Source organism: Rhinatrema bivittatum, chromosome 16 (genome assembly GCF_901001135.1).
Source record: "Rhinatrema bivittatum chromosome 16, aRhiBiv1.1, whole genome shotgun sequence".
NCBI lineage: Eukaryota > Metazoa > Chordata > Amphibia > Gymnophiona > Rhinatrematidae > Rhinatrema > Rhinatrema bivittatum.
Window position 1 is genome coordinate 12,574,617 of NC_042630.1, and position 72,089 is coordinate 12,646,705.

Consider the following 72,089-nt stretch of genomic DNA (forward strand, 5'->3'; position numbering starts at 1 on the left):
GAAAATTACTGTGCTGAGGGTGTGAGTGAACTTCAAATGAGTATAACAGTTCAACCATTAAAAAAAATAATTCAGAGGAAAAAAAAACTACCCATACAAATCATGACTATGTCATCAATGTATCAACACCAGAATGAAATACAGTATGAGATACAAAGGGGGACATCTAGTTTCAAAAGGGCAAACATATTAGGTGAAATCCCCGTGAGATCACTACTTTAATGTGGTCATCCATATGAAAAATAAACCATACTGAATCATCCAGCTCAGAAATTATAATAATACATAGATATTTGCCACTTTGGGACACTCATACAAATGTATGGCTGTACAAGAAAATGACACTGGCTAGCCCTGAGATTGGCGACATGGGTGCCATTGTGATATCCCTTTGGCACAGCTCTCGGGTCCGGCATTATTTTTAAAGAGCTATGGCAGGTGCAGGAGTGACTTGATGTATTGCTCCAGCTCCTTTCTCCTCGCCGGGCTGAGTACTGTGTGGGCAGTTCTGGTCATCACATCACAAGAAAGACATAGCAGAAATAGAAAAGGTGCAGAGGTCAAGAAAAACGAGAAAGGGATGGAAAGGGCTCTTCAGCTTGAAAAAGAGATGACCAAGAGGAGACATGATAGATGTTTATCAAAATCATAAGTGGGAAAGAATGGGTAAATAAAGAAGGGTTATTACCCCTACAAATAATGCTAAAACAAAGGGATATTCGATGAAACTAACAACCAACAGATTCAAAACAAATTGGAGGAAGTATTCTTTCACTCAGTGCACCATCAAGCTGTGGAATCTGTTGCCAGAGAAAGTAATTAAGGTGACTAGCAGAGCAGGGTTTAAAAGAGGTTTGGACAAGTTCCAGGCAGACTATAGAAGCCTATTGCTATCTCTGGGAGCTAGTGACAGAAATTAGATCTACTTTATGGGATCTGCCAGGTACTTGCAACCTGATCTGGCCGCCATCGGAGACAGGATGCTGACTCATAGGACTTTGGTCTGACCCAGCATGGCAATTTTTATGTTCTTATAAAATTGGTAAGGGGAAGCTAGGGAGAGATCCCCAGCTCCATCTACATTTTCTTGGTGGTCATTGGGGCCTGGGGAGATACAAGCTGTACTTGCTAGGCCAATATGGGTAGGCCTGGGCCCCAGAATCTTGCCAAGGGTTGTGGCAGGGTCAGAAGACAGTGGAGGCCACCTACTGGGTTGATCCAGACCCATCTGTCTTGGCAGGACTGCTGTATTTTTGTTTTACATTTTCTTGAGAAATGAAACTCCAGGGGGGCATGATTCAGACCAACATCAGGCAATATTTCTTCATGAAGAGGGTGGTGGAGGCTTGGAATGCCCTTCTGGAGGAGGTGGTGAAGAAGAAAACAGTCAAAGAATTCAAAATGGCATGGGATAAACACTGTGGATCTCTAAAGCCTAGAGGATGGAAATGAGATAAGTGTGCAGGGGGATAACTTGCTGGTACAATGGTTACTTCTGCCCTTAGCAGAAGGTATGGAGTTTACTACCCTTAACCAATATGCTTTAATGCTTTTATTGCAACTGCAAGATTGTTCCCCGCTTAAATGGCAGAGGGAAAAGGGGAATTAGGTTCAGATGACAACTGAGGGCCCCGACTTCCATGGTCTGGGATACTGATACATAGACATAAAGGGAAAAAGCACAGGACTGCTTTCCCACAATCTACAATGGGAGTTAATGACACTCTAAAGAACATTGAGGGCCTCATTCACTATGGTTGTTCCTCTTTTTTTTTTTATATATGGGGAAATAGATTATCCCTTAAAAGTGATGTATAATGATATAAGAATAAAATAATTCAAAGTAACTATGCAATGAAATAAAGTATTACCATGATCATCTACCTTCTTCAGTTTGTAGTTAAGAGTGCTACTAATGCACTTAAGGTGAACTTTTAAACCCTTGTATAAAGTATTATTAATTCAATATATATAATGATACAGTTTAATATTTTAATTAGTGTATACATGTGTAGCAAGATTAATTAGTAATGAATCCCTTTTGGTTATATCCCAGGAGTCATGACAGTCATAAGCAATTATACCTTTGAAATAATCTAATAAAAGATACAGTCTAGGCATGCAATATTGGTGTTGTTGAAAGTAAAAACTCATATAAAGGTCAATGACATAACAATTATATACCAGAAGTACAGGGTGCTGAGAAGTTATTCCCTTAACTATTGGTAAGACAAATAAACTATTTATCTTCTGCATATTGCACTTTCTAATAATATGTATGAGGAATATTCAATAAATTTAAAGTTTTTCAGGGCTTGTGGATTACTAAAGTAACTAAAACATATATATGGATTGATCATATTATGTTATAAACAAGAGGCAGGGAAGAATCAGAGAATATTCTTGTTAAAAGGATATTTTCCAGAAACTCTAAATTTCTTAATCCATGCTAATAGCCATTGATATTGGTCCTAGAACTGGGCAGCAAATTATTTAATGCAGATGGATGTGCACATTTCTTAGTAACTGTAACATCTGATTTTTTGTTTAATAAAGGTTGAATGCTGAACTGGTACCATGATTTAAATGATAAGAACCAGAGAGACAGCGGGGGAGATGGAAGTGATGGGATAATTAAAATAGAAAGGGGGGTGGGGGTGTCAATGGAGTCAGATTTTCAAGAGAGGAAAAAGCAAGGGGAGATTAATCCAAACTTTAGAATCTATGGACTATGATCCGTGAGTCATTTGACTAGCGATACTTGATTAGTTTGTCTTGTCTTGGGTGGAGATGGTATCCCATCCTGCTGAAAGAGTCACTGTCCATCAGCTTATCTCTCTCTCTCTTAGCTATAACCACCTTTCCTTCTGCCTTTCAGCTCTTAACTGTACCTCAGCTGGCTTCAGAAAATTGGTTCAGCTTTTGGAGATTAATCCAATGGAATGCTGCACAGTTCTGTCTAACTTAAAATTGTTAGGGGAAAAAGGAATTCTTAAGGGGAAAGCACTTTCACAGGACAGACAAATAACATTATTAAATGAAACCCTTATTTTCCTTATTCTCCAACAGGATCAACAATGTTTTTATATTTATTTCTTGTGTTTTTCTCCTCTGATAGGTTTATTACAATCATCACACCATTTTGATGTCAGACCATCAGATTCTCTGATGCTTTCCACTGAGATTGCAAATGGAATGTCTGAGCACAGTACTCAGTTCAAGGATTCATGAAGCTTGCCAAATCCCAAGGTCGAGATATTACTTTTAAACCATGGTGACTCAATTCATTAACATCTATATCTTCTTGCTTGAGCTTGAATTGTTGGATTCGGTGTAATTCCTTAGTATCCCTAAATTATACAAAAAATACCATTGCAATACCTTTAGACCTCTCATTCCTGTTTTGCAGTTTATTCTTTTTAACACTTCAGGAAAAATTCATGGAAAATACAAACCAAACTAGGGTAACGGAATTTGTTTTCCTTGCACTGGTAGATACTCCACTACTAAATGCATTACTCTTTCTGATCTTTGCTGTTATTTACCTGATGACTCTTGCTGGCAATGCCACCATCATATTGATTATAAGGTTGAATTCATGTCTTCATTCTCCCATGTACTTTTTCCTTTCTTTCTTGGCATTGGTGGAAATCTGGTACACTACAACTACTGTCCCCAAAATGTTGGCCAACTTCTTGCAAGAGAGTAAAACAATATCCTTTGCTGGTTGTTTGACACAGTTGTATTTCTTTGTTTCTTTGGGAGGCACAGAGTGTATTCTCCTTACTGTCATGGCATATGATCGGTATGTGGCAATATGTAGCCCCCTGCACTATTCAGTCATTATGAACAGTTGGGTGTGTCTTCGACTGGCAGCCATTTCAGGATTCATTGGATTTGTGAATGGCTTGGTACACACCATACTTACATCACGTCTACCATTCTGTAAAACTAATATAATTAATCATTTCATCTGTGACATTCCCCCACTATTGAAGCTCTCCTGCTCTGACACTTATGTCAATGAAATTGTACTTTCCATATTTGGTGGATCTGTGATTCTTGGTTCCTTTTTGCTAACCTTGATATCATACGGTTATATCATCACCACCATCCTGAGGATCCGTACTGCAGAAGGCAGACGCAAAGCCTTCTCCACCTGCACCTCCCACTTGACCGTGGTCAGTATTTTTTTTGGGACAGTCACATATATATACATGCACCCCACATCAAAGTATATTTTAGATCAAGATAAAGTAGTGTTCATTATTTATAGTACAGTGACTCCCCTTATTAATCCTTTCATTTATAGCTTCAGAAACAGGGAAGTACAGAGCGTTTTTAGAAAAGTTATGAAAAGCAGTGTCAGATTTTGAATAAAATCTGCTTAGATAATTTCATTTTTCTTTTTCTTTTCGGCTTTGATAGAGCCCTCTAAATCACAGCAGGGTAGGCATATTACAGACAGGTATAATGGCTCCCTGCCCACAAAAATTTACAAGTAGTATTTTTCCCAAAAATATAAAATGGGAAGGAACCTAACTACATCTTATCCTAAATGGGCAGCAGAGGTAATGGGAGATAAAGGAAGCTGGGAGAAAATTTTAAAGGCATTTAAGTGAGTAACTTCCTGAATGAAAATTGCCTTCTTCATATGTGGGTAGTAGGTACATTTTTTGCGGGTTACATAACTTGAGCACTTGCTGCTGTGGGATAAAATATGCATTCATGTGGGCATGTTGAGGTGAGGGAATGAAAACTACATGCATATATTTGATTTGAAATGCATGTGTGCTGTTTTCCCCTTCTCCACCAGCACACAAAGACAGGTACAAATAACGTGGAGGTTTTCAGTGAATATACTATGCATTTACTAATTTTCAAAGACAAACAATGTACATGTGTAAATTTGCATAAAATATGTGCAGTAAAATAGCTTCTTGAAAATTGCATCTATATGTATATCGAGCAGTATTTACTTCCAAGTTAGTGGTGTAGATCTAATAAGAAAAAAAAAAAGAAAAAGAAATGCAAATGCCCATCATTTCTTCCAAGCATTTTTGAAATTTCTCTCCCTTAAAACACCTTGGGCCTTGTAGGCTCCACCTCCTATGCTTTGATGTATAGTTCAGAGTGCAAGCAGTGCCAATTCAATTCTGGCTCCACTGCCAGCAGGAGGGAATCCAATTTTCTTCCAGGCAATATCCATGCTGAATCTCCTGGCTTGGGTCAATGTGCATGCACTCACATCTTTCAAATCAGATCCATTGGATCATAAAATATATTCATTGGCCATTGTGGTGATATGCATGGATAATCTTTATGGAACAGGATAGAGAAGACCTAAGTAGAAAGGAATAATTGATAGGAAAAGGAAGAAATGATCCTTGATTTTTTTTCTACTATAGCCATGTGAGTTAGCAGTAAGAACCAGCAGGAGGGGTAACTTTTGATCAACATGGAAAACTGGGAGGCATAGAGTGCTCTCTTACCATCTCTACTGTCTACCACATAGAGCCACTAAGGCAGCAGGTAGAGGGAACTAAGGTATTTCCCTATGCAAAACAAAAAAAAAAAAAAAGAAAATAGCATTTTGAATTGGCTTATTTTTATCTCTGTTCCTGTTAATTATTCAAGTTAACGGGAAATTTACCAGCAATTTTGAAAATTTGGCATTTAAGCAGATAACTTGTGAGTGATTCAGCCAAATGCCCTTGAATATTTGCCTCCTGATGTTTATAAAGGAAATTATACAATCACTTGATCCTTTTTTGTTTGTTTTTAAATGACTGTACTGATTTTTCTGTCAGTAGGCATTGGGCAACCATATAGTCAGAATAAAATAAAATCAATGCATCATATAATGAAATAAGCCATCATAAAGGAAATATAAACTCCTGAATTTGTATTTAAGTGCAGTACTTATTTACTGAAAGTGAACTTTTTTAACGAAGTCAAGGGTATTGTTTAATATTTATTATAATAAAGAAATACTTTTTTATTTTTTTGATGTTTACATTCCTGACAGAATTAGGTAGTGGTGAATCTCTTCTGATCACATTCCAGGAGTCATTGCATTTCTAAGCAAATCATATAATTCTCATTCTAAATGATTTGGTTCCTCATCCCAGAACCTCAGGATGCCAAGAAGGTATTCCCTTATTATTGCTAAGACCAGAACATCTATTTATCTTCTACCTAGCATGGTACATCATGCATTTTATATCGGTATCTAAGAGAAATATCTACTAACAATCTTTCTGGAGTTGTGTTTTCCTAATGTAGCTAGAACACATTTCTGATAGAACATATTAGTTTTATTAAAAAAAAAAAAAAAGAGGAGAGGAAGAATCACAGAATCTACTTGAAATTATGAAATTATCAAATCATGCAAAGAAAACAAAAAACATTGATCTTGATCCTAGAGCTTGGCTGCAAATTATTCAGTTCAGATGCATGGGTTGTATTTTAGTTAATCCCTGCATCATTTATTGTTGATAATGAACTGGTACAACAATATACAAGACAGACTGAATCATGGGTCTCATAACTGAGTGACAATGGGAATAAAAAAAAAGGATACTGAACTAGAAGAGAGATAATGAAGATGGAAAGGGAGGGGGGGAGTGAATGGGGGAAGAGTTGCAGGAGAGGTGAAAGGGGAGATTATAGACAGAGATTGATTTATCCAAACTTTGGAATCTGTAGATTCTAATCTGTGAAACTCCTGACTAATGATCCATAATTAGTTTTGTATTGGATTAATTTGGGGAGTTTTTCAATGATGGATTCCCTAAATAACAGGCTTCCTGTGTTCATTTATAGCAGATTTATGGAAACCAGTTAGTTTTACAAACAGTTATGGTTTTCAGGATATCCACAATGAAAATGCATTCAAGTTTGTGGCCCATTCAAACTATATTGTGCAGAGAAACCAACAAATACAGGCAGGGCCTAACTGGTAATTATGCAACCCCTCTGCCCAGCAACAATGCCCCAGATGTAGACCTTGGAGACCTGTTGCCACTCTGCCTAGCTTCAAAATCCCTAACGTACCACTGTGGGAGTCTTTCTTACACTTTTTCTACCTGCATTGCCCAAGATATGCTACCTTGAGGGTCATGCACTACCCTGCAGGCCTCAGGTATCTTATTGGTTAAATACTAGGCCTTTCCAAGGAACCACTTTTGAGCCTCCTGAAGACCAATTCAGATCCTTGAGTGCATGGAGATGTTTCAGGCTAGCAACTGGTCTGAGGTTTCCTCAAAATTAATGTATATATATAATACCGTATAAAGAACACATATACAGTAAAATACAATGATAAAGTTAACAATGGAAACAAATAAAACTAAAAATTAATGGGCGGAGTATTCAAAGCATGTTCAGTGATTGATAGCTGGGAAATAGGACTCATCAGGTTAACTAGCAGGACCACTGATTATATGGGTATATTTGACAGCCGCTAGATAGCCAGATAAGTCACTTATCTGGCTATCTTTTAGCCATGTAAAATATAGGCGGGCAGGGGGCAGATCAGGGCGGCGCTACTTATCCAGTAAACTAAACCAGATAAGTAGTGATATTCACTCTTATCCCGTCAAGTGAATAGGATAAGTTAGAGCAGCCAAAGAACTGGTATAACTTAGATGGATATAACGGCATAGCCATGCCTCTGAATATCCTATGAAACTTTGCCAGATACAGCTGAATATCAGGCCCATCAAAATGGTATAAGACAGTAACATTACATCTTACCCTATGAAGAATTAAATAAATAGTACCCTGTTCCACCTCTGTAATTCTCAATCAATCTTAGAGATAATTAACCATGTTTTAAGCCCTTTTCTAAACCCCCAAAAAATGACTTCTTCTCATAATGAAGATATAAGAGAATTCTATAGATGGAGCAAGGCACCTGTAAGGGCTCTATTTTAAAGCAGCACATGGCAAAAGTATTTTACTGCTGGAAGTTGAAACATAGATTTTTTTTTATTAGACCTAACAGCCCGCCTACTTTCATAATAGCCTAATCTACCACACAAATGGAGAGGGGGTTGCAATTGCCTCTCAGAATTTAGAACAACAAAACCAGGATTTAAAGTGGCAATGTAAAGGAATGGGAAGACAGTGTAGCTGTAATATCAGAGTATTGCAGGAGCTCATCAAGGGCGGGCAATTAGCAGTCCTCAGTGCTCCTGATCATGGAAGATAAGAATTGGCTATCCTGGTGTAAAGGATGAACATAAGAAAATGTCATACTGGGTCAGACCAAGGGTCCATCAAGCCCAGCATCCTGTTTCCAACAGTGGCCAATCCAGGCCATAAGAACCTGGCAAGTACCCAAAAACTAAGTCTATTCCATGTAACCATTGCTAATGGCAGTGGCTATTCTCTGAGGGGCGGATTTTCAGAGCCCTGCTCGCCTAAATCCGCCCAAAACCGGGCGGATTTAGGCGAGCAGGGCCCTGCGCGCCGGTGAGCCTATTTTACATAGGCCTACCGGCGCGCGCAGAGCCCCGGGACTCGCGTAAGTCCCGGGGTTCTCCGAGGGGGGCGTGTCGGGGGGCGGGCCGGGTCGTCGCGGCGTTTCGGGGGCGTGTCGGCAGCATTTTGGGGACGGGTACGGGGGCGTGGCTATGGCCCGGGGCGGTGCGGGGGCGTGGCCACGCCCTCCGTACCCGCCCCCAGGTCGCGGCCCGGCGCGCAGGAGGCCCGCTGGCGCGCGGGTATTTACTTCTCCCTCCGGGAGGCATAAATCCCCGGAGAAAGGTAAGGGGGGAGGTGTAGACAGGGCCGGGCGGGTGGGTTAGATAGAGGAAGGGAGGGGAAGATGAGGGGAGGGCATTAGAGGATTCCCTCCAAGGCCGCTCCGATTTCGGAGCGGCCTTGGAGGGAACGGGGGTAGGCAGCGCGGCTCGGCGCGTGCCGGCTATACAGAATTCATAGCCTTGCGCGCGCCGATCCAGGATTTTAGTGGATACGCACGACTCCGCGCGTATCTACTAAAATCCAGCGTGCTTTTGCTGGCGCCTGATGCGCCAGCAAAAGTATGCCTATTCGCGTTTTTTGAAAATCTACCCCTGAGTGAACTTATAAGAACATGCATTGATAAGAGGATAGGGAAGAGGCATGTAGGACTTAAAGGCAGAAAGGAATAGGAGGAACTGATTCTTGTTTTCGTCAACTATTAGTTATGGGCCGGATTTTAAAAGGATTTACGCGGGTAACCGGCCTTACGCGTGCCGGACCTATTTTAAAAAGGCCCGGTGACGCGTGTAAATCCCAGGGCTTGCAAAAAAGGGGCGGGGAGGGGGCAGGGCATGGGTAGTCCGAGCCGGGGAGGGGGCGGGTCAGAGGCGGCGCCAGAGGCCTCTGACTCAGCGCCAGGGCTGAAGTAAGTTTTGAAATAAAAAAAAAAGTCATTAAAGGTAGGGGGAAAGGGCGGGGGAGGTAGGTGAAGGGAAGGGAAGGTAGGGTGGGGGGGGGGGGGGGGGGGGGTAGGGAAGTTCCATCCGAGGCCGCTCTGATTTCGGAGTGGCCTGGAAGAGAACAGGGGAAGGCAGCGCGGCTCGGAGCGGGCTCGGCACGCACAAGGTTCACAATTGTGCACCCCCTTGCGCACACCGACCCCAGATTTTATAACGTGCACTAGAGAGAAGGTTCCAGGGTTTCAGGAAATATACATGTAGAAAGTTGGACCTACTCTCTAACTGGGTCTGGGTTTCATGCACAAAGTGGACTTATGTATGAAAATCTACTTTGAAAATTCATCTAAATTCTGTGTGTACTTCCTACACGAGTACCTTAACCCTATGCAGGATATTTTAAAATTACCCTCTTTAGGAGCACAAAACAATAACTCTTTTTTTTTTGCTTTGAGTGGGAATAATACATTCATCACATTGTTAAATATTCCAACCAGAATATATTTTAAAAGTTTATAAATTATTTGAATAGAGCTGATACCTTTATTAAACTTGTGCATGCTTTACAGATGCAAATTTTCTGGACTAGTATGATCTATTTACTGTCAGAGAGATACAAGTTATCCCTTTCTAAAATATGCAGTCCAAGAAGTCACATAACCTGCAAAAAATTCAGACTGGATCCTAGTTGCAACCTTCAGTTACACATTTCCTGGAAAATGTTCACTTGTGGATAAACTTGAGTTGGGTTTTGAATATACCCCATACCAAAACCTCTCAACATATAACAGAGACCGGGCCTTCTCTGCAGCAGGACCATCGCTATGGAACTCCATTCCTCCTGATCTTCGACAGGAACCTTGCCTTCTAACATTCAGAAAAAGGCTTAAGACCTGGTTGTTTAAACAAGCCTTTCCAGACCCTAACTGAATCTCAGTTCAACAACAACCATAGTCAGACATTCTTAGAACATTGTAAATAATTGCTCTTTCTGTTAAATTTTCTGTTAAATTCCTCTAGCCTTTTCCTTCTTCGCCCAGTTTTGAACATCCTTGTTTCATTGTAACTTCAGCGTTTCTCTTCACCTGTTACAGTTTTAATTTCATATTACACCCCCTGTTAACTGTAAACCAGCATGATGTGATTTTTATCTTGAATGCTGGTATAGAAAAACTCTAAATAAATAAATAAATAAATAAATAAATAAATAAATAAATAAAATAATATACGTGCTGATTTGCTCCTACTTCTCTTCACAGCATCAGTGTAATCAAACTGCTCGTCCTACAAATTCAGCAGGCTAGTTTGTGGTTCAATTGCATCAAATACATGGAAAATACAACTATGAATCAAACCAGGTTAACTGAAATTATTTCACCCGGACCTGTAACTATCCTGCCACTGAGTGTGTTGCATTCTATGATCTTTCAGGTTATTTATCTGATGAAACTGGCTGGCATTCTTATTCTCATTGAGATAGGAAGTCTTGACTCATGCCTTCACTCCCCTGCCTACATTTTCCTTTGTCATTTTGCACTGGTGGAAATATGGTACACTATAACCAGCAACCTAAAAATGATGGTCAACTTCCTGCAAGAAAGCAAGACAATTTCCTTTGCAGATATATTCCTCCTTGCTTTTGGAGGAACAGAGCATGCCTGATTTGTCAAGATGGCTTATGATTGCTATGCTCTGTTATGCAGACCCCTTGCTCTGTTCAATCATTGAGAACAGTAGGGTGTGTCTTCTGCAGATGGTGGCCACAGAGTTCATAAGGTTAATAAATATGATTGCTCTGGTACAAACTGTATTTATGTAATGCCTGCCTTTCTGCAGGATCACTGTCATTGATCACTTCTTTTGTGATATATTAAAACTGTTGCAGGGCTCCAGCTTTGTTATCCATATAAATATAATATTTACCTTGATTACTTGGTGGATCTTTTGTTTCTTTTTTGCTGACCTTGATATTTTGTATTTTTATCATTTCTGCCATTCTGATGGAAAGGCCTTGTCCACTGTACCTCTTACCAAACTGTGATCTGCATTTTTATTTCGAGACCTTGATTTTTATGTACCTATGACCTTCAATAGATTATGGCTTGCATCAGGAAGACGCTGTATCCTCTGTGTTATAAACACTTTTTAATTCCTTCATTTTCCATTTTTAGAAATTGAGAAAACAGGGAGCCCTTCCATGCTGCATTGAACACATTAGAGGGAACACTGAATGGGGGGAATTGAGGAAATTTAAAGAAAACAGTTTTATGTGGAATTTAGCATTTAAGATATCAGAGAGAGAATTGCAACTTGGCTTGTCCCTTGTGAAAAAATAATATTAAAGTAAAATTTATTTATTTAACTTCTTTTACTATACCGATACTCAAGACCAGGTCTTATCGTACCGGTTTACAATGGAACAGGGGGAAACCAAACAACATCTAGGTAGAAGGTAAAAGTTACATTAAACAGGGAGCGAAAAAACATGGGAGATGGAAGACAGGACAGATTTTAAACTATAACAATTGGAGAGTGATAAATATAATCAACAAAACAATATATTAGTGATACATAAACAGAGATTTGTCCTAGGCAATTGTTAACATGGTATGTGATACTATTTTATAGAAAAAAAATTATAGAAAAATGTGATACTATTTTATAGAAAAAAATTCTGGATATCGAGAGTTAAAAATAGAAACTATGAACGACTTTTAAATAGTTTAGTCAGGACCCATGTGTGTAAAATATGGAGTTAACATATGTAGATTGGATGAATGCACTTAAGTGGATTTTCAGCCATAGAAATCTACATGTGTAAGTTCAAGAACATGCATGCATTTTGCTACATGAAAAAAGAGGCTTTCCAGCATTATCAGCATGCATAAACAACACGCTGATAATGTGTGCTCATTTATCCCCTATATTTATCTCCATAATAACCCAACATTCAAACACAATTTCTATGGATGCTTTTGGTTTTATCCTTGCTTAAAAGGAGACAACTAAAATCACAGTTAGGTGAACTACTGTCAATGCACCCTATTGGACAGGAAAATAAAGATAAAGATTGATTAAGGATACATTTACTATTAAAAGATGAGAAACTTTTTTAATGATTGGGTAAGGAGAACCTGTCATAGTCAGAACTGAAGCATTCATGGAGCTGCTTATTAAACATTAAAATTAGGGAGTGTCAGTTGGTAATAATATCAGGGGGGGGGAGGGGGAGACAGAAGTACAGGGGATATTCACAATGAACAAATAATTCCAGTATTTGCAGAAAAGTTAAACTCAATGAACAAATACCTTTGCTGAGCAGCACAATACTGCCCCATAGATGTATCTATGCTCATTGCTGCTAATATAGTTAAGGTGCCCTACTATACTCTGTTCAGGGAATTATATTGTCTAATGAGGTCTTTATTAGTTCTTGACAATTCTCTCCTAGTTAGATCCCAGGAGTGTCAACCCTCTCCTGAGATCTTCTATAATACGTCTAGCCCAATAAATATAAAACTGGAGTTGACCCAAGTGCCTCAGCAGATCAAGAAAATCACGAGGACACAAATTGGAGCATCATTGAAATACAGAAGCTAGCCAAAGCCAACAATTTACTTAGCTTCTGATTGGCAGGAAAAGGTGACTTCCTCATGCCTTTATCCTACAGGCTTCCTGATTGTCCTTAAGTTGCACATCCTTTGACACTTTTTGGGGGGGGATGCGTCTGATCCTGTGATGGTATACATTTGGCTTTTTCTTTCTTATTCAATAGAGAATGGTAATATAAGTTTTAAGACATATTTATGCTATAATAGTTGCTTCCAGAAACTAAACAAAAAACCAGATATAAGCACATTTTAATCATCAATAGAGAACATCGCAGTACGCAAATGTGGTATTAAATTTTAATTACTCCCAGTGATTACTCTTAAACACAAGATCTGAGTGATGAAGTTGGGCTAGTTGTAGCTTGTTACTCAAACTGTGTAAATAACAGCACAGTCTATGGGATGGGAAGAAGAAAATAGAGAGAGAAGGGTTGAAAGGGGTAAGGAGAATGAAAATGCATAGGGAGAAAAGGAGAAAGAGGAAGAAAATAAAAGAGAATAGAGAGGGAAAAGAAGACGAGGGGAGCATGGGGTAGGATGGTGAAAGAGGTAGATTTCAAGAAACAAAGGAACTGGATGATATAAAAGATGTATTAATCTAAAATTTTACTACATGAGTTTTGATTCATGATTCTCCTTACAGGTGATCTCTTATCATTTAATTCATTTCTATGGAGATCCTACCTCACTAGCTCCCTTTGAATTATCAAATTAGACAGGCAGAAAGGTCAGAATAATCAGCAGTAATAACAGAGTTTGCTAAGGGCAAAAATAAAGTGTGTGTATGTATTTATGTGGTAAAATCTAATGATTTTTTTGAGGTGCTGTCTCCAAATCCTTGTATTATTGAAATGATCAGCAAATGCTGGCACCCATTTTTTTCAATGAAGTTCATTGAGCTGATAATGACCCTGAGCTTTGCCCAGTGATAATTTTCTAAAAAAACCCACAAATGTATAATATCCATGCTTTGGTGACCACTTTCCACGTCAGCTGCAATGGGGAAGAGGAATCAGGTTTAAAAAGGTTCCAGGTTAGTGACCTAGTGTGACCTGGTAGAAGATCACCACTGGTGGTATCTTTGATTGCTTATCTTGTCAAGGAAACACAGGGCATCCAGATCTCTGCATTGTGTGGTAACAATCCAGAAATGGCTGCCCCGTCCTTTCCGCTTGTTCTTATTCGCTGTAGTTGAAAAAATAAAAATAAGATGCTGTCATGGCCTCAAAAAATGTTTTTCTTTTTCTTCCTGCAGTTAGAACATTCTGCATTCTATACATTGAGGCATCTTCATGAATTAAGATTTGAAACTAATGTATGAAGGGACTATCAATAGCATCTTTTTATTCTGATTTTTCTCTTGATAGAATCAATAGAACTGATGCAGTTTGCAAAACACTAAGTTAGGGTGATGCATATTTATGATGGTGAAAACTTTGCAAATCATTAGGGTCTCTTCTTCAGGTAGGAAATCACAGATGTTTCCTTTCTACCAGCAAATACTCTAAGAGGGTTAATTACTTAATTAGCCTACAAGATTTTCAGTGAGGATCTAAATAGTAACCTTCAGCTAAAATTATCTTTAAAATTCCCCACATATTTTGGCATCATGTAGGGTGTAGTACAGTCTTGGTATTTTATAGGGATGTGAATCGTTTTCCATATCGTCTTAACGATAGAAATCGTGTGGCAGGGCAAGAAAATCGTCTTAGGCACGATTTTTTAGTTAAAAAATCGTTAAAAATCGTTTTTTCCGATTAGTGCGCACTAACTCGAGTTAGTGCGCACTAACGGGAGTTAGTGTGCACTAACTGGAAGTTAGTGCGCACTAACTGAAAATGATACAATTTGACACTTTTCAGGTCAGTTAAGGTCAGTTTAGGAATGAATATGTATTCCTATTGGCTGCCCTCTTATTTATTCATGTTACCAAGTTTCCTACTGACAGTATATGGGGGATGGGAAATGGAAACAGTTGGTAGCTTGACAAAACAAGTAATGTGATCAGTCAATGTGACTAGAACTTGTGCCCTAACCCTGATACCAGGGGTATTGTGATCTTCCTGCACACAGTGCCCTATCCCTATTAATACCAGGAGTGTTGTGATCTTCCTGTACACAGTGCCCTATCCCTAATACCAGGGGTGTTGTGATCTTCCTGCACACAGTGCCCTATTCCTGATACTGGGGGTGTTGTGATCTTCCTGCACACAGTGCCCTATTCCTGATACCGGGGGTGTTGTGATCTTCTTGCACACATCCCGGTATCAGGGATAGGGCACTGCTTGCAGGAAGATCACAACACTCCTGGTATTAATAGGGATAGGGCACTGCATGCAGGAAGATCACAACACTCCTGGTATTAATAGGGATAGGGCACTGCATGCAGGAAGATCACAACACCCCTGGTATCAGGGATAGGGCACTGTGTGCAGGAAGATCACAATACCCCGGAGGAGTGAGGGTCAGGCAGCTCCCCCCTGTCTGTGAAGCCAGCCTCTCACTAGTAATGCAGGGAGGGAGCTGTCTCAGACTTCACCTTCCTCCCCCCCCCCCTCACCCACACACCATTCACTAGCTGGGACATGGGGGAAGTCAGGAGTGAGGGTCAGGCAGCTCCCCCCTGTCTGTGAAGCCAGCCTCTCACTAGTAATGCAGGGAGGGAGCTGTCTCAGACTTCACCATCCTTCCCCCCCCCTCACCCACACACCATTCACTAGCTGGGACATGGGGGAAGTCAGGAGTGAGGGTCAGGCAGCTCCCCCCTGTCTGTGAAGCCAGCCTCTCACTAGTAATGCAGGGAGGGAGCTGTCTCAGACTTCACCATCCTCCCCCCCCCCCCTCACCCACACACCATTCACTAGCTGGGACATGGGGGAAGTCAGGAGTGAGGGTCAGGCAGCTCCCCCCTGTCTGTGAAGCCAGCCTCTCACTAGTAATGCAGGGAGGGAGCTGTCTCAGACTTCACCATCCTCCCCCCCCCCCCTCACCCACACACCATTCACTAGCTGGGACATGGGGGAAGTCAGGAGTGAGGGTCAGGCAGCTCCCCCCTGTCTGTGAAGCCAGCCTCTCACTAGTAATGCAGGGAGGGAGCTGTCTCAGACTGGTATCAGGGTTAGGGCACTGTGTGCAGGAAGATCACAACACTCCTGGTATTAATAGGGATAGGGCACTGTAAGAGATGACTGTAGTAGATTGAATAAAGATCTGATGTTTCTGCTCTCCTCACACCAAACAAAAACAACACACAAGCAGAGAAGCCCTTCTTACAAAGCTGAGCTAGTGAGTTAAGTAGGAGGAAAAGTAAACATACTTGTGCCAGTGTGGCTACTTAAAAAATACACTTACCAACAATCAATTACATATATTTGAACTGTGTACAGTTCCAGCCAGGACCACCTTTCTAAAATGCACAGTGATTGGCAAATTCAACATGCACTAGCATTTCAGGTGCCTGCTAACAAAAATAATAAACAAACAAGTTCTAGTCACGTGAGTGCTGATCATTACATTACTTTTTTTGTCAAGCTTCCAACTGTTTCCATTTCACATCCCCCCAACCATTACCTCAGTATTAGCCTTGGTAACATCAATAGATAAGAGCACAGCCAGCCAATAGGAATACATACATACATATTCATTCCTAAGTGACCTTTACTGACCTGGGAAGTGTGAACACTTTGTTTCATTTTCTGTTGGTGTTCGTTAGTTTCCAGTTCCATTTCCCATCCCCCCAACCATCACCTCAGTGGTAACCTTGGTAACATCAATAGATAACAGGGCAGCCAGCCAATAGGAACACATATTCATTCCTAACTGACCTTCAGTGACCTGGAAAGTGTTTATTTGTATCATTTTCAGTTAGTGCGCACTAAATCGAGTTAGTGCGCACTAACGGGGAGTTAGTGTGCACTAACTCGAGTTAGTGCGCACTAACACGATTTAACGATTTTTAACAATAAATCGTTAGAATTTCTATTGTATCGTGTTCTATAACGATTTAAGACGATATAAACATTATCGGACGATAATTTTAATCGTTGAAAAACGATTCACATCCCTAGTATTTTATCATTCTTGAATTAAATAAAAAATAATAAAGTAAGGATCAAATTACTGAAGTGGTAATTGTTTTACTTTTGTCAGAAACATGGAAAATAAAAACCAGACCAGAGTAACTGAATTTGTTCTCTTTGGACTTGCAAATGTGCCAGAGCTAAATGAGTTGCTGTTTGTCATCTTTGCTGTCATTTACCTAATGACACTGGCTGGCAATCTCACAATCATTTTGATCGTAAAGCTGGATTCACGACTTCACTCCCCTATGTACTTTTTTCTTTCTAATTTGGCTCTGCTGGAAATCTGGTACACTACAACCACCGTCCCCAAAATGTTGGCCGATTTCCTGAAAGAGAAGAAAACAATTTCCTTTGCTGGTTGTTTTCTGCAATTATATTTCTTTATTTCTTTGGGTTCTACAGAGTGTGTTCTCCTTGCAATGATGGCCTATGATCGTTATGTGGCAATAACCAGCCCCCTGCATTACACAGAAATTATGAACAATTGGATCTGTTTTCTTCTGGTGGCAACTTCAGGAGCCATTGGTTTTATGAATGGCTTGATTCAAACGGTGCTCATGTTGCACCTATCCTTCTGTGGACCTAACAAAATTAATCATTTCATGTGTGATATCCTTCCACTGGTGAAGCTCTCGTGCTCTGCTATTCATACCAATGAACTTGTAGGAATTATGGTTGGAGGGGCAGTGATTGTAAGCTCCTTCCTGTTAACACTAATTTCGTATTTTCACATTATCTCTACCATCCTGAAACTCCACACTGCAGAAGGCAGAAGTAAAGCCTTCTCCACATGTTCTTCCCATCTGACTGTGGTAAGCATTTATTTCGGGACAGTAATCTTTATGTATATACGTCCTTCATCACAAGTCACCCCAAATCAGGACAGAGTGGCTGCCTTATTTTACAGTGTTGTGATTCCACTATTAAATCCTCTCATTTACAGTTTTAGAAACAGAGATGTACAGGAAGCAATTAAAAAAATATTGAAAAACAGTGTGAGATTCTGAAAAAAGTAAAATCAACGTGAGACTGTACAAAGCAAGAGTTTTGCCAAGCTTTTTCTCAATAAAAAAAAAATTGCCTCAGATAACCCAATTTCTTTATTCTCCAAGAAAATCTGTGCTTTTTTTCTCATTTCATTCTATTAGCAGTTAGACATTCTATTATTTGTCCTTCAAAATGTAAAATAGAAATTCAGAGAATTTTAAATTGAATAAAAATGATCAAATGTTATTGCATCAAATGTATGGTTGAAGAAAACCATGAAAACTCATTTGTTAAGGAATAATTGTGGTTAATTTCCAGTAAAAGCATAGGTTTTGGGCCTGTGTATATGAGGGTCTGAATTCCATCTTGACTCTTCTTGTGAAAAGGAGATAGCAGAAGGGAAAAATATACTTTAAATTTAAGATATGTAGCAATCATTCATTACAATTGTACTTGCTATTGGACAGGAGATCATGTTGAATTGCTAAAACATATGGGGCAGGGTCCGTCAGTCAAAATCCTACTCTTGATTTTTTACAGATGACCTTCATTCCCTATAATGTACAAGGGAGTAGTATGGTATAGGGGGTGAAGTTCTTCTGTACACAAAAGAGAATCAGGATCTGGGGGTGATAGCAAAGGCTAGAAGGATGCTTGGATGGAGAAGGCAAGGGATGGCTAGCAGGAAAAAGGAGGAAATACTGCCTTCTAACTCACTGGTGGAATACCATGCGCAGTTCTGGAGACCGCACCTTCAGATCGAATCAACCCAGAGGACAGCTATTAAAATGGTTAGTGGTCTTCATCAGAAGTATCTTGGTCTTCATCATCATAAGTTAGTGGTCTTCATCATAAGTATCACAGGCCTGCGATACTTTAGAAAATGAGGCCCTTAAAGATCTAAACATGTATACCACAGAGGAAGGGAGGGAAAGAGAAGTTATAATGGAGCCATTTTAATACCTCCAAGGAATACATGTACAAGATGCAGGCCTTTTTCAAAGGAAAGGAGGATCTGAAATGAGAGTTCATCGGATGATGATGAAAGGGAGTAGACTCAGAAGAAATCTAAGAAAATATTACTTTACAGAAAAGAGTGGATGCGTGGAACAGCCTCCCAGTAGAGGTGATAGAGACAAGGACAAAGTAAAAAGTTAAGAAAACACGGGACAAGCACACAGGATGTTTGAGAGACAGGGAAGGATTAAAAAGCTGTGCAGGAGATATAGAAAGGGAAGACTGAATGGGCATATGGTCATTTTCTGCAATTATATTCTGTTTCTCTGTTTATACGTTTCATTTGACTCAGAATAAGGCAATTATACAAAAAATGTAATTGATTAATTGATAAGATGGAACTAGCAAATTATGTGTATAAATTAAACACTCTTTTGGAAAATGGGCATTCTTTTGTTAAAATTTGTATTTATAAATCAAGCAAAAATTGAGATGAGAGAAAGCCGGCATTCACACAGTACTACTGATATAAACAAAAAAAGAAATATCAAACCCCTATTTAAGTCCACAATTTCAAAGGGAGAATATAATGCCACTAACAAAACAGACCAACTGTATCAAGGTATAAAAATAGCGTACAGGTATCGTCCTAAAAAACTAAAGAGAGAGAAACTAAGAATGCAAAATATATCAAGGCGCAGACAAAGGAGGCAAGGCACACTCAGAGTAAGCAGCTGAGCCTATCCTTGAAAAATAAACTTTAGTTGTCCAGGCTAAAAAAAAACAAAACAAACTACAGGACACATTCTGATATTTAATAAAGCACTTCCACGATAACTTTAAAACAAACAAGGCTCTTAGTCACTGCTTCCTCCAAGGAGTGAGTCGGTTTGTGCAAATATTTTTCCATGTGAGCAGCAAAGTTTTTAACCCAATAATTTTTGAGTGCCAGTGTTGGCACTGCATATCTGAATAAAGCACAAACTTATGAGTGACCATATAAAACCTGTAAGTGATGCTTGGAAATGTATGAGCAATCGCTGATGTGCTCAGCTTAGATGGAGCTGTGCTCTTAATTGAAATTCACTTTGTCTCAAAAAGAAGAAACTGTTTCCTCCTTTTTTTGTGTAGTCTTGGTTATATCCAGGAAAATTCTTAACTCTCAGTTTAAAGAACATTTCCTCATGATGTTTAGAAACCAGTCTCAATATCCATTCTCTGTTGGGATCCTGACTAGAGAAACAATTAATGTTGCTAGGGTTTCCAATTTTTCACCCGATGTCTCTAAAAAAATCAGTCAAATTTAAACTATCATCATAAATTGGAGATTAATCAGGTTGAGCTTCTTCGGCTTTTCTCCTTTTATATGGAGGAATATAATATGGCCTCACAACTGGAGGTATGATTGTGCAAGAGCTTTAATATTGCCAATAATTAACATTTAAACTGCAGAGACAGCCTGAATCAGTAAAATTGATGAATTGGGCACCTCACCAAATTTTTCAAATTGTCATCTTTAGCACAGAAACAATATCAGCCTCAAACCCTTCACTTATATGAGTCTGACTCTTCACAATCTCTAATCTGTTCTTAATTTCATCTAGCTAAGACCCCTAGGTATTACTGTCTCAAGTCTGGGTTTTATCTACTATTAAGGATATTTGGGCTGTCCTAGAAGCACAGTAAGGTAAAATTAATATGCCTTGGATGTCAATTAGTTTTGACGCTTGGTGTTCAGTGTTTTGACAGTTCTATGGATTCCAATTTTACTTTTATCCAATATATTTGCATCATTTGGACTCGTGTGTCCCCTTGTGTACAAAGTTCTATTCTTAATATGGAAGCACAAAGACCTTTGTCTTGAGATGAACATTTGGACTAGGCCTGAGTAAATACTGGTGGATGACTTATGGATGAATCCTTCTTAATCTAACATTTTCTTCTGATTATGCAGGGCATCCCAACTCCTTCTAAATCATATTGATTATAAGGTTGAATTCATGTCTTCATTCTCCCATGTACTTTTTCCTTTCTTTCTTGGCATTGGTAGAAATCTGGTACACCTCAACTACTGTCCCCAAAATGTTGGCCAACTTCTTGCAAGAAAGCAAAACTATTTCCTTTGCTGGTTGTTTGACACAGTTGTATTTCTTCGTTTCTTTGGGAGGCACAGAGTGTATTCTCCTTACTGTCATGGCCTATGATCGGTATGTGGCTATATGTAGCCCCCTGCACTATTCAGTCATTATGAACAGTTGGGTGTGTCTTCGACTGGCAGCCATTTCAGGATTCATTGGATTTGTGAATGGCTTGGTACACACCATACTTACATCACGCCTACCATTCTGTAAGACTAATATAATTAATCATTTCATCTGTGACATTCCCCCACTATTGAAGCTCTCCTGCTCTGATACTTATGTCAATGAAATTGTACTTTCCATACTTGGTGGATCTGTGATTCTTGGTTCCTTTTTGCTAACCTTGATATCATATGGTTACATCATCACCACCATCCTGAAGATCCGCACTGCAGAAGGCAGACGCAAAGCCTTCTCCACCTGCACCTCCCACTTAACTGTGGTCAGTATTTTTTTTGGGACAGTCACATATATATACATGAACCCTACGTCAAAGTATATTTTAGATCAAGATAAAGTGGTCTTCGTCATTTATAGCACTGTGACTCCCCTTATAAATCCTTTAATTTATAGCTTCAGAAACAGGGAAGTACAGGGCGTTTTTAGAAAAGTTTTGAAAAAGAATCATATTTTGAAAACATTTTCTTGACAAGGAAGCATAAAAGCTGCTTAGGTGATTTCTTTTTTTGGGGCTTTTTTTTAATTTTAATTTTCTTTTTCTTTTTGGCTTTTATAGAGCCCAATTATGGTTTCTCTGCTCAAGCAGTCTATAAGAATGAATAAATAAATAAAATAAATAATCTCATGGCAGGATAAGTAAATTACAGAAGATGTAATGCATCCCTGCCCACAAAAGGTTTTCTCATATTCATAAAATGAGAAGGAACGTAGATACTATTTGTCCTAAGTGGACAGCAGAGGTAATGGGAGATAAAGGAAGCTGGGAGGAAATTTTTTAAAGTATTTAAGTGGGTAACTTTCTGAATGAAAATTGCCTTCTCCATAGTTGGGTACATTTTTTGTAGGTTCCATAACTTGAGCACTTGCTATTGTGGGAAAAATATGCATTCATATGGGCATGTTGAGGTGAGGGAATTAAAACGACATGCATATATTTGATTTTCAAGTGCATGTTTGCTATTTTTCCCCTTCTCCACCACCACACAAAGGGGCGGATTTTCAGAGCCCTGCTCGCGTAAATCCGCCCAAAACCGGGCGGATTTACGCGAGCAGGGCCCTGCGCGCCGGGAAGCCTATTTTACATAGGCCTCCCGGCGCGCGCAGAGCCCCGGGACTCGCGTAAGTCCCGGGGTTCTCGGAGGGGGGCGTGTCGGGGGGCGGGCCCGGTCGTCGCGGCGTTTCGGGGGCGTGTCGGCAGCGTTTTGGGGGCGGGTACGGGGGCGTGGCCACGGCCCGGGGGCGTGGCCGCGCCCTCCGTAACCGCCCCCAGGTCGCGGCCCGGCGCGCAGGAGGCCCGCTGGCGCGCGGGGATTTACGCCTCCCTCTGGGAGGCGTAAATCCCCCGACAAAGGTAAGGGGGGGGTTTAGACAGGGCTGGGCGGGTGGGTTAGGTAGGGGAAGGGAGGGGAAGGTGAGGGGAGGGCAAAGGAAAGTTCCCTCCGAGGCCGCTCCGATTTCGGAGCGGCCTTGGAGGGAACGGGGTAGGCTGTGCGGCTCGGCGCGCGCCGGCTATACAAAATTCATAGCCTTGCGCGCGCCGATCCAGGATTTTAGTGGATATGCGCGGCTCCGCGCGTATCTACTAAAATCCAGCGTACTTTTGTTTGCGCCTGGAGCGCAAACAAAAGTAGGCTATTCGCGCGCCTTTTAAAATCCGCCCCAAAGAGCAGTTTAAAAGTACTTAGAGGATTTTAACAAATGTACTATGGATTTGTTTACTTTCAAAGACAAACATTTTACAAGCTTAAATTTGTGTAAAATATGTGCAGTAAAAGAGTTTCTTGAAAATTGCATCTATATGTACTAATGTATATAGAGCAGAATTTACATACAAGTTAGTGGTTTAGATCTATTAAACAAAAGCAAAAAATGCAAATGCCCATCATCCCTTCCAAACATTTTTGAAATTTCACTCCCTCAAAACACCTTGGGCCTTCTAGGCCCACAAGCAACATCAAATCCCCTTTGCCTCCTAATACCTCAGGCCTTCAGAGCTCACTAGCTCTACCTCCTATGCATTGACGTTTAGTTCAGAGTGTAAGCAGTGCCAATTCAATTCTGGCCACACTGCCAGTAGGACGGAATCCAATTTCCTTCCAGGCAATATCCATGCTGAATCTCCTGGCTTGGGTCAATGTGCATGCACTCACATCTTCTAAATCAGAGCCACTAATCATAAAATATATTCATTGGCCATTCTGGTGGTATGCATGGATAACTATTAGAGAAGATTATAGGGAAGAGGCAAGTAGAGATGATTAGTGGATAGAAAAAGGAGGAAATGATCCTTGTTTTTCTACTATAGGCATATGAGTTAGCAGTAAGAACCAACAAGATGGGTAACCTGTGGTCAGCATGGAAGACTGGCAAGCATAAAGGGTTATCTTTATACAATTTCTACTGTCAACAACAAGAGAGCCACTGAGGCAGTAAGTAGACCGCTATGCAAAATCAACAAAAATAAAGAAAATTACATTTTGAATTGGCTTATTTTATTTCTGTTCCTGCCCTGGATTACCTCCATAAAAACATTACTTTTCCGGTTAAGTTAGCAGGCGATGTACCAGCAGTTTTGAAAATCTGGCATTTAGCCAGATAACTCATGAGTGATTCAGCCAAATGCCTTTGAATATTGGCCTCTTGATACTTATAAAGGAAATAATAGACTCTTTTGTTCCTTTTTTGTTTGTTTTTAATTGATTGTGCTGATTTAGCCAGGCTTTATTTTTCTGTCGGTAGACATTGGACAACCATATAGTCAGAATAAAATTAAATCAATGGAACTAAATAATGAAATAAGCCATCACCAAGGAAATCTATCCTCCTGAGGTGCTCCTCCATTGATGTCAGTATGATGGGACAAGGGGCTCCTCCTTCAGTCTGATGCATATACTTGTTGTGGTTAACCATCTTGCTTTTCAGTTGGGCCTTGATGTGATGGTACCTGTGGCCACCTGATCTGCTCTCCATTTCATGTCGCTGTGCCTGGATATGGCCTGGTCGATCGTGTGCCAGATCGGGCTCTTGACTGCCCTTGATGTCTTGGCTGCATGGTCGCCGAGCAGCACTGTATAATTCTCTAGGACCCCTGTGATGGTCATATTTCATTGTCCTACATGCTGAACTTCAAAGCCCTCAGATGAGTGGCTGCCAGAATGGGGTGCCACCTCTGCTTCTGGAGAGGTATCCTCCATTTCCTCACTCTTGCTCCCACTCTCCTCTGCCCTCCCTTCCTCCCCCCTGCTGCACCTACTCTACCATCACCTTTGCCCTTTCTGTCTATCCCTAGCTTTCTGTCCTCCTCCTCCCTCCATACTCAGCTGCCTTTCTCCTTCCCGCCTACTCCTATCCCTTCCCTTGCCATTCTCTTCACTCCTCACTCCTCTACACCATCATCACCACTCCTCCTCATCACCACCACCACCACCACCAATCCTCCTCCACACTACCAGCACACTCTCCTCAGCACCACTACCACTCCTTTTCACTCCTCCACACAAAAAAACAAACTGGATAAACTAACAAAAACTTTCAGTCTAACAAAGACGAAAAAAGACCAAGGTAAAGGGAAAGAGATGACAACAAAAGACAAGACAACACACTCAGAAATTGAAATATATAAGCTCCTAGGGATGTGAATCGTTTTTTGACGATTTAAAAAAATCATCCGATATTTTTTAAATCGTCAAAAATTGGTACAGTGCGCGATACAATAGAAATTTTCACGATTTATCGTGAAAAATCGTTACTCCCATTAGTGTCCACTAACGAGAGTTATTTGGGGGGAGGGCGGGAAAACTGGCACAACAAAATAACCCCTAAACCCACCCCAACCCTATAAAACTAATCCCTTACCTTCCCCCACCCCCCCCCCGAACCCCCCCAAAACTTTTACGAGTACCTGGTGGTCCAGTGGGGGTGCGGGGACCTATCTCCCGCTCTCGGGCCATCGGCGCCATTTTGGCTGCCACTCAAAAATGGCGCTGATGGCCCGATTAAAAAAAAACCCACCCGACCCTTTAAAGATGACCCCTTAGCTTCTCCCACCCTCCCGATCCCCCCAAAACATTTTTAAATTACCTGGTGCTCTAGTGGTGGTCCCGGGAGCGATCTCCCATTCTCGGGCCGTCGGCTGCCAATCATAAAGATAGCGCCGATGGCCCTTTGCCCTTACCATGTGACAGGGTATCCGTGCCATTGGCTGGCCCCTGTCACATGGTAGGAGCACTGGCTGGCCGGCGCCATCTTTAAAGATGGCCGCCGCCATCGTAAAGATGGCCACCACCATCTGCCCCTTAGAATATACCCGGATTTGTCTCGGTTGACTCAGGAAAGGAGAAAAGCTTTTCTTGCTCTTAGACAGGATATGTTGGCTATGGGAGCCACCTTTATTCTACGTTTTCCTTGTAAATATTAAGTATCATGCTGACTACTTTGTTTTCATTTCTCCTGAGAAACTTAAGTCTTTTATGGCAGCTAGAAGGGTAATAACATCTTCACCAGTTTCAGTCTCAAGTTTAGATTAACAGTCTTGAATTAATCTTTGTGCAGATGTTGGGGTTTAAAGGTCTTTTCTTCTTTTAAATAATCTTACTTTAGGATCTCCTATTTTTATCTCTCTCCTCCCTCTTTCTTTTTGTTATTTTGGCTCAGAATGGAATATTTGTTGGTGATAATGCTTATTGATTGTCAATTTTGTTTTTCTAAAGTTTTTCCATTTGTATTTCCTTATAAAGTTTATCATTTTGTAAAAATGATAAATTCAATAAATAAATAGTTTAAAAATTTTTTTCCTGTTGGTAGATTCTGCAGTAACTTGATAGGATGACAAGTTGATAAGTGTAAGACTGTGTTACGGTCTGTCACTTTTCTGAAGATCGTAAAGTGAAAACCACAATTTATGATTCAAAAGAAAAGTTTCAACTATCAAGTGATGAACAGATAAAGATCTTTCATTTTTTACAGCTGTTGGATTTTATCTTGCTTGGGTAGACTATGATTGTTTCACCAAGGGATAGCCACCAAGCAGTGGTTTGAGCAACAGCAATGGACTTCATTACATGGGACCACATTACTCTGAATATAATACAGTAGCCCTAAAGATAAGAACAGTAATCATTCTGTACTTTTAGTTTTTGATAAGATGTTTTTAAAGGTATTTGTCCTAAGATATTAGACTGTGATATAATGAGAATTATTTTGTTTATATACTCATTATAGAACATTACAGGTGCAATAAATTTAGTAACGTTCCCATGAGCGGTTATTTTTAGATAAGTTTCAGGGAACAGTTTACCAACTGTTTATTGTTGAAATAAACTAAACCAAAAATAGCTATTTTGGTTTTGGATTCCTTATTTATTTCAAATGAAGACACATCTCTTCCACTGGGTTTAGCATATCTTTGTAATCCATGGAGGGAACACTATTTTTCATGAGTGCTCTTGAATGACACCATTGTGTCTCATCCCTAGGCTAGTTACAGCATGAGAGAGACAGATCACATCTTTCTTCCTATGGTAAGTCAAACAATAAGGATTTTTGTGTTCAATAGAATGACTCATGGGCAGTGTTCCCTGTGAGCTGTACCAGGTAATTGTGACCTGGATTGGCCACTGCTGGAAGCAGGATATTAGGCTTAATGGTTCCTTGGTTTGACCCAATATGGTGGTTGTTATGTTCACATATTCTTACAGGTCATGAAACAAGAACACAGGAAATTGGTTTTATCCATCCTTAAAAATAGACACCTAAAATCACAGGTGCACTACTGACATTGCACCCCTATTGGAAGGGAAAATAAAGATAAAGATTGATTAAGGATACATTTACTTTGAAATGATGAATTTTATTTTTTTAATAATAGGGTAATGAGGATCTGGTATAGTCTGAACTGAGGCATTTATAGGGATGTGCAGAGGGACGCCATATGTTGCATTCAAGATTTGTATTCGTCGGGGGACAGATATGTTGCATTCGGCAAGGGGGCCCCCTGATACATTTATACGTTAATTCCTATATGTTCCCCGCTAAAAGTAAATTAACTACAACCCCCACCCTCCTGACCCCCCTAAGACTTACCAAAACTCTCTGGTGGTCCAGTGGGGGGTTCGGGAGCCATCCCCTGCACTCACACCCTTGACTTCCGGTTTCAAAATGGCGCCGATAGCCTTTGACCTACTATGTCACAGGGGCTAACGGTGCCATTGGTCAGCCCCTGTCACATGGTAGGAGCACAAGATGGTGCCGATGGCCATGTGACAGGAGCTGACCAATGGTGCCGGTAGCCGCTGTGACATAGTGAGGGCAAAGGCTATCGGCGCCATTTTGAATACTGGCAGCCGATGGCTGGAGTGCAGGAGGTCACTCCCAGACCCCCGCTGGACTTTTGGCAAGTCTTGTGGGGGTCAGGAGGGTCCCCCAAGGCTTGTCAAAAGTCCCTGGTGGTCCAGCAGGGGTCCGGGAGCGATCTCCTGCACTCGGGCCGTTGGCTGCCAGTAATGAAAATGGTGCTGATAGCCTTTGCCCTTACTATGTCACAGGGGCTACTGGTGCCATTGGTCAGCCCCTGTCACATGGTAGGAGCACAAGATGGTGCTGATGGCCATGTGACAGGGGCTGACCAATGGTGCCGGTAGCCCCTGTGACATAGTAGGTCAAAGGCTATCGGTGTCATTTTGAAACCAGCAGCCAAGGGTGTGAGTGCAGGGGATGGCTCCCTGACCCCTCCGCTGGACCACTAGGGAGTTTTGGTAAGTCTTGGGGGGGGGGGGTCAGGATGGTGGGGGTTTGTTTAAATTGGCTTCTTTAGGTGGACAAATAATCCAGCGAAGATTCGTTGTATTCGTGGGGAATCACAATACATTTTGCTTCCCCACGAATACAACGAATAGGGCCCTATACGTTGCGGATTCCCAATTCATAGGGAACGAATGCACACCCCTAGGCATTCATGGAAATATTTAAAACAAATTAGCGAGGGTCAGTTGGTAATAATATCAGGGGGTACCCACAAAGAATGAACAATGCCAGCAAAGTTAAACTCAATGAACAAATATCATTGTTGAGCATAACAGTTCCCCATAGCTGTAGTTATGTTCATTGCTAATATAATTAAGGAGCTCTGTTCAGGGAATTATAAGTCTAATAAGGTCTTTATTAGTTCTTGACAGGTGTATTGGCTCTAATCAGCACCAATTCTCTCCTGGTTAGCTCCCAAGATTCTCAAACCTCTCCTGAGCACTTCAATAACTGGTGTAGCCCAATAAATATAAAACTTGAGTGGACCCTAGCATGATCAAGAACATCGTGAAAACTTGACACAAACTGAAGATCCCTACTGGAGAAGCTAGCCGACAATTTACTTAGCTTCCACTTGGCAAGAAAAGGCATCTTCCACATGTCTTTGGCGACTCCCTGTACCTCCTGATTATCCTTAAGGGGTATATCCATATGCATTTTCTTTTGGAGCTGAGCTTGTTCCTCAGATGTTAGGCATTTGTTTCTTTTTTAGTTTCACAGAGAACGGTAACATGAGTATTATGAAAAAGAGGTGTGTAACATACTATTGTAGCAAATTTCAAAAGTCAATGTAAGGATGCAGGTTATTTATTCAATGATAATTGCTTCTAGAAAAATGAAAAAACCACAAATGCACCTTTTTATTGTACATGAAGCTCATTACAGGAGGTGATAGTATGCAAATGTGAGATTGTATTTTAATTACTCCTAACGATTACTTTTAGACACAAGATGTGAGCAATGAATGCCAGAATCACAAAAACAGGACCTAGCTATAGCTTGTTACAAAATCTATGGAAAGGGAAGACAGAAATGGTTGGGTTAAAAGGAGGGAAGGACATTGAAAATAGGGAGAAAAAGAGAAAGTTGGGGAGAAAGAAAGAGAATAGAGAGGGGAGGGAAGAAGAGGGGGAGAGGAGAAATAGGATGATGAACCAGGTAGATTTTAAGAAAATAAGGGAACTGGATGCCATAAAAAATGGATTAGTACAGAATTTTAATCCACGAGTCCTTGGGTTTTGATTTATGAATCACCTTAGAAGTGATCTCTTATCAGTTTATTCATCTACTTTCTATTGAGATCCTACCTCATTAGCTTCCTTCAAAGTATCAAATCATATAGACAGAAAGGTCAGAATTATCTGCTGTAATAAGGAAGTTTTGTTAAGGGCAAAAATAAAGTGCCTGTGTGTGTGTGTGTTAAAGTCACATTTTTTTTTTCCAGGCGCTGTCTTCAAATCCATTACTACTGAAATGATCAGAGCTCTGTGTTTCTGGAAGGCTCACTTAAAAATTCAATTTGTAGGGCAAAAGCTGGCATTCAATTTATTCAGTGAAGTCCATTGACCCAATAATGGCCCTATGACTTGTCCAGTGATACATTTTCTAAAAAAACATAAATGCATCAGGTCAGTGCTGTGGTGTCCACTTTCCACTCAAGCTCATAAGGTGAAGAGGAATCAGATTCACAAGGTTCCAGGAAATCCGACCTGGCAGAAAATCACCACTGATGGGTATATTTCACTGCTTACCTTTCACGGTTACGCTTGGCATACATATGTCCACATTGTGTGGTAAACAATCCACCTAAGCTGCTCCTTTCCACTGGTTCTTAATCTCTGTAGTTGAAAAAATAAAAATAAGAAGCTGCCTTGCACCAAAAACATGTTTTTCTTTTTCATCATGCAGATAGAAAATTCTGCATTTTCTCTTTTGGAGATATCTTCATGAATTAAGATTTGAAACTAATGTGTGTGAAGGCAGTATCAATAGCAACTTTTTTTTTGCTTATTTTTCTCTCCATAGGATCAACAGGACTGATGCAACACTAGGGTCACAGTGAAAGGAAACAAGCAAATTACCTAGTTAGGGTGGTGCATGCTTATGATGGTGAAAGCTTTCCAAATCATTCGGTTCCCTTCTTCAGTCGGGAAATCACAGGTCTTTACTCTGAGTTTCAAGTCTAACTGGGTTTAATATCTTACAGGAATTTCACCAATGATCTAAATGGTAACCTTCAGCTAAAATAATCTTTAAAATTCCACACTTATAATTTGGTGTAGTAACAGCCATGGAAATTTGTTATCTCTCTTGAACTAAATCCAAAAATAGCAAAGTAAGGATCAGACGACTGAAGTGGTAGTTTGATTTAATTTGGTCAGATACATGGAAAATAAAAACCAAACCAGAGTAACTGAATTTGTTCTCTTCGGACTTGCAAATGTGCCAGAGCTAAGTGTGTTGCTGTTTGTAGTATTTGCTGTCATTTACCTAATGACACTGGCCGGCAATCTCACAATAATTGTGATCGTAAAGCTGGATTCACGACTTCACTCCCCTATGTATTTTTTTCTTTGTAATTTGGCTCTGCTGGAAATCTGGTACGTTACAACCACCGTCCCTAAAATGATGGCCGATTTCCTGCAAGAGAAGAAAACAATTTCCTTTGCTGGTTGTTTTCTGCAAATATATTTTTTTATTTCTTTGAGTTCCTCGGAGTGTGTCCTCCTCGCAATGATGGCCTATGATCGTTATGTGGCAATATGCAGCCCCCTGCATTACACAGAAATTATGAACAACTGGCTATGTCTTCTGCTGGTGGCAACTTCAGGAGCCATTGGTTTTATGAATGGCTTGATTCAAACAGTGCTCATGTCGCACCTATCCTTCTGTGGACCTAACAATATTAATCATTTCATGTGTGATATCCTACCACTTGTGAAACTCTCTTGCTCTGATATTCATACCCATGAAGTTGTAGGAGTTATGGTCGGAGGGGCAGTGATTGTAAGCTCCTTCCTGTTAACACTGATATCATATTCTCGCATCATCTCCACCATCCTGAAACTCCACACCGCAGAAGGCAGGAGCAAAGCTTTTTCCACCTGCACTTCCCATCTGATTGTGGTAAGCATTTATTTTGGGACAATTATCTTTATGTACATACGACCTTCAGCACACGCCGCCTTGGATCAGAATAGAGTGGTTTCCTTATTTTACAGTGCTGTGACTCCTCTCTTAAATCCTCTCATTTACAGTTTTAGAAACAGAGATGTTCAGGAAGCAATTAAAAAAATACTGAAAAGCAGTGTGAGATTCTGAAAAGAAGTAAAATGAACTTGAGACTGCACTTAGCAGGAATTTTGCCACAGTTTTGTTCCTGTTTCTCTGTAAAAAATGGTCACAAATAATCCAAAGTCTTTATTCTCTAAGAAAATCTGTGCTTTTGTTCTAATTTTATTCTATTAGCAGCTATACATTTTATTATTTGTTCTTCAAAATATATAAAACAGAAGGTCAGAGTATTTTTTAAATTGAATAAAAATGACCAAATGTAATTTTCTCACTTTTGCTGTTAAATAAAACATGAAAACTCATTTGTCAAGGAATAATTGTGGTTATTTTTCAGATAAATCATTTTGGGTCTGGGTATTTGATGCGCTGAAATCCATCTTGACTCTTCATGTGAAAAGGAGATAGCAGAAGGGACAAATTATACTTCAACTCAAAGATATTTAGTAATTATCTTTTACAATTTTACTTGCTATTAGGCAAGAGATCACATTGGATTGCTAAAACATATGGGCAGGGGCTGTAAGACAAAATCCCACTCTAATCCCACATTAAAATGGAACTCCATCCATTTTAATGTGGTTTAGGGGTGAATTTCTTCTTTGCACCAAACAAGCGTGGGATCAGCAAGATCCAGATGTGTGCTCAGATACATAATGGGAACATAAGAACATGCCATGCTGGGTCAGACCAAGGGTCCATCAAGCCCAGCATCCTGTTTCCAACAGAGGCCAAAACCAGGCCATAAGAACCTGGAAGGAGCAGCTAGCAGGAAAAAGGAGCCAATACTACCTGCAAGTCTCTGGTGAGACTTCCTCGGGGTACTGTGTACAATTCTGGAGACCGCACCTTCAAAAGGATCTAAACCAGGAGGGAATCGATCCAAAGGGCAGCTACTCAGAGGTCTTCATCATAAAGCATATAGGGACAGACTTAAAGATCTAAACATGTTTACCCTTGAGCGGAGGCTCACAAACCTGTTCTGGGAGACCCACAGCCAGTCAGGTTTTCCGGGATATCCACAATGAATCTGCACGAGATAAAATCTGCGTGCTATGAAGACAGATTTTTGTCATGCAGATTCATTGTGGATATCCTGAAAAGCCTGGCTGGCTGGGTGCATCCAGGACAGGTTTGGGAACGTCTGCCCTAGACGAAAGGAGGGATATAGGTGATATGAAAGAGATGTTTAAATGCTTGTAAGAAATACTCGTACAAGAGCCTGGCAGGCCTTTTTCCAAAGAAAGGAGGATCTAGAGCAGGTGGTCATGGGAGGAGGGTGAAAGGGGTAGACTCAGGAGTAATCTAAATAAATATTACTTTACAGAAAGGGTGGTGGATGCATGGAACAGCCTCCCAGTAGAGGTGGTAGAGAGAAAGACAAGAATCCAAGAAAACATGGAGGAAGCGCAGAGAATGTGGGAGAGATAGGAAGGGATTATAAAACTGTGCAGGAGATGTGGATGGGAAGACTGGATGGGCATATGATATTTTTCTACCATTATGCTCTGTGTTTCTCTGTTTGTGTGTTTCATTTGACTCAGAATTAGACGTATTATACCAAAACGAAATTGATTGATTGATAAGATGGCATTGGCAAGTCATGTGTAACTGAAACACACTTTTGGAACATGAGCATTCTTTGTTTAAAGTTTTTATTTATAATACATTTTAAAGATATACTTCAAGAAAAACGAGATGACATTCACACAGTACAGATATAAACAATAAATACAAATCTATAAAAGAAATATCTAATTCCTATTAAGTCTATAGTTTCAAAGGAAGAGGAATTCCACAATCTAAAACAGTCCAACTATAGCAGGGAATAAATATAGAGGTACAGGTATCGTAAAAAAAAACTAAAAAGAGGGAAACTAAGAATGAAGACTATATCAAGGCGCAGACAAAGGAGGCAAGTTACACTTAGACTAGCCTAGCCTATCACTGAAAAATAAACTTTGTTGTCCAGGCTGAAAAAGCATACACAACACATTCTGATATTTAATGAGGCACTTCATTATAACTTTAAAACAAACAAGTTGAAGTTCTCTTGGTCTCAATAAAAGAAACTGTTTCCACATTTTTTTGTGTTACATCACGGGAAAAACTCTGGGACGTAACTTTTAAACAGGTGTGTGAGCACGCCAGGGGCTCTGCTATTTTATAATATATGCACATATACGGTATGTAAGCATGCTATAAAACAGGCTGAGTGTGCGCATATGTGCCCATAGTTATAAGAGGGTGCTTTCACGTGCGTGCAATTCCCATTTCCAAGGCGTAAGCGGGAGGATCTTAAAAGCCACGGCCCTAGCGCAATTGGCCTTTTTCCCAGTTCATTCCCAGTTCGCCCAGGTAAGAGATAGGAATTTTTAACACCCACTCTTTTGCCCTATTAACCCTGACCCTTAAAACCACCACTGATATTTGTATTTTTATTGGTTTTTGTTTCATGACTTACACGCCATCTATAGCAGAAGTAAAAATTATGTGATAGGGGCGCGTGCATGTAAGTATTTACGGGCTGGATTCTTTGAGAAATATAGGATTGCCCAGGCAACAACCATCCCAAGCCCACACCCTGCCTCTTTCTCAGAAGAATACGTTTCTGCGCATAGCGGGAGATTCACGTGTACGCGGGCGCCTTTAAAAATCCACTCGCCGCACGCCGGCCCCACTTGTGTATGTGTCTCCCAGTTTTGGCACATGCAGGGCTTTTAAAATTCACCTTTTAACTTTCAGCTTCAAAACATTTCCTCATGATGTTTAAAAGTAGTCTTAATATCCATTCCCGATTGGGTTGCGGAAGTAGTAAAACAATCAGTTTTGCTCGGGTTACCAATTTTTTCATCCATTGTCTCTAAAAGATCAGTCCAATTTAAACTATCATCATAAATTGGATAAATCAGGTTGAACATCTTCAGCTTTCCTCATTTTATATGGAGGAATATAATATGGCCTCACAACTGGGCATACTGACTGTGCAGGTACTTTTAATATCTCCACTAAATAACATTTAAACTACAGAGAAGCCTGCACAGAAACAAAGTATCGTTAATATCAGCCTCATACACTTCAGTTTTATGAGTCTGTCTTCACAATCTCTAATCTTAATTTCATCCAGCTCAGACCCTTGGATATTTACTGTCTCAAGTCTGGGTTTTTATCTACTATTAAGGATATTAGGGCTGTCCTAGAATCACAATATGGTAATATTAATATGCCTCAGATATCAATAAGTTTTGACTCTTGGTGTTTGGTATTCTGACAGTCCTATGGATGCCATTTTTATTCTTATCAAAAATAGTTATATCATTCGTACTCATGTGTTCACTGTTCTTAGTATGAAAGTATTTTTTGCACTGTATATGTGTTGATTATATGCTTGTTTTCCTCCTGTACATTGTATAGGATATAGGCAAATAACAAATGAAAATAAAGATAAAGACGAAGCATAAAGCCACTTGTTCTGAGATGAACTTTTGAACCAGGCTTGGGTAAATACTGGTAGATTTCCTTACAGATGATGACTTCTTAATCCAATGTTTTTCATCTGATTATGCAAGGCATCCCAATTCTTTCTAAACTTCACGTTCTTCATGTTTCAGCCTTTTCCCATGGAGCCAAACTTGGTACACATATGTAGTTCTTTCCCTGCTTTACTCTGGATCTTGTGTTTTCAAAGGGATGCAGTTCAGGTGAACTAACCTTACAAATCATGAATATGTAATCAATGTATCAACCCACAACGAAGTGTGGAACGATGAGCAAACACACTATATATAAACCAATCCAACTGGTTTGGATTGGATCAATGTATCAACACCACAATAAATGTGTGATCTGAAAGGGAGAATAATCAAGACATCTATTTTCAAAATGGCTTACATAAAGATGTGTCACTTTGGGGAAAATTTACAAATGTATGGCGGTACTGGAAAATGGAACTGGCTAGTTTGGTGCCATTGTGATATCAATTTGGTGCAGCTCGCAGGGAAGGCACCATTTTTAAAGAGTTATGGCAGGTGCAGGAGTGACTTGGCATTGCTCCTGTCCATTTCTCCTCGCCTGACCTCACCTTGAGTATTGTACGCAGTTCTGGTTGCCCCATCTCAAGATAGACAGAGTGTAAGTAGAAATGGGGCAGAGGAGGACAAGAAAAATGATAAAGGGGAAGACACATCTATCCTATGAGATTATGCAGGCTAGGGCTCTTGGAAATGAGATGGCTAAGAGGAGACATGATAGAAGTTTATAAAAATCAAGGAGGGTTATTTACCTTTTCAAATAATGCTAAAATAAAGGGATATTTGATGAAACTAGCAACCAGCAGATTCAAAACAAATTGTAGAAAGTATTTTTTCAGTCAGTGTTGCGGTCTCCGCCGCTTCCCCTTCGCTAAGTCTGAACAGTGCCTACCTCCGCTGCTGGAAACGCCGTGTTTCGCGTGGCTGGGACCCCGGCGGCGCTGCCTGCTCCACGTGGCGGCCGCCATTGCTTGCCCATCTACCCGCTGCCTCGCGCATGCGCGAGGATGCCCACTTTGTGCGCACAGCTCCCGGAAGTCTGGCCCCGCCTGCGCTGATGATGTCACGCCCTAAGCCCGATATAACCAGCGTCTGGACTCCTTCTCCTTGCCTTGCAATGAGGTTCACTACTGCCTAGTAGTTCTGAGTTGCACTTCGTCTGTTCTTCGCTCCTGACTTGACCTTTGGACTGCCTTTGACTCGCTTCAGCCTGCCGCCTGCCTCTGACCTTGGTTCGTTCCAGACTCCGCTTCAGCCTGCCGCCTGCCTCTGACCTTGGTTCATTCCCGACTTCGCTTCAGCCTGCTCCAGTCCACAGCCTGCTACAGACTCCATTCCAGCCTACAGCCTGCTTCAGTCCATAGCCTGCTACAGACTCCATTCCAGTCTACAGCCTGCTTCAGTCCACAGCCTGCTACAGACTCCATTCCAGCCTACAGCCTGCTTCAGTCCACAGCCTGCTACAGACTCCACTCCAGTCTTCAGCCTGCTTCAGTTCCAGCTTTCTACAGACTCTGTTTCAGTATCCGGTTAGCTACAGTTCCCGCTGCCGCCCGCTGCCCTGTCATCAGCTGGCCCTCGGCCTGTACAGCCGGTCCATGGACTATCTTATACTTTTGGACTTCCTATACTACAATCCAGGCCTAGGCCTTTCCTGCCACTGGACATTGAGCCTATTCCCCAAGTCTCAAGGTTCCAGGACCCTACGAGCTCCTCCTGGGGGGCTCCTGGTTCCCGGGTAAACATCGCCAGCCTGTGGCTCCGCCTCCCGGCCTACCCTGTCATCCTAGGTGGGCCGGCCCAAGGGTCCACTACCTCGCCTGCAGTATCCGACTGCAACAGTCAGTGTACTATCAAGCTGTAGAATCTGTTGTCAGAGATTGGGATGAAGGTGACTAGCATAGAGGGACTTAAAAGAGGTTTTGATAAGTTCCTGGAGGAAAATTCTATAAACATTATTAGCCAGGTAGGTTAAAGAAAGCTATTGCTATCCCTAAAAGTGAGTAACAGTATTTAGATCTACTTACAATGATCAATGATTGATCACAAATAGAGCTAATAAACTAAAATATTTGTTATTAACAAGTATGTACAGTTAACGTCCCCAGTTGTTCCTCCATTATTTTGTATATGGGGAAATAGATTATCCCTTAAAAGTGATGCAAAATGATATAGTCAGAATAAAATAATTCAAAGTAACTATGTAATGAAATGAATTATTACCAAGGCTATCTATCCTCCTGAATTTGTATTTAAGAATGCTACTTATATACTTAAAGTGAACTTTGAAACCATTGTATAGGGCATTATTCATTAATACAATACATAATGATACAATTGCATATTTTAATTGATGTTTATATGTGTAGCAGGATTAGTTAGTAATGAATCCCTTTTGGTTACGTCCCAGGAGTCATATGCAATTATACCTCTGAAACATCCTAATAAAAGACACAATCTAGGCATGCATGCAGTATTGTTCAGGTGTCGCAGAAAGTATCAACACATATAGAGCTCAATGATTTAGTACTAACTTCTGAATTCCAGAACCACAGGGTGCTGAGAAGGTCTTCCCTTTCTATTGGTAAGACAAATAAACTATTTATCTTCTGCATATTGCACTTTCTAATTATACCTAAGAATTTCTAGACTTGTAGATTACTATAGCAACTAAAATCTATGGATTGATCATATTGATGTTATAAAAAAGAGGCAGGGAAGAATCATAGAATATTCTTATCAAATGGATTGCTTCCCAGAAACTCTAAACTTCTTAATCCATGCTAATAACCTAGGTCCTAGGTCCTAGAATTGAGCAGCAAATTATTCAATGCAGTTGCATGAGCATATTTTAGTAACTTTAACATCTGATTTTTTAGGTTAAAAAAGGCTGATTGCTGAACTGGTACCTCATAATGTAGGAAGACTTAACCATGATATAAATTAATTAGGGATGTGCATAGATTTTTTTTTTGTGTGTGCCATTTTTTTTCGGGTTTTTTGTGCTTAATTTCATTTTTTAAATGGTTCAGGGGTGTTTTTTCATGTTTCCCTAATTTCAGACTTAGTGGGCACTAACTATAGTTAGTGTGTGCTAACATTTAGTTAGCGCACACTAAGTCCCCATTAGTGTGCACTAAGCCCCATTAGTGTGCACTAACTCAAAATACTAATTATACAAAATTTTGTCTTTTTTTTTTTTTTTCATTTCAGGGCGCTCTTGAAACAAGACAAAATAGAAAATTTTGTTGCCATTGTCTATTTCATCTAAAATGAATGCACACCCCTATAAATTATAGGAACCAGAGATGCAGCAGGTGAGATGGAAGTGGAAATGCGAGAATGAAAGTAGAAGGTTGGGTGAATGGAGTTAGATATCCAAGAGAGGGAAAAGTCAGGAGAGATTAGAACTATATGAATCCAAACTTTATAATCTATGGGCTATGATATGTGAGTCATTTGAGTAGCGATACTTGGGTGGTGATGGTATCCTATCCTATGACTTGTGATTTGTAGTTTATGGCCTATGGTTTAGGATTATTTTTGGGGAGTTTTTCAATGACTAACTCCTTAAATAACAGATTTGCTGGATTCTTTTAAAGCAGATATGTGGAAACTACAAGGCAGTGGGGTTGAAGTATAACTTATTTGGCTTCTGTGGTACTTAAAGTCAACACTAAAGATAAACAGGAAGAACCGATTACAAAATAAGGAAAAAGCTAGGCAGGAAGACTGAAATGAAAAAAAAAACTATGGGAGTTTTCTTTTCTTAAATCCAAGCTTTAAAATATAATGAAAGCTTTCTTACCATTCTAGAAAAATATCTTAAAAATTCTAGGGTCATCTGAAAGACTAGTTTATTCTTTTAATTGAAAAATAATTATATATAGCCTGTCACATAACATCTCCTCTCTATCCATAAAACCTACCAGAGGTTAAACTCTTGGCCAACAGAAGGTCCCAACAAGCACTGTGCAGGCTTTGTCTGTACCTGTGTATATGACCTGTCCAGGTAACCTACTACCAGCTGAGTTCCTGTTTGTCTCTGGAATGTTTCCTGCCCATAAGCTATTTTCAGATGTTTTTTTGGGAAAAATAGAACCCTGCAATGCCTCAGGGTCACACAATTCCAAGAAGGGCACTCACAGACCACACACTCAAAAATTCTGGAATCGTTTAGCAATTTACAATGATCAATGATTCATCACAAATAGAGCTAATAAACTAAAATATTTGTTATTAACAAGGATGTACAGTGAATGCAAAAAGATTAAAAAGTGCATGTATTTAGATGGGGAAAGAACATATATTTTTACTGTAATACTACAGGTACACTTAATTTTTCTAGAGAGTTAAACATTGTGCCTTTTTTTTTTCATATCACTGTTATATTTCCTGTAAGGCTTAGCAACTGAAACCTCTGTTTTATACACTCTCAAATATAATCAACATTTTAACTGATTTATTTCTTGACTTTTTTTTTTCCCTCTGATAGGTTTATTACAAGCAATACACCATCTTGATGTTATACCCTCAGATTCTCTGACTTCCACTGACATAGAAAAAGGAACGACTTACAGCACAATATAAAGATCAAGGATTCCTGTAGCTTGCCAGTCTCCAAGATGAGATGTTACTTTTAAACCATGGTGACAAATTTCTCGCTTGAGGTTGAATTGATATATTTGATATAATTTGTTATGATTCTTAAATTATTCCAAAAATAACAATACAGAGCCTTTAAAACTCACATTCTTATTTTGCAGTATATTATTTTTAGCTCTTAAAATTCATGGAAAATACAAACCAAACCAGAGTAATTGAATTTGTTTTCCTTGGACTTGTAGATACTCCATTACTAAATGCATTACTCTTTCTGATCTTTGCTGTTATTTACCTGATGACTCTTGCTGGCAATGCAACCATTATTGTGATTATAAGGTTGAATTCATGTCTTCATTCCCCCATGTACTTTTTCCTTTCTTTTTTGGCATTGGTGGAAATCTGGTACACTACAACTACTGTCCCCAAAATGTTGGCCAACTTCTTGCAAGAAAGCAAAACTATTTCCTTTGTTGGTTGTTTGACGCAGTTATATTTCTTTGTTTCTTTGGGAAGCACAGAGTGCATTCTCCTTGCTGTCATGGCCTATGATCGGTATGTGGCTATATGTAGCCCTCTGCACTATTCAGTCATTATGAACCTTTGGGTTTGTCTTCGACTCTCAGGCATTTCAGGATTCATTGGTTTTATGATTGGCTTGATACACACCATACTTACATCACAGCTAACCTTCTGTAAGACTAATATAATTAATCATTTCATCTGTGATATTCCCCCACTGTTGAAGCTCTCCTGCTCTGACACATATGTCAATGAAATGGTACTTTCCATACTTGGTGGATCTGAGATTCTTGGATCCTTTTTGCTGACTTTGGTATCATATGGTTATATCATCACTACCATCCTGAAGATCCGCACTGCAGAAGGCAGACGCAAAGCCTTCTCCACCTGCACCTCTCACTTGACCGTGGTTAGTATATTTTTTGGGACAGTCACATATATATATATGCACCCCACATCAAAGTATATTCTAGACCAAGATAGAGTGGTCTTCATCATCTATAGCACTGTGACTCCCCTTATAAATCCTTTCATCTATTGCTTCAGAAACAGAGATGTGCAGGGTGTTTTTAGAAAAGTTTTGAAAAACAGAGTCAGATTTTGAAAACATTTTCTTGTCAAGGTAGAGTGCAATCTACTTAGGCCTTTTATTCTTCTTTTTTAATTTTTGGCTTTGAAAGAGCCCTCTAAATCATGACATACTAGGTAAATTACAAACCAATGTAACGGATCCCTGTCCCCCAAAACTTACAAGGTAGAGTTCATTGTAAGAAATATTTTTCCTATAGACATACGATAAATGAGAAGGACCCTTCTTACAACCTGTCCTAAATGGGGAAGCAGTGGTAAAGGGAGCTGTAGGAAATTTTCATATAGTAAAGACAATGAGAATCGGACGATCAGAAGAAGCCCTTTATTTCAATGCCCGACTCTGGCCGAGTTTCGCTCATAGAGCTGCCTCAGGGGCAATTCAATTAGCAGGACTTAAAATATGCCTGCAGGGCTGCTGTCACACTGTCACAATGTCACAATATCATTAGTGTCTGCAAAACACTCTGACATTCCTTCTGCTAGTGTCATATGCATTTAAGTGGGTAATTGACTCACTGAAATTTGCATTCTTCAAATGTGGGAAATGTTTATGCAGTTTCCATAGCATTAGCACTTGTTGCTGTGGCATTTATGTGGACATGTTGAAGTGAGGGGAAGAAAAACAATATTGCATGTATTTAATTTTCAATTGCATGTGAGCTATTTTCCACCATCTCTGTCACTGGTTCAAAATATATGCAGCCTTTAGTGCACGTATTATGCACTTGCTTATTTTCAAAAATAATATACATGTGTACATTTGTATAAATTATGTACAGTAAAAGAGCATCTTGAAATTGCATCTACTGTATATGTACTAAAGTATATCAAGCACTACTTATATGCAAGTTGGTGATGTGGATTATTTATCAATGGTAACGCTTACATGCATGAAAAATGCCTAATAAGCAAAAAATAAAAATGAAGAATTGAAAATGACCATCATTCCTTCCAAGCTTTGTGAAAGTTTCCCCACTCAAAATACCTTGGGCCTTCTGGGCCCACAAGCAACATCAAACCCCCTTCACCCCTCATACCTCAGGCTTTATGGGTTCACTAGTCCACTTCATGTAATTTGACATTTAGTTCAGAGAATTAGTAGTGCCAATTCAATTTTGGCTCCACTGCCAGTCGGAGGGAATCCAATTTCCTTTCAGGCAATAACCATGCTGAATCTCCAGGTATCGGACAATGTGCATTTACTCACATCTCCCAAATCAGAGTTCCTGATCATGAAAGACGTTCTTTGACCATTCTGATGTAAAGGATATATGGATAACTATTAGGGAAGAGGATAGGGAAGAGACAAGTAGAGAAGAAGAGTTGATAGGAAATGAAGAAATGGGGCAAGGCATCCATAAAAGGTCTATTTTGAAGTCTCTCACCACTAACATGTATTTCTAATTAGAGCTAATAGCCCTGCCTAGTCTCATACCAATCCATCGTACCTCTTAAATGGGCAATTGCCTCTCAGAATTTCGAACACCAACACAAGTCAGTTAAACTGAAAATATAAAAAATTTGGAGGCCAGGATAGCTTTAATAGCAAAGACACTACAGGAGCACATCATGGGTTGCGATGTTAACTATTCTCAGTGCTCCTGATCATGAAAGATGATTACTGTCTATTCTGGAAAAAGGAGGAAATTATCTTGTTTTTTTCATCTATAGCTATGTGTTAGCATTAAGAAAAAGCAGAAGGGGAATCCTGTGGTCAGCATGTAAGATTGGCTGACAAAGATTGCTCGCTGTATACCTTTTCTACTCTCTACAACAAAAGAACCATGGGCAGCAAGAGAAGTGATCATTCATATGTCTAAACTCATACCCCTATCCCCAATGCAAAATCTGGAAAAATAAAGAAAATAACATTTTGAATTGGTGTATTTTGTCTTTGTTTTATGTGGAGGTGCTGTCACATGTGGTGGGAGCATGCAATGTCTTGCTAATAATTTTAATGCATTTTGAGAATTATAGATGATATTGAGAGCAGGATTGCTTAACAATTTATGTATTTATTCATTTTATTTAAACAATTTCTTACCCGTCATTCTGCAGTTCAGGGCGGGGTACAATAATAATTAAAACCATGAAACAAATTACAAGATAAGTACAGGTCTCCAAAGACCACAAAAGAATCTTATAGAAGGATCAATTATGTGCACAATGTTCCATCTGGAAAAGATATGTCTTCAAAACCTTCTGAAAAAATGGAAAATTTTATATTGTTCATTCTTCTGAAGGGAGGGAATTCCAGAGCAATGGCCCACCACCGAGGTGAGACTAACTGGCCTGTGGTTTTCAGCCTCCTCTCTGCTCCCAGTCGTGAAGTGGAACTACTACCACTCTTATCCAATTACCGAGCACCACTCCCATTTCCAGGGATCTATTGAGCAGGTCACTCAGCGGACCCACCAGCACATCTCAGAGCTCTCTCAGTATCCTGGGATGAACCTCATCAGACCCCATGGCTTTGTCCACTTTCAGTTTTCCTAGCTCTTCCCATACGTTCTCTTCTGTAGACATAGTTTTGTTTACTCCACCCCCATTCACAGTCTTAATTAGCGACGGTCCTTCTACAGAGTCTTCTTTAGTAAACACCGCACTGAAGTATTTGTTTAATACTTCCGCCATTTCTTCATCTTTCTCCACACATTGATCCTTGTCACCTTTCAGCTTCACTATACCACTATGAACCTTTCTCGTTTCTCTGAAGTATCTGAAAAATGTTTTGTCACCACACTTTACTTCTTTGGCAATCCTTTCTTCTACCTGACCTACTTTCTTGATTATTTTCTTTGTCTCCCTCAGTTTTACCAGATATTCTTCCTTGTGTTCCTCTTTTTGGGATCCTTTATATTTCTTGAATGCTGTTCTTTTTGCGTTTATTTTTTCAGCCACCTCCTTTGAGAACCAGATTGGTTTCTTATTTCTCTTACTTTTGTTTATTTTTCTAACCTATAGTTTTGTTGCCTTTGTAATTGCTCCTTTTAGTTTGGCCCATTGTTGTTCTACCTCTCCCATTGTCTCCCAGTCCTCTAGTTCTATCTCCAGGCTCATCCCCATTTTGACAAAGTCTGTATTTTTGAAATTCAAAGCTCAGGTCTTCATGTGTCTTCTCTGTACCATATTTGCGATGTCAAACCATACCTTTTGATGATCACTGGTGCTGAAGTGGGCACCTACCAGAACATTAGAGACATTATCCCCAATAGTGAGTTACTAGATTGAATAAAACTCCCTCCCTCATTGGTTCCATTACCATTTATTTGAACTGAGCCCCTTACAGGGCATCCACTATCTCTATACTTCTCGTAAATTATGCTGAAGGGATTCTCTAGTCTACGTCTAGCAGATTAAAGTCTCCAGATCTAAAGTCTCCAGATCAACACTTCTCCTTTCTTTCCCACCTTTTGGATGTCTTTGAATAGATCTCTGTCTAGTTCTTCCATTTGAGTTGGAGGCCTGTACACCACTCCAGTAAAAATGGATGCAACATAATCTTTTGTTAGGATGGCCCATAATGCTTCTTCTCTACCCCACATTCCTTCCAGTTCAGTTGCTTGGATATTGTTTTTGATGTAAAGAGCTACTCTTCCACCTTTTCTGTCCTCTGTCCTTCCTTAACAAGTTAAAGCTTGGTATGGCCACATCCCAGTCATGAGAATCCATGAACCATGTCTCCATAACGGCCTAGGGTGTTACCTGGGTTGAAACAGGCCAGTGCTGTCTCTACACTGCGGATGGTTCCAGTAGTCCCTGCTGCTGATACTGAAGAACATATGCAACTTGGTCACGGTTGCTTGACCTCCAAAGAGAGAAGATTTCAGAAGAAGCGCGGCCTTTGCATGTACTGTGGTCAGCCCGGCCATAATGTCTCCAGCTGCTCCATTATCTGGAAAACGGACGGGCCTAAGTCCTGCAGGAGGACTGTTCTTAGGCCATACCGTGACATCTCCTCCGCTCTCTCTCTCAGTCTCTTTGACCTACGGACCGATCACGGTTCAGACTCCTGCCCTAGTGGACTCAGGGGCAGGAGATAACTTCATTCTCAGATGTCTAATGGAAGACCTGAGGAGTCCCCTCATCAAATTAGAAGATCCACTATTGTATTACGAATTGGCTTTGGACGTTCCCAACTTCGCTACTTCCACTGAAGATCTCAGTGACGTCCCCAGCAGCTCATCCATCGCTGCTGATATCTACAACAACATACTCAGTGAATTTCTTCCAAGATTCAAGATCTAACTGTCATCAATGCAGAAGATGACTTAGAATACAAAGTTGAAAAAGTTCTGCACGTTCGTAAAAGAGGCAAGACTTTTGAATACCTTCTAAAATGGGAAGGTTTCGGCCCCGAAGAAAACTCTTGGGAGCTTCAGACCAATATCCTGGACAAAGAGATGCTTCATCAGTTCCACCTTGTGCACCCTTCAAAACCTAAGCCTGGTACCTGAAGAGGAAATCACCCTTTGAAGGGGGGTACTGTTGTGTCCGTCGGTTCCCGATGCCCTCTCTCCGCCCTCCTTACTTCTTTGGCGCCTCCCGCTTCGTCCGCAGGAAGATTGGCTGCCGCGGCGTTCTTCTGCTGAAGTCCTCCAGCATCCCCGGACCGGCTGGACGCTGCAAACCACCATGTTTCCTGGAGGCCTAGCGGCGCGCGCGTGGCACGGCCCTGACTGAAGTACCGGCGATGGCGCGAACCTTGGGGGCGTCCCCCGAAAATGATGTCACCCGCGACGGATATATAAGGTCTTGGAATTTGCTAACAAATTGAGTTAGCAAGGGTTTTGCTACCTAAGCTACTCTGCCTCTTCGGACTTACTAGGGGTACCCACTCCTCGGGGCCTCGCTTTCTCCTTTGTTTTTCAGGTGACAGTCTGGAACCGGTACTCGCTCCTCGAGGGCCCTCGTTCCCAGACTGATTCGGTACTCTCTTCTGCCTGGAAGTCATCACTGCCAACTACATCAGTGAGGTACCATCGCTCTCTCAGAGCTTTCCCTGGAACCAGGTACTCGCTCCTCAAGGGCCTATGCATTCCATCTCCTGGGATTCTATGAGACATTGTGTGAGTGTTATCATCTGGTTCAGTTCATGAACTCTACATACCCTGCCTACTCACTATATTTCAGTTTCTCTACAGCTCAGCCTACAGGGATCACTGTTCCAGTATCTGAGGGACTACAGCCCAGCCGGGCATTCCAGCTCACTACTGTCACCTCTGGTGGTTCAGTATACTGTCTAATAAAAGAACTAGTGTGTGTCTGTCTCCTTACTCTGAGCCTGACCAGTGGTCCCTCTCGAGATCTTACCCTGGGGGCGTGGTCATCTGCCACCGGTCCAAGGATCTACCCACAACTCTCCTAATAACAACAGATTGCTAACTACAAGCAGACTGTTAACTCCGAACTGAACAGAGCCATGCTCTCTCACATATGCAGGCAGACACACAGAGCCATGCTCCCTCACTTTCACACATACACAAGACAGAACCATGCTCCCTCTCTCACACATGCAGGAAGATACACAGAACCATGCTCCCTCTCTCACACACTGGCAGACACACAGAGCCATGCTCCTTCCTAGGGATGTGAATCGTTTTTCAACGATTAAAATTATCGTCCGATAATGTTTATATCGTCTTAAATCGTTATAGAACACGATACAATAGAAATTCTAACGATTTATCGTTAAAAATCGTTAAATCGTGTTAGTGCGCACTAACTCGAGTTAGTGCGCACTAACTCCCCGTTAGTGCGCACTAACTTGATTTAGTGCGCACTAACTGAAAATGATACAAATAAACACTTTCCAGGTCACTGAAGGTCAGTTAGGAATGAATATGTGTTCCTATTGGCTGGCTGCCCTCTTATCTATTGATATTACCAAGGTTACCACTGAGGTGATGGTTGGGGGGATGGGAAATGGAACTGGAAACTAACAAACACCAACAGAAAATGAAACAAAGTGTTCACACTTCCCAGGTCAGTAAAGGTCACTTAGGAATGAATATGTATGTATGTATTCCTATTGGCTGGCTGTGCTCTTATCTACTGATGTTACCAATATGGTTGGGGGGATGTGAAATGGAAACAGTTGGAAGCTTGACAAAAAAAGTAATGTAATGATCAGCACTCACGTGACTAGAACTTGTTTGTTTATTATTTTTGTTAGCAGGCACCTGAAATGCTAGTGCATGTTGAATTTGCCAATCACTGTGCATTTTAGAAAGGTGGTCCTGGCTGGAACTGTACACAGTTCAAATATATGTAATTGATTGTTGGTAAGTGTATTTTTTAAGTAGCCACACTGGCACCAGTATGTTTACTTTTCCTCCTACTTAACTCACTAGCTCAGCTTTGTAAGAAGGGCTTCTCTGCTTGTGTGTTGTTTTTGTTTGGTGTGAGGAGAGCAGAAACATCAGATCTTTATTCAATCTACTACAGTCATCTCTTACAGTGCCCTATCCCTATTAATACCAGGAGTGTTGTGATCTTCCTGCACACAGTGCCCTAACCCTGATACCAGTCTGAGACAGCTCCCTCCCTGCATTACTAGTGAGAGGCTGGCTTCACAGACAGGGGGGCGCTGCCTGACCCTCACTCCTGACTTCCCCCATGTCCCAGCTAGTGAATGGTGTGTGGGTGAGGGGGGGGGGAGGATGGTGAAGTCTGAGACAGCTCCCTCCCTGCATTACTAGTGAGAGGCTGGCTTCACAGACAGGGGGGAGCTGCCTGACCCTCACTCCTGACTTCCCCCATGTCCCAGCTAGTGAATGGTGTGTGGCTGAGGGGGGGGGGGGTGGATGGTGAAGTCTGAGACAGCTCCCTCCCTGCATTACTAGTGAGAGGCTGGCTTCACAGACAGGGGGGAGCTGCCTGACCCTCACTCCTGACTTCCCCCATGTCCCAGCTAGTGAATGGTGTGTGGATGAGGGGGGGGGGGGAGGATGGTGAAGTCTGAGACAGCTCCCTCCCTGCATTACTAGTGAGAGGCTGGCTTCGCAGACAGGGGGGAGCTGCCTGACCCTCACTCCTGACTTCCCCCATGTCCCAGCTAGTGAATGGTGTGTGGGTGAGGGGGGGGGGGGGGGGGAGGATGGTGAAGTCTGAGACAGCTCCCTCCCTGCATTACTAGTGAGAGGCTGGCTTCACAGACAGGGGGGAGCTGCCTGACCCTCACTCCTGACTTCCCCCATGTCCCAGCTAGTGAATGGTGTGTGGGTGAGGGGGGGGGAGGATGGTGAAGTCTGAGACAGCTCCCTCCCTGCATTACTAGTGAGAGGCTGGCTTCGCAGACAGGGGGGAGCTGCCTGACCCTCACTCCTGACTTCCCCCATGTCCCAGCTAGTGAATGGTGTGTGGGTGAGGGGGGGGGGGGGAGGATGGTGAAGTCTGAGACAGCTCCCTCCCTGCATTACTAGTGAGAGGCTGGCTTCACAGACAGGGGGGAGCTGCCTGACCCTCACTCCTGACTTCCCCCATGTCCCAGCTAGTGAATGGTGTGTGGGTGAGGGGGGGTGGGGGGAGGATGGTGAAGTCTGAGACAGCTCCCTCCCTGCATTACTAGTGAGAGGCTGGCTTCACAGACAGGGGGGAGCTGCCTGTCCCTCACTCCTGACTTCCCCCATGTCCCAGCTAGTGAATGGTTTGTGGCTGAGGGGGGGGGGGGGTGGATGGTGAAGTCTGAGACAGCTCCCTCCCTGCATTACTAGTGAGAGGCTGGCTTCACAGACAGGGGGGAGCTGCCTGACCCTCACTCCTGACTTCCCCCATGTCCCAGCTAGTGAATGGTGTGTGGGTGAGGGGGGGGGGGGGGAGGATGGTGAAGTCTGAGACAGCTCCCTCCCTGCATTACTAGTGAGAGGCTGGCTTCACAGACAGGGGGGAGCTGCCTGACCCTCACTCCTGACTTCCCCCATGTCCCAGCTAGTGAATGGTGTGTGGGTGAGGGGGGGGGGAGGATGGTGAAGTCTGAGACAGCTCCCTCCCTGCATTACTAGTGAGAGGCTGGCTTCACAGACAGGGGGGAGCTGCCTGTCCCTCACTCCTGACTTCCCCCATGTCCCAGCTAGTGAATGGTGTGTGGGTGAGGGGGGGGGGTGGATGGTGAAGTCTGAGACAGCTCCCTCCCTGCATTACTAGTGAGAGGCTGGCTTCACAGACAGGGGGGAGCTGCCTGACCCTCACTCCTGACTTCCCCCATGTCCCAGCTAGTGAATGGTGTGTGGGTAAGGGGGGGGGGGGGAGGATGGTGAAGTCTGAGACATCTCCCTCCCTGCATTACTAGTGAGAGGCTGGCTTCACAGACAGGGGGGAGCTGCCTGACCCTCACTCCTCCGGGGTATTGTGATCTTCCTGCACACAGTGCCCTATCCCTGATACCAGGGGTGTTGTGATCTTCCTGCATGCAGTGCCCTATCCCTATTAATACCAGGAGTGTTGTGATCTTCCTGCATGCAGTGCCCTATCCCTATTAATACCAGGAGTGTTGTGATCTTCCTGCATGCAGTGCCCTATCCCTGATATCGGGATGTGTGCAAGAAGATCACAACACCCCCGGTATCAGGAATAGGGCACTGTGTGCAGGAAGATCACAACACCCCCAGTATCAGGAATAGGGCACTGTGTGCAGGAAGATCACAACACCCCTGGTAATAGGGATAGGGCACTGTGTGCAGGAAGATCACAACACTCCTGGTATTAATAGGGATAGGGCACTGTGTGCAGGAAGATCACAATACCCCTGGTATCAGGGTTAGGGCACAAGTTCTAGTCACATTGACTGATCACATTACTTGTTTTGTCAAGCTACCAACTGTTTCCATTTCCCATCCCCCATATACTGTCAGTAGGAAACTTGGTAACATGAATAAATAAGAGGGCAGCCAATAGGAATACATATTCATTCCTAAACTGACCTTAACTGACCTGAAAAGTGTCAAATTGTATCATTTTCAGTTAGTGCGCACTAACTCCCAGTTAGTGCGCACTAACTCGAGTTAGTGCGCACTAATCGGAAAAAACGATTTTTAACGATTTTTTAACTAAAAAATCGTGCCTAAGACGATTTTCTTGCCCTGCCACACGATTTCTATCGTTAAGACGATATGGAAAACGATTCACATCCCTACTCCTTCCCTTTCACACATACTCAAGACAGAACCATGCTGCTCTCTTTCTTTCACACACACACAGAAAACCATGCTCTCTCTTTCTGATGATTGTGCCTCTGCTTTTTCTTTCCCCTGCTTGCAGCCACAGCTTCTGCCCCGCTGGCCTGGGCTCTGGCAGTGGTCCATAGCCTCCCTTTACATTTTTTGGCCCTGCTGGTTGGGCTCCGGTGGCAGTCTGCGGTTTTCCTCTTCCTTATTCCCCCCCCCCCTCCCACACCCATCTTCTTTATTTCTGCTCTGGCAGTGGCCTTCAAATTCAGAAGCAGAATTCAAGGAGAATCATTGGGAGTGTTTGCCACCACCACTGCCATGGTGTTGGGAGGAGGAAGAGCACCCGGAGTGAGCAAGGAGCATGTCGCAAGGACACACTGCCATGATGCTAGTTGAGAAGAGAGGGGAAATTGGCTCCACACTGCTGTAGCCGTCCCTGTAATAAAAATGTTACGTTTCTGTTCTCTAACAAGAACTACTGCAGGCTGGCACTGGTTTCAGCGGCTCCCTAGGCATGGGACCGCCATTAGGGGTGTGCATTCGTTTTGAACATAAATGTAAAACGCTACTTATTTTTTTTTTTTAACTTAAAAAAGTGATGAGACATAAACGATCGGATTTCCAACTTATTCAACATAGCTATGTTGAATAAGTTGGAAATCGCGATTGTTGATCCAAAATAAACATTTAAACCCCTCACCTTCCTTAATCCCCCCCCAAAGACTTACCACAACTCCCTGGTGATCCAGCGAGGAGTGAGGATGCCATTTCTGAAATCCTTTGCGAGGAGCACGTGACGTCGGCGCCACGTCGGAGTGACGCGGCGTCACGTGATTCCCCGCAGGTTCGCGCCGGAACGCTCGTTCGGCCCAAAAGGAACTTTTGGCCAGCTTGGGGGGGTCAGGAGGCCCCCCAAGCTGGCCAAAAGTTCCTTTTGGGCCGAACGAGGATCCCGGAATGTCCATATGTCCATATGTCCCCTTTGGACATATGGACATATGAACTTAAACTTTTGCTCTGCACATCCCTAACCGCCATGACCAACAGCAACCCACGTGACTGGCTGGACCGGCCCACTGGGGCATGCCCAAAGCCCCGAAAGGCCAATCCGCCCCTGGGTACCAAGAGTTGTTCAAAAGCCTCGTCCTCAAGATTCTACTTTGTTACTCGGTATACTAAGTCCTTCTTCAATATAAAGAAAGAGGAATTTGGGATTTGGCCTTCAGCGACAGAGAATAACTCTTGATCTATGACTTTTATATATTCCTGGGCAAACTTTAGGGTTTCATTATCTCTTTGGGCCCCATCTAAAGTCATAAAGTAGGTAATAATATAAAGCTCAATGATTTGGTATCAACTTCTGCATCTCATAAGCATAGGATGTAGGCTCTGAAATAGTGAAATAGGTCGATATGCTCACATAGCACAACCTCAGTTTATTGACCTCTTTAAAGGACACCACTGTATACTAAGATTCCACCCAGCATTGGATAATAATTATTTCTGTTTACCCAGGAATGACCACAATCAATAATAGGAGTTAATGACGCTACAGAAAACTGGGGGCCTCGTTCACTAAGTTTGTTCCTCCATTATTGTGTCTACAGGCAAATAGCATAGACCCTAAATGTGAAGAAAAATTACATAGTTAGAATAAAGTAAATCAATGAAACTAGTAATAAAATAAACTATTACCAAGACAATCTATCTCTTTGTGTTTGTATTTAAGATAACTTTTTATGTACTTAAAGTGAACTTTAAAAAACCTTGTATAGGGCATTATTCATTAATACAATATATAGTGATATAGTTTTATGTTTTAATTGATGTTTACATGTGAAGCAGGATTAATTAGTAATGGATCCCTTTTGGTTTCATCCCAGGAGTCATAAGCAATTATATTTTTTAAGAAATCTAATAAAAGACACACTCTAGGCATGCATGCAATATTGTTCAGATGTTGCAGAAAGTACCAAGTCATATAAAGCTCAATGGTTTGTTAACAACTATTGTATCCCAGAACCGCAGGATGTTGAGAAGGTATTCCATTTCTATTGGTAAGAGAAATAAACTTCCATTTATCTTCTGTCTATCATGGTTCATTGTGCACATTCTAATTGTACTAAGAGGAATATCCAGTCAATTCAAGCTGTTTCTGGAGTACTGCATGACTAAAGTTAGTGGCGCACATATATATGGATTGATAAGAGGAATGGAAGAATCATAGAATATCCTTGCTAAAAGGATTGTTTCCTGGAATCTCTAAATTTCTGAAAACATGCAAATAACCATTCATTTTGGTCCTAGAACATGGCAGCAAATTATTCAGTGCATGTGTATGAACCCATATCAGAACCAACAGCATCTGATTTTTTTTTTGTTAATAAAGGGCTGAATGCAAGGCAGAGTATATCAGAGGTCTCAGAACTGAGTGATACAGGGAACTGGAATCAGAAAGAAAACAGGGGAGATGGAAGTGGAAATGGGAGAAAGAAAATAGAAGTTGGGTGGTGAATGGTGGCCAAACAGGTGGATAAAGTGATGGTAAAAGCCAGAAAGATTCTTGCTTGCATTGAGAGAGGAATGGTCAGCAGAAAAAGGGAGGTGGCATTGCCCCTGTATAGGTCCCTGGTGAGACCTCACTTAGAATACTGAGTACAATTCTGGAGGCCACATCTTCAAAAGAATATAAACAGGATGGAGTCTGTCCAGATGGTGGCTACTAAAATGGTCAGTGGTTTTCATTCAAAAGCATATGGGGATTGACTAAAAGATCTAAACATGTATACTGTAGAGGAAAGGCAAGATAGGGGAGATATGATAGATTCGTTCAAATATCTCAAAGATTTCTATGCATAAGCGGTGCATAGGAAAGGATGCTCTAGAATGAGGGCGTCATGGATGAGGTTGAAAAGAGGTAGACTCAGGAGAGATCCTAGGAATTATTTTTTTACAGAGAGGGTGATGGATGTGTGGAACAGGCTCCCGGTGGAGACAAAAACATTATCCGAATTCAAGAAAGCATGAGATAAATATAGAGGATCTTTAAAGAAGTGAAGAGAATTATAATGCTAAATTAATTGGGTGGGCCATACAGTCTTTTTCTGCCATCATGTTTCTATGTTCCAAGAAAGGGAAAAGCCAAGGGAGATTATCACTAGATAGATAAAAAATTTAGAATCTAAGTCTCCTGGTTAGTGATACACAATTAGCTTGTCTTGTATTGGGTGGTGATGGTATCTCATCCTGTAACTAGTAATTTGCAGATAGTGGTCTATGTTTTAAGATTAATATTTGGGGAGATTGTGACAAACTCCTTAAATAACAGGTTTCTTGGATTCTTTTAAAGCAGATGTGGATACAACAAGGCAGTAGGATTGAAATATAATTTGTTTGGCTTTGATAGCACTTGAAATCAACACTTAAGACAAATAGGAAGATCTTTATCCAATTCTAGGAGCAAGCTGGCCAGCAAGATGAAATGATAGTAATAAAACAATAGAGATATCTTTATCTTAGAGAGAAGCTTTAAGATAAAATGAAACCTACCTTGCCTTACCAGAGCAGTCTTTAAATTCCAGAGTGATCAGAAAGAGTGCATTATCAATTTTTGATTGAAGATATAATTATATACGGTCTGTCAAATAACATATCCTCTCGATGCATGAAACCCAATAGGAATTAAAGAATTGGCCATCTGAGGGTCCCAACATGCCCTGCACAAGTCTTGTCTGCACCCATGCACATGACCCTGTCCAGATAATCTTCCACTAACCAACTGATCTCACTGCTCATAAGCTATTTTCTGAAATTTCTCGGAAAAATGGAGTCCAGCAATGTTTCAGAGTTACACAATTCCCAGAAACATAATCATAGACAACACACCAAAAAATTCTGGGAACACAATTTATCTTGATCTTTTTTTTTCCTGGAACCTGTAGATACTCAACTACTAAATGTGTTACTCTTTCTGATCTTTGATGTTATTTACCTGATAACTCTTCAATGACGGCAATGCTACCATCGTTGTGATCGTATGGTTAAATGCATGTCTTCATTGTCCCACATACTTTTTCCTTTATTTCTTGGCATTGGTGGAATCTGGTACACTACAACTATTGTCCCCAAAATTTTGGCCAACTTCCTGCAAGACAGCAAATAATTTCCTTTGCTGGTTGTTTGACACAGATGTATTTCTTCATTTCTTTGAGAGCAGAGTGTATTCTCCTTGCTGTCATGGCTGATGACTGGTATGTTATGTAGCTCACTGCATTATTCTGTCATTATGATTAACTGGGTTTGTCTTTGACTGTAAACCATGTCAGGATTCATTGGTTTTGTGAATGGCTTGGTACAAACCATACTCATATCATGCCTACCCTTCAGTAAGACCAGTAAAGGTAATGATTTCATCTGAGACGTTCTCCCACTGTTGAAGCTCTCCTGCTCTGATACTTGGGTCAATAAAATTCTACTTTCTATACTTGGAGGATCTGTGATTCTTGGTTCCTTTTTGCTGACCTTGATTTCATATGATTAAATCATTGCCACCATCTGAAAATCTATACTGCAGAAGGCAGACACAAAGCCTTCTCCACCTGCACCTCCCTCTTTTCTGAGGCCAGTAATTCTTTTGGGACATTCACATATATAAAAATGCACCCTATATAAAATTATATTATAGATCAAGACAGCATATGTGACCTTCATCGCTTATAGCACTGTGACTCCCCTTATAAATCCCTTCATCTAGCTTTAGAAAAAGGGAAGTATACGTTACCCCCCAAAATTTACAAGGTAGGGCCAGTTGTAAGAAGTGTTTGTCTCATAGACACAAAATGAGAAGAACCCTTAGTGCATCCTGTCCTAAGTGGGCAACAGAGGTAATTAGAAAAAAAAAAGGGATCTTCAAAGGCATTGTTAGGAAAGAGATGGAGAATGACATGAGAAGATCATAATATATTTGTATCGCTCCATGGTGTGACTGCCCCTAGATTACCGCATGCAGTTCTGATCGTTGCATTCTAGTGGAACTAAAAAAGAGTGGGGCCTCCCAAAAAAAAGTGATAGAATGGCTCCCCTATGAGGTCCTGCCGCCAGAGGGAAGAGACGTCGAACTGTTACGCCTGCTCTTTATATTCCCCATCCCCTCAGGGCCGTCCTGGAAGGGAGAGGGGAGAAATCAGGACAAAAAACGCTAACGCTGCCACCCAGCATAGGCGGCCTGTGCAGAATCCCCTCTCTCTCTGCAGTCTGAAGCAGTGCAGTCTGTGGGGCCTCCCCTGCTGCTGCTGGGAACGGGAAAAGCAGGGCTCCCACTGGCTTGAAGACGTCTTGGCCTCCCCTCCCCATCCCAAATACAATGGGCTGCAAGAATCATCAGCTTCCTTTACCCCGGGCACTCAACATCAATGCAGCCGGAGGGGATGCAAGAAGAATAACCATCTCCTCACCTTCTTCCCTTTGCAATCAGATGCAGGAGGAGCAGCAGCACTGCCTACTGGCCAGAAGATGCAGCATTAGCCTTCCCTCAATATGGAGCAGGAGCAGGAGCAGAAACAGTGCGGCCATGATGCTAGAAGGAGGAGTCTATTGGGCCCCGGGGCTGAAGGAGGCTGCTTGGATCTACAATTAAAGACAAATATATTTACAGACCACACACCCAAAAATACTGTGACAACAAAGCAACTTGCATTGGTCACTAATCAGTCACAAAATGAGAGATAATCTACTAAAATATTTATTTTTAACAAGGATGTACAGTGACTGCAAAAAGATTAAAAACTGCCTGTAATTGGCAGGGGAAAGAAAATTGATTTTTACAGTAACACTAACTGGTACACTTAAATTATCTACTGAGCTAAGCACTGTTTCTTGTCTTTTAGCAATGATACATTTCCTGTAAGGATTGCCCCATATAAAATTGTCCTATCAGTAATCAGCACACAGCTGTAAAACCCCGGCTGAAAAGGTCTCTGTCAACTATCTCTCTTACCTGTAACCACCTTTTCTTCCCTCTGTCAGCTCCTAAATTAAAACACTAAAGGGGTAATTTTCTAAAGAATTTGCACATGTAAATGTAACTACTATTGTAGCAATTTTCAAAAGCCATTTAAGCATGCAAAGTGCACTTACGTGGGTAAATCCTATGGATAATAATATGGCATATATTATAGCAATTTTCAAAAGCCCACTAGCATACGTAAAGGGCATTTATACATGTAAAACCCATTTTTAAGCATGTAAATGCCTTTGAAAACCAGGCCCTGTACTTTAGCCTAACATCTGCAAATTTGTTCAGCTTTCCGGGATTAATCCAATTGATTTCAGCTGCTAATGGAACACTGTACCATTGTGCTGATACCTGCTGTTTAACTTCAAATATTGCAGGAGAAAAAAGGAATTCTTCAGGAGAAAAGGAGGTTCACAGGGTAGATTAACATTTGGAAATGAAACCCCTGTTTTCCACACCCTCCAATATAATAAACCATTTTTCTGTTTTATTTCTTGTCTTTTTTCCTCTGATAGGTCTATTAAAAGCAGCGCACCATCTTGATGTCAGACCCTCAGATTATCTGATTCCTTCCACTGCTATAGAAAATGAAACATCTTTGAGCACAGTATAAAGATCAAGGACTCATGTAGCTTGCCAAATCCCACGGTGGAGATGTTACTTTTAAACCATGGTGACACATTTCATTGATGTGTATATCTTCTTGCTTGACATTGAATTGATAGATTCGGTATAATTCAGTATGATTCAAACATTATACAAAAAATATCCATGCAGTGCCTTTAAATCTCAAATTCCTGTTTTGCAGTATATTTTTTTAGCTCTTCAGGCAAAATTCATGGAAAATACAAACCAAACCGGAGTAACTGAATTTGTTTTCCTGGGACTTGTAGATACTCCACTACTAAATGCATTACTCTTTATGACCTTTGCTTTTATTTACCTGATGACGCTTGCTGGCAATACCACCATCATATTGATTATAAGGTTGAATTCAAGTCTTCATTCCCCCATGTACTTTTTCCTCTCTTTCTTGGCATTGGTGGAAATCTGGTACACTACAACTATTGTCCCCAAAATGTTGGCCAACTTCCTGCAAGAGAGTAAAACAATTTCCTTTGCTGGTTGTTTCGCACAGTTGTATTTCTTCACTTCTTTGGGAGGCACAGAGTGTGTTCTCCTTGCTATGATGGCCTATGATCGGTATGTGGCAATATGTAGCCCCCTGCACTATTCAGTCATTATGAACATTTGGGTTTGTCTTCGACTGTTAGCCATTTCAGGACTCATTGGTTTTGTGAATAGCTTGGTACACACCATACTTACATTTCGCCTACCCTTCTGTAAGAGCAATAAAATTAATCATTTCATCTGTGACGTTCCCCCGCTGTTGAAGCTCTCCTGCTCTGACACTTCTGTCAATGAAATTGTACTTGCTATACTTGGTGGATCTGTGATTGTGGGTTCCTTTCTGCTGACCTTGATATCATACGGTTACATCATCGCCACCATCCTGAAGATCCGCACTGCAGAAGGCAGACGCAAAGCCTTCTCCACCTGCACCTCCCACTTGACCGTGGTCATTATTTTCTTCGGGACAGTCACATATATATACATGCACCCCACATCAAAATATAATTTAGATAGAGACAGAGTGGTCTTCATCATTTATAGCACTGTGATTCCCCTCATAAATCCTTTCATTTATAGCTTCAGAAATCGGGAAGTGCAGGGCGTTTTTAGAAAAGTTTTGAAAAACAGAGTCAGATTCTGAAAATATTTTCTTGACAGAGTAAAATCTGCTTTGGTGCTTTCTTCTTCTGTTTTATTTTTGGCTTTGAAAGAGTCCTTTACATCAAGGTAGATTAGGCAAATTATGAACAATGGGTCCTTGTCCCCAAAAACGTACAAGCTAGGGTTCATTGTAAGAAGTATTTTTCCTATGGAAGGACCCTTCTTATATCCTGTCCTAAATAGACAGCAGAGGTAATGGGAAATAAAGGGAGCTGAGGAAAGTTTTCAAAGGTATACAAGTGGGAGAATTACTGTATTGAAAATGTCCTTTTGGGTAAATGTTTTTGTGGGCTCCATAGCCTGAACAGTTGTTGCTAAAAAAACAAAACAAAAAGAGGCATTCATGTGGGCATGATAAAGTGAGGGAAGAAAAACAACATGAATATATTTCATTTTCAAATGCATGTATGCATGCTGTGCCACACAAAGAGCAGGTTCAAAATACATGGAGGCTTTTAGTGCATGTAGTATGCACTTGCTTATTTTTAAAGACAAACAATGTATATGTGAAAACTTTGCTTAAAGTACGTGCAGTAAAAGAGTTTCTTGAAAATTGCACCTCTATGTACTAATGTATATCGAGTGGTATTTGCATACAATTTGGTGGTGTGGATTATTTCTCAATGGTAATGCTTACCTGCATGCAAATGACCTAATGAGCAAAAAAAAAAAAAATTGCAAATGCCAATCGTTCCTTCCAAGCTTTTGTGAAATTTCAGCCCCTCAAAACACCTTGGGCCTTCTAGGCCCACAAGCAACTCCAAACCCTCATTGTCCCCTAATACCTGAGGCTTTCTGGACTCACCAGCTCTGTCTCGAGGGCTTTGACATTTAGTTCAGAGTGTTAGCAGTGACAAATCCATTTTGGCTTCATGCTGAAGCCCCTGGCTTGGGTCAATTTGCATTCACTTACATCTCCCAAATCAGAACCCCTGATCATGAAAGATGATCTTTGTCCATTCTTGTAAAGGATGCAAGGTTAAGTATTAGAGAGGAGGATACAGGAGAGGTAAACTTGTGGTCAGCATGGAAGACTGGCAGGCGTAGAGTGCTCCCTTAATAAAATCTCTACTGAATTCAATAAGAGAACCATTAAGGCAGCTGGTAGAGGGACCTTATATATGTTTAAACACATCCCTCCATGCAAAACCTTGAAAAATAAAAAACATTGGGCCAGATTTTAATAGGTACGCACAGGCGTAGATTTGTGCGCGTAACCCGGTGTGCACAAATCTACCCCCGATTTTATAACATGCGTGCGCAGCCACACGCATGTTATAAAATCCGGGGTCGGTGCGCAAGGGGGTGCACACAAGTGCACCTTGCACGTGCCAAGCCCTAAAGGAGCCCTGATAGCTTTCCCAAAATTGGAGCGGCCTCGAAGGGAACTTTCCTTCACCCCCTCCACCTTCCCCTCCCTTCCCCTATCTAACTTGCCCCCCAGCTCTACCTAAATCCCCCCCTACCTTTATTTTATACGTTGTGCCTGCCTCCGGGCAGATGTAGGTTGCGCGCGCCGGCCGACAGCCAGCCTGCGATCCCAGGCACAGTTGTTAGGAAATTGGACAGGACACTTGTGTTAGGTTTATGTTAGACTAGAAATGGAAGTTGCAGTAGGGATATGCAGGCCAAAGAATTTAGGTATATATATATATATATATATATATATATATATATATATTATTTGGGTGGATTTATGTTCATTTTTCAGAACTTTTAACATTTTCAAACTGGAGAAAAGGAAAACCCACCCAACACAATTTTTTTGCTAGTCACAGCAACACAGAAAGGACAGGCTGGGATCATGGTAGCAGGTAGCAGCATACCACAATCCCAGGAAAAGATAGATATGGGCAAAGGATGGGAGGGTTAGGTTGGGGTGGGTATATGGGAGAGAGAGGGAGACAGAAGGGGGTTCATTCATAGAAAAAATATGTTGAACTACAATGCAGGTGAGGAAGGGGAGAGGTTGGCACCAGACCCCTTCTACTTTTTATGTTAAAATCCACTCAGAGAATTTTGGGAGGATGGGAAGAGGCTTGGCCTGGCAGGGTCCATGATTTCCAGCTTGGATGGGGGTGGGGCTATGAGTCAACCCAGTAGGCCTTCAAGTTATTTTTGTTTTTAAATTCAGTATTGCTACTTGACTGGCTATATTGATTTGAATATACATGGTTAAGCCTAAAGTTATCTGGGAGCACATTCCTGGTTAACTTTAAACTTACTTGAGTGAACATATAGGGGCAGATTTTAAAACCTGCTTGCGGGCGCAGATTTGTTCGCGCAACCTGGCGCGAACAAATCTGCGCCCGATTTTATAATACATTGGTATTATGGATGACTTGGTAAACACTGCTCTCACTTCAAACCTATCCTTTTGCAAAAGCAATAAAATTAATCATTTTGTCTGTGATATTCCTCCACTGTTGAAGCTCTCCTGCTCTGTCACTTATATCAATGAAATTGAACTTTCCATGCTTGTTGGATCGGTTATTCTTGGCTCCTTTGATATCAAATACGTGCATCGTTTCCACCATCCTGAAGGTCCGCACTGCAGAAGGCAGATGCAAAGCCTTCTCTACTTCCACCTCACATTTGACTGAGATCAGTATTTTTTTTTTTAGGACAGTCACATATGTATACAATCACCCCCACATCAAAGTATACTTTAGATCAAGATGAGTGATCTTCATCATTTATAGTATAGTGACTAGAGATGTGCTTCGGGTTTAAATTTCGTGTCGGGCTTTGATTCGGGGCACCCCCCGCAGGAATTTCATTTTTCCTGCGGTTTGGGGTTTGTTTTTTTTCGGGGGTCCCGATTTTTGGGTTAGTGCGCGCTAACTCTGCCACGTTAGTGAGCACTACTGGGGAGTTAGCTCGCACTAACTGGAGTTAGCGTGCACTAACCCAAAAATGAATTTTTTCCGAAATTTTGGAAAAAATTCAATCTTTTTCGGTTCTCCCGAACCATTCTGAATTAGGCAATTTCAACAAAATTGCCTAATTCAGGAAAATTGATTGCACATCCCTAATAGTGACTCTCCCAGTTAACCCAGACACCTTAAATCCCCTAGCGATAGCTGTAAACAGTTTTATTAACACACCTCCTCTGTAGCAGAAGTACTGGACCGGGGTGTATACATGAGGTGCATAAGAATTTGCACACATATATCTTGGCTCTGCCCTGGAACACCCATGCTCCACCTACACCATGTTCCTTTTTGGTTCAGAATGAGATATTTTCACACTGGGGAGATGGACACACATGTTGTTGACTTTTCAAATCTGCTGGCATGAGCATGTCCTACTTGCGTGCATATCTCTTAATTTTGGCGTGTGCTGGGCTTTTAAAATTCACCTCAGACTCTTGACTATGGTTTTCAATTTCTCAAAGCCAACTTTCATCTTACCTTTTCCATTTCTATGTCTACTCCATTGCAGATTTTCATATCACCTGTAAGCTACGGATGTGCATGATTTTTGTTTTGTTTCATTTCATGTTAATTTTGAATTGTTCCATTTACTAGAAATAAAACAACCAAGAGAAGGAAAAGGAAAAAATTAAATCAAAAGGAAAGCAGGGCACTTCTTCCTCCTGAAAAACTCACAGTTCCATTGAATTTTAAAAATCGAAATGGCCGTATAATAAAATGGTGACTGCCTCAGGGTTGGCTATTGCCGTTTTGAAAATGGGACCCATAGGAGATCACTTCTGCCCAAATTCAGAAAGTTCACAGAAAGGGTAAAAGCCATCTGGGGTAGGTAGACACAGGGGAATGTCTGCAGGGTGGGGGGGGGTGGGGGGAGGAGGTGTTCAATTTTAAAATTCTGCTCCAAAGGAGCAGGTAAGTTCTATAACATAAAATCCAGGGTCGGCACATATAAGGGGGTGCACAATTGTGCAACTTGCACGCGCCGAGCCGCGCAGCCTGCCTCCATTCCCTTCGAGGCCGCTCCGAAATCCGCCCTGGACGGCCCACACCCCGCCCTTTTTTGCAAGCCCTGGAACATACGCGCGTCCTGGGGCTTGTGTGTGCCGCTGAGCGTATGCAAGATAGGCTCGTCACGCACAGGAGCAGCTTTTCGGGGATTATGCACGTATCTGCCCCATAGAGTTAGCCAATTAATTTATTCAGCTAGCTGCTAATACTGAATTTAACCAGATATGTTTCTTGGCTAATTTGTCCCTGCCTGGATTTCCCCTGTAAAGCCCATTACTTATCCAGGTAAGTTAGCAGGAGATGCACCAGCAATTTTAATAAATCAGCAATTAGCCAGATTACTCGTGCATTATCCAATCAAATGCCTTTGAATATTGGCCTCTTGATATTTATAAAGGAAATAATGCAATCACTTGATCCTTTTTTGTATGTTTCCAAATGATTTTATCAGTAAACAGTGGAAAACCAAACAGTCAGAATAAAAACAAATCAATGCAAGTATATAATGAAATAAGCCATTATCAAGGAAATCTATCCTCCTGAGTTTGTATTTAATTGCAGTACTTATGTAATGAAAGTAAACATTTATACCCTCATCAAGGGTATTATTCATAATAACAAAGTAGTAATACTGTTTTATATTTTAGATGTCTAATGGGATTAGGTAGTAGTGAATCCCTTCTGGTCACATCTCAGGAGTCATTATATTCATGAGCAATTGTATATATGAAATAATTTAATAAAAGACACAATCTAGGCATGCATGTAATACTGTTCAGGTGCCACAGAAAGTAGCAAGTCAAAAACAATTAGGGCAGATAGGTAGGGATTAGGGGTCGGGGAGGAGAGGAGAGGAGAGGGGAAAAGGGAGGATGGTCAGGTAGGGGATAGGAAGTTCCCTCCCAGTCCGCTCCTTTATTGAAGCGGAGTGGGAGGGAACTGGGGTAAGCCTATTTGCTTCGCCATGCGTTTTTTTCAAAAATCCCTCACCTACACGCGTGACTGGGTACCCGCGCTCACATGTGCGCGGCGATACAAAATCGGGTGCGCATGGGCACATGGGCATCAGATTTTATAACATGTGCATGACGGCGCGTCCTTGTGCGCACCCTGGGAATCACGATCACATGGACACAAGCGCACAGGTTCTAAAATGTTCCCTATAATAAGTAGATCTAAAAATGTATGAATGCGGTGGGGTAAAATCAGATCTGAATCTACAGTTAAAAACAAATATTCTAGCCACTTGAACACCCTACATATCCATCCAAAAGCATCTCATAACACTTTAAGCCTGTTTTCAAAGGGTAAAGAAGAGACCACAGTCTACTAATACTTTACCCAGTAACACAAACAACAATGGCAGCTAATGACACTCTACTGAAAACCGAGGGCCTCTTTCTCTAAAATTGTTTCTCCATTCTTCTGTCTTTATGGAAGTATTATAGTCCCTAAATGTGATGCAGAATGATAGACTCAAAATAAAATAAATCAATGTGACTATGGAATGAAATAAACTATTACTCTGGCAATCTATCCCCTTGAGTTTGTGTTTAAGTGTACAAGTTACGTACTTAATTTGAACTTTTAAACCCTTGTATATTCATTAATACAATACTTAGGGTAACAGTTTTGTATTTTAATTGGTGTTTACATGTGTAGCAGGTTTAGTCAGCAATGAATCCCTTTTGGTTACGTCCCAGGAGTCATCACAATCATAAGCAATTATGCCTTTGAAATAATCTTATAAAAGACACAATCTAGGCATGCATGCAATATTGTTCAGGTGTTGCAGAAATTAACAACTCGTGTAAAGTTCATTGATTTGGTACCAGCTACTGCATCCCCGGACCACAGAATGCTGAGCAGGTCTTCCTTTTCTATTGGTAGGATAAATAAACCAACTTCTGCCTAGCATGGTACACAGTGAATTTTCTATATCTAAGAGGAGCATCCAGTCCCTTTAAACTGTTTCTGGAGTTGTGGATTTGTAAATTAATAAGAATATATATGGGAAGAATCACAGAATATCTGCTAGGAGGACTGTTTCCTGTTAACTCTAAATCTCTCAATCTATGCAAGATAGCCATTGATTTTGGTCCTGGAATTTGGCAGCAAATTATTCAAGGTAGAAAATGAACCAATTTTAGTTATCCCAGTATCTGATTTTTTTTTAAATTTAATAATGGCTGAAAACTGCTGGTAATTCAAAATTCAAGGCAACCATGGGTCTCAGAACTTAAGTGATACCGAAAACAGAAACAGAGAGACAACAGGGGAGAGGGAAGTGGAAAAGGGAGGTAAAAATAGAAAGTGTGGAGGGAAGGGAGGAAAAAGACAGGCGAGATTAGAACAGGACTTAAGCTTTAGAACCCATGGGCTGTAATCCATGAGCCTCCTGATTAGCGATGCATGATTAGTTTGCCTTGTATTGGGCATTGGTGGTATTTCCTCCTGTGACGTGTGAATTCTAGATTCTGGCCCATTCGTTATGATTATTTTTGGACAGTTTTTCAGTTACTTAATTCTTAAATAACAGGTTTTCCAGATTCTTTTAAAGCAGATATGTGAAGCTCACAAGGCACTAAAGCCAACAAACAGGAAGAGTTGTTTCCAAAACAAGGGAAAAGCTAAAATGATAAGGAAAAAAAAACTTTGGATTTCCTTTTCTTAAATATAAGCTTCAAGGTACAATGAAACCTTTCTTGTTTTTTAACAGTATTGTCTTTAAATTCCAGAGTCATCTGAAAGACAAGTTAATATATTGTTTTGATTGTATATGGTCTGTCATGTATTGTCTCCTTTCTAAGCATAATAACCACCAGGGGATAATTGGACACCTGAGGGTCTGAGCAAGCACTGCGCATATATAACTTATAGAAACATAGAAACATAGAAATGACGGCAGAAGAAGACCAAACGGCCCATCCAGTCTGCCCAGCAAGCTTCACACGTTTTTTTCTCTCATACTTATCTGTTTCTCTTAGCTCTTGGTTCTATTTCCCTTCCACCCCCACCATTGAAATATCTAGCTTGATTAGTTAGGGGTAGTAGGGGTAGTAGGGGTAGTTAGGGGTAGTAGGGGTAGTAACTTGTCCAGGTGAATGCAAACAATTAAAAACTGAGCAGCAAAGCTAAGGTATTAGGTCCCGAAAATAATAAATTATCTCTCCGAAGTAGGTAATTTTCCTTTAATTAGTTATATATATAATCTTTCCTACAGATTTATGTATTATTTATTTATTTAAAAGTTTTTATATATCGACATTCACTGTATCACATCGGTTTACATAAAAAATAAACTTAGCTTATAAATGCTTTACAGAGAACTCTTGATATATGCGAGTAGTATGAATTATTTATAAATACGACCAAAACATGAACTTAACTTAGTTTAAGGTGAGTAACATGAACAATTTATAAATGAGAAGAAACATAACCTTGACTTAGCTTAATACTCTTTACGTAGAACTCTTTATAAGTGCGAGTTATTATAAGGAAGAGAGAAAGGTAACTAAGAGCAAGGATGACAGAGATTAAGTGTTTTAAGAACAGCGAATTGTTATTTGAGAAACTGTATACTACTACAGAGGTTATTGTCTGGAAATATTGATGGCATGGAGAGTATCATTAGGAGAGTAACAGAGTGTCTGGAAAAGGGAAGGGGGAGGGGGGAAATGTCTAGGTAGAAAATTAAAGGGAAAGGAGGGGGGAGGGAAGGCCTAAGAAGAGGGTAGGTGGAGGGGGGGGACATTGTGAGAAAGAGATGAAGAGGGAAAGATGCCTTTGGGGACCTGAATTGAGTGGGCAAGATGTAAGAATATAGGAGTCTGCCTGTTTAGGTGTATGCCTGTTCCATGTCTAATTTCTGCTTAAATTTCTTTGGGCAGAGTTCCTGGCGTAGACTAGTTGGTATCGAGTTCCAAAGCGCAGGACCGGCTATGGACAGTGAGTGAGCTTTTGTGGATGCAAGGTGGTAGAGTTTTGGAGAGGGGGTGCATAGGGTTGCCAGGTATTGATTTCTGGTGGGTCTTGAGGAGGTGTGGAATGTTAATGAATCCTTGAACCAATTCATGTCAGGGTTATGGAGGGCTTTGTGGATAATGGATAGGGTTTTGTATTGGATACGTTGTACAATAGGGAGCCAGTGTAGATCCTTGAGGATGGGTGATATGTGTTCATTTTTTTGAGTGTTAGTGAGGATGCGGGTGGTAGCATTTTAGAAGATTTGGAGTGGGTGGATGGTGTTTTTGGGGAGACCTAGGAGGAGGGAGTTGCAATAGTCGATTTTCGAGAAAATGGTTGCTTGCAGTACTGTGCGAAAATCAGTAAGATGAAGTAGGGGTTTTAATTTTAAACAGGTATGTAATTTGAAAAAGCACTCTTTAAGAGTAGAATTGATGAATTTTTTGAAGTTCATATGGTTGTCTAGGGTGACAAAGAGATCATCTACCTGATCCCCCCACACTAACACTAAACACCACTATGGGAATCATTAACTAGTAAATAACATGTCTTATTCCCAACTAATTTAAAGAAAAACAATGTATCTATTCACTTTTGTTAATACATACACTCAAAACCTTTTTGTTTTACAAATGTAAACAATTGTATTTATTATATTGCACTAATCCCCACATACCAGATACACATTGTATATATATCACATATCATACATCATTATAACATGTATCACAAACACATTAGTAATAAATCAAACTTTTTAATTCTTTCAAACATATTTTTCAACTTTTTCAAATATTTTACCCTCCGGACATGCCAATACCCAACACCCCACTAATAACAATAAATATCAACATTCACACCACATACATACCTCATAAAAACACTCAACCCATAAAAAGGTTCAAATGCTATCTGTATATATGATTCTTATTCTCTTCTTTTTCACGTCATGAATCCATCCCATCAATTGATCGTTGCTTGTTCTTATGTCAAAAAATATTGATCCCGACAAGGTTCCTTGTTTCACCCGACTAGGGTTTCCTCAGGGGAAAATACAACCACTCTTGCCTTGTCGCAAAGCAATCTTTCAAACCCAAGCATCTGAGCAATACATAGATAATAAATGTCTCTCCAACTTAATATTTTAAACCAAAAATTACGAACCCCAATTATAAAGATACTTACTTGCTCCAAAATCATCATATGCATGTCCAGAGACTCCTGTTGAACAACGTTTCGCAATACCCACTATAAACACAATACAAATGTTATCCACAACTTCTCAAACAAATAATTTACCAAGGAAGTTTTTTTATTATTTTCATGTACCACTACAGCTATCACAGAACTAAAAAGACTACACACCTGATCTCAAATAGCTTCAAATCCCAAACAACTTTAGGTCCCAAGCTTTACTGGATCAGACTCCACTCCAAATCCTGGTTGACCCAATTCTTAATCTCAATTTCTGAAAAATACAAGGATAAACGTTATACTCCTATTCAATCCTCCTAAAGACTAAAGCTCATAACCCATATACTCACCATACCACAGCACACAATACGGTGCAATTATGTCCATCAAATATTAGAGATAAATCGCCATTAACATTCATAAAAACATTTCAATGACTAATCAATCGTATACTGCCCTTCCATCATCCCCGGCAATCCTTGGTCAAGTGCTATTACCCCACTGTTCACGATTTATAACCAATATTCGGACCAATCACACACCGACACCGCTGCAACGTATCCATCACCATCTATTCAACACACCTGTAACTATATGGCCATTTCCATTCATCTGATGATAATTCCCCAATAAATGGCTACCCCGGCACCTACTACCTCATCATCAAATTTCCTCAACCCCCTTTCTGACGTTCACGTACTGATGTATGAGGAGTCCCAAGATGCACCTTCTGACGCATGGGGGGTAAAATATTTGAAAAAGTTGAAAAATATGTTTGAAAGAATTAAAAAGTTTGATTTATTACTGATGTGTTTGTGATACATGTTATAATGATGTATGATATGTGATATATATTCAATGTGTATGTGGTATGTGGAGATAAGTGCAATATAATAAATTAAAGTGTTTACATTTGTAAAAAAAAATTTTTGAGTGTATGTATTAACAAAAGTGAATAGATACATTGTTTTTCTTTAAATTAGTTGGGAATAAGTCATGTTATTTACTAGTTAATGATTCCCATAGTGGTGTTTAGTGTCTAGGGTGACACCCAGGTCTCTAACTTGCTGAGTGAACGAGATAGATGTGGGGGGCGCATGGTGTGGGGAGATGTCAGTGCTATTTTGTGGTATGATAAGCATAAGTTCTGTTTTGGCAGTGTTGAGGGCAAGATGGATGTTGGATAGAAGCTTGTTAATTGTGATGAGGGTATATTCCCAGGTATTGATGGCCTTAGGTAGGGAGTTGTTAACTGGTATGAGAATCTTCACGTCATCGGCATATATAAAGTGTGGAAGCGTAGGTTGCAGAGGGGTAGTAGATATATGTTGAATAGGGTAGATGATAGGGAGGAGCCTTACGTAACACTCTGGTTAAGGGGGATTGCTTTGGATTCGTGATTTCCAATTTTGATTTTGTATTGCCTGTTGCTAAGATATGATGTAATCCAGCTGAGGGCAACTCCAGCTATTCCGATTTCGCTAAGGCGCTGTATGAGGATTTTATGGTTAATAGTGTCGAAGGCTGATGATATATCTAGGAGGGCTAAAATGTAAGATTGGCCTTTGTCAAGGCCTTGAATGAGGTGATCTGCTATAGAAAATAAAAGGGTTTCGGTACTGTGGTATTTGCGGAAGCTTTATTGTGAAGAGGAAAGGAGTAACTGGTTGTCAAGGTAGTCTGTGAGTTGGCAATTGACTACTTTTCAAGGATTTTAGATAGGAAGGTAAGTTGGAGATTGGTCGATAATTTGATGGATCAGAGGGGTCAAGTTTACGTTTTTTTAATATAGGCTTGACAATTGCTTGTTTAAGGTGGTTAGGTACTGAGCCTGAAGTGATGGAGATGTTTATGATGTCGGCTATGGGTTGGCCAATTATGTTAGGGATGGAGAGCAGATGTTTTGTGGGGATGGTGTCTGTGGGATGAGAGGAACATCTAGTTTTCTTGAGGATGGACTCAACTTCTGTTGCTGCTATGGTTTCAATTGAGTTGAGTTCAGTGGTGAGGTTATTGAGAGGAGTCCTGCTGGGTGGGACGGTAGAGGGGAAGCGTAACATCAGTTTGTTAATTTTATCCTGAAAATAGAGTGTGAGGTCCTCATATTTGGTGCTGGCTTCATCGTCTGGAATGTGAGCAACAGGAAGTTTGGTTAGAGAGGCCACAAATTCAAAAAGGGCATTGTATTGTAGTTGGTGGATTTTACGGGCATAGAAATCTCTTTTAGTTTTGTTTAGTAATTCACGGTAGTGATGAAGTGATGTTTTATAATTTGCAAGGAGAGTGGTTTTTGGATCGTTGCGCCAGCTTTTTTCTATCTTTCTAAGGTGGTGTTTCATCTTTTTTAAATTGTACATGTACCAGGGTTTTGTTTTTTTGTTTTGCGAGGAGTTTATTTCTCTAGTTTGTAGAGGGCAAATTTTTTCGGCCACTGTGTTAGTGAGGTTGTGCCATGATGCTAAGGTCAAGTCAGCGTTTGAAAGATCTAAGTTGTCAAGGGAGTCTGAGAGGTATGTGATGAGGTCATCTCTGTTGCATGATTTTCTAAAGTATATTATGGTTTTTTAGTTGGTAGGGGGGAGTGGGTTGCTGATGGAGCAAGTGGTCTTAATAAGATAGTGGTCGGACCAGGGGAATGGGAGTATTTGTGTGGGGGTCTGGATGTATGAGGGAGTTTATTAAGATAAGGTCAAGGGTATGTCCAGCTCGATGTGTGGGGTTGTTAATAATCTGTCCAAAGCCTATAGCCTTTAAAGAATTTAGTATAGTGTCACAGAGGGGTGTGCGTGGTGTGGTGTCAACATGAAGATTAAAGTCTCCGAGGATAATCGTTGGGCTATCTATATTTATATTCTTGGTGATATATTCAATGAGCAGATGAGAAATAGGTTCTGAGTGAGGACTAGTAAATACGAGAGATTTATACAACTATTAGAGTTATACTTGCTGTTACGAAGTGTTCTTATAAAATGTAGTAAGAAATTGTTAGTAACTAATGATGATGTGATAACAAGTGTAAAGTATGAACAAATTATATTGACGAAAGTGTAATCAAATCTCTCTTTGTATTTCAATTCAAGATATCAATGCTTGTAAATTTATGTGAAAATTAATAAAATATAAATTACAAAAAAAAACTGTAGTTAATTAGAAGGGGAAAGAGATTTTTACAGGGATATGTACTGGTAAACGTAAATTGTCTACAGAGCTAAACTCTATTCCTATTCCATATCAATGTTATTTTTCCTGTAGGGCGTCGTTCCCATGTAAAATTGACCTATCAGTAATCAGCACGCAGAAATAAATCCCAGCTGAAAGGGTCTCTGCCAGCTTGTAACGCTCTCTTAGCTTTAACTACCTCTCCTTCCCTCTTTTTAGCTCCTGACTCAACACACTACTGTACCTCAGCTTGTCTTCATCAACTTTCTTCAGCACTGGGAGATTAACCCGATTGACTTCAGATGCCAGAGACAATGGAACGCTGCGCTGTTGTGCTGGCATTTGCTGCTTAAATTAAAATATTAAGAGGAAAAAAAGGAATTCTTAAAGGAAAATCATTTCACAGGGCAGAGACATAACAACACTAGCAAATGCCATCCCTGTTTTGCCACACACTGCAATGGCATCAACAATTTTTCTGTTTTATTTTTTTTGTCTTTTTTTCCTCTCATAGGTTCATTTCAAGCAACGCACCAGCTTGATGTCAAACCATCAAGGGCCTCTGATGTCTTCCACTGAGATAGGAAATGGAAGGTCTTTGAGCACAGTATAAAGATCAAGGACTCATGTAGCTTGCCAAACCCCAAGGTGGAGATGTTACTTTCAAACCATGGTGACACATTTCATTGATGTCTAGCTCTTCTTGATTGAGGTTGAATTGTACGATTTGGTATAATTCATTGTGATACCTAAATAATATAACAAAATATCCACAGAGTGCCTGTTATCCTCTCATTCCTGTTTTATGTATATTATTTTTAGGCTCTTTAGGAAAAATTCATGGAAAATACAAACCAAACCAGAGTAACTGATTTTGTTTTCCTGGGACTTGTAGATACTCCACTACTAAATGCATTACTCTTTCTGATTTTTGCTGTTTTTTACCTGATGAGTCTTGCTGGCAATGCCATCATCTTTGTGATCATAAGGCTGAATTCATGTCTTCATTCCCCCATGTACTTTTTCCTTTCTTTCTTGGCATTGGTAGAAATCTGGTTTACCACAACTACTCTCCCCCAAATGTTGGTCAATTTCCTGCAAGAAAGCAAAAAGATTTCCTTTGCTGGTTGTTTGACACAGATGTATTTCTTCATTTCTTTGGGAGGCACAGAGTGTGTTCTCCTTGCTATGATGGCCTATGATCGATATGTGGCAATATGTAGCCCCCTGCACTATTCAGTCATTATGAACAGTTGGATGTGTCTTCGATTGTCAGCCATTTCAGGATTTGTTGGTTTTGTGAATGGCTTGGTACACACCATACTTACATCACGCCTATCCTTCTGTAAGACTAATATAATTAATCATTTCGTCTGTGACATTCCACCACTGTTGAAGCTGTCCTGCTCTAACTCTCATACTAATGAAATCGTAGCTTCCATACTTGGTGGATCTATGATTCTTGGTTCCTTTTTGCTGACCTTAATATCATATGGTTGTATTATCACCACCATTCTGAAGATCCGCACTGCAGAAGGCAGACGCAAATCCTTCTCCACCTGCACCTCCCACTTAACCGTGGTCAGTATTTTTTTTGTGACAGTCATATATTTTTACTTGCACCCTACACCAAAGTATAATTTATCTAAAGACCGAGTGGTCTTCATCATTTATAGCACTGTAACTCCTGTTATAAATCCCATTATCTATAGCTTCAGAAACAGGGAAGTACAGGGCGCTATTAGAAAACTTTTGAAAAACAGAGTCAGATTTTGAAAACATTGTCTTGAAAATATTGAGTAAAATTTGCTTAGTTGTTTTCTTCTTTACTTTTGGCTTTGAAATTGTCCTCTAAACTACAGCAGGTTAAACAAATTACAAACAGGCATAATGGGTCTCTCTCCCCCCCCCCCCCCCCAAAAAAAATTTTTTAAAGCTAGGGTCAATTGTAAGAAGTATTTTTCATATAAGCTCTGAATTTATCCAGCTAAATGAATATAGGAACACTTAGCTGGCTAATAAGTTAGCCAAATAGAATTTAGTTGATAAAGATAGGGTCTTTCTGGGGGCATAAGTAGGAGGATTTGAGTTTGTTGGCTAAGCTATTCTGTTAACTTTGATATTCAGAG

At 40.8% G+C, this 72,089-nt stretch overlaps 6 protein-coding genes across 6 annotated transcripts in view; all 6 read left to right on the forward strand.

Annotated features, from left to right (window-relative positions):
• Nucleotides 1-3,440: 3,440 nt before the first annotated feature.
• LOC115077321 (olfactory receptor 1020-like) lies at nt 3,441-4,376 on the forward strand. The gene has a single exon (XM_029579612.1). The coding sequence runs from the start codon at nt 3,441-3,443 to the stop codon at nt 4,374-4,376; it is 936 nt and encodes a 311-aa protein (XP_029435472.1).
• Nucleotides 4,377-17,192: 12,816 nt separating this feature from the next.
• Nucleotides 17,193-18,128, forward strand: LOC115077322 (olfactory receptor 1020-like). The gene has a single exon (XM_029579614.1). The coding sequence runs from the start codon at nt 17,193-17,195 to the stop codon at nt 18,126-18,128; it is 936 nt and encodes a 311-aa protein (XP_029435474.1).
• A 2,917-nt stretch (nt 18,129-21,045) lies between these two features.
• Nucleotides 21,046-21,855, forward strand: LOC115077323 (olfactory receptor 6N2-like; the record flags this gene model as incomplete). The annotated part of the gene is made up of 1 exon (XM_029579615.1): nt 21,046-21,855. A coding segment is annotated over one exon (810 nt), but the record flags the coding sequence as incomplete, so codon positions are not given.
• An 8,717-nt stretch (nt 21,856-30,572) lies between these two features.
• LOC115077324 (olfactory receptor 1009-like) lies at nt 30,573-40,736 on the forward strand. Its single transcript, XM_029579616.1, has 2 exons — nt 30,573-31,496; nt 39,789-40,736. Exons 1-2 carry the CDS (start codon nt 30,573-30,575, stop codon nt 40,734-40,736), a joined length of 1,872 nt encoding a protein of 623 aa, XP_029435476.1.
• A 16,005-nt stretch (nt 40,737-56,741) lies between these two features.
• LOC115078635 (olfactory receptor 1020-like) lies at nt 56,742-57,677 on the forward strand. Its single transcript, XM_029581576.1, has one exon. The coding sequence runs from the start codon at nt 56,742-56,744 to the stop codon at nt 57,675-57,677; it is 936 nt and encodes a 311-aa protein (XP_029437436.1).
• Nucleotides 57,678-70,800: 13,123 nt separating this feature from the next.
• The window catches only part of LOC115077325, a 14,553-nt gene continuing 13,264 nt past the window's right edge, over nt 70,801-72,089 (forward strand). Inside the window, exon 1 of the mRNA XM_029579617.1 lies at nt 70,801-71,724. Within this exon, the coding sequence (XP_029435477.1) occupies nt 70,801-71,724 (924 nt within the window). The remainder of the gene's footprint in view (nt 71,725-72,089) is intronic.

Bases quoted from the DNA above. Each gene is read 5' to 3' on its own strand.
- LOC115077321 (XM_029579612.1), top strand. From the start codon at position 3,441: ATGGAAAATACAAACCAAACTAGGGTAACGGAATTTGTTTTCCTTGCA.
- LOC115077322 (XM_029579614.1), top strand. From the start codon at position 17,193: ATGGAAAATAAAAACCAGACCAGAGTAACTGAATTTGTTCTCTTTGGA.
- LOC115077324 (XM_029579616.1), top strand. From the start codon at position 30,573: ATGGAAAATAAAAACCAAACCAGAGTAACTGAATTTGTTCTCTTCGGA. The intron at 31,497-39,788 runs GTGAGATTCTGA...TATTATTTTTAG, and splicing joins AAAAAATACTGAAAAGCAGT to CTCTTAAAATTCATGGAAAA.
- LOC115078635 (XM_029581576.1), top strand. From the start codon at position 56,742: ATGGAAAATACAAACCAAACCGGAGTAACTGAATTTGTTTTCCTGGGA.